General features: G+C 30.6%; 7 protein-coding genes, 1 long non-coding RNA gene and 1 pseudogene across 16 annotated transcripts in view; 8 read left to right on the top strand and 1 right to left on the bottom strand.

Moving 5' to 3' along the window:
* Nucleotides 1-2,048, bottom strand: part of LOC100779035 (GEM-like protein 2) — a 13,950-nt gene extending 11,902 nt beyond the window's left edge. The window contains exons 1-2 of the mRNA XM_026124694.2: nt 1,996-2,048; nt 31-256 (exon numbers count right to left, since the gene is read on the bottom strand). Coding sequence (XP_025980479.1) covers nt 31-256; nt 1,996-2,048 — 279 coding nt within the window. The remainder of the gene's footprint in view (nt 1-30; nt 257-1,995) is intronic.
* A 5,485-nt stretch (nt 2,049-7,533) lies between these two features.
* On the top strand, nt 7,534-9,903 carry LOC100806493 (protein LIGHT-DEPENDENT SHORT HYPOCOTYLS 10). 2 transcript variants are annotated; one of them, XM_006592870.3, is made up of 2 exons: nt 7,534-8,200; nt 9,691-9,903. In XM_006592870.3, exon 1 carries the CDS (start codon nt 7,628-7,630, stop codon nt 8,180-8,182), a length of 555 nt encoding a protein of 184 aa, XP_006592933.1. In that variant the 5' UTR covers nt 7,534-7,627; the 3' UTR covers nt 8,183-8,200; nt 9,691-9,903. The 2 variants fall into 2 exon arrangements, with proteins under 2 accessions (XP_006592933.1, XP_006592934.1); XM_006592871.3 differs by lacking the exon at nt 9,691-9,903 and adding an exon at nt 8,664-9,175.
* Nucleotides 9,904-26,207: 16,304 nt separating this feature from the next.
* Nucleotides 26,208-32,716, top strand: PPC1 (phosphoenolpyruvate carboxylase). Of its 3 annotated transcripts, none has more exons than XM_006591826.3 (11): nt 26,208-26,358; nt 26,702-26,890; nt 27,892-28,283; nt 28,406-28,490; nt 28,699-28,921; nt 29,013-29,116; nt 29,211-29,304; nt 29,499-29,653; nt 29,847-30,845; nt 31,285-31,671; nt 32,147-32,613. In XM_006591826.3, exons 2-11 carry the CDS (start codon nt 26,723-26,725, stop codon nt 32,441-32,443), a joined length of 2,904 nt encoding a protein of 967 aa, XP_006591889.1. In that variant the 5' UTR covers nt 26,208-26,358; nt 26,702-26,722; the 3' UTR covers nt 32,444-32,613. The 3 variants fall into 3 exon arrangements, with proteins under 3 accessions (XP_006591889.1, XP_006591890.1, NP_001241357.1); XM_006591827.4 differs by lacking the exon at nt 26,208-26,358 and adding an exon at nt 26,418-26,609; NM_001254428.2 differs by lacking the exon at nt 26,208-26,358 and having other exon boundaries at nt 26,634-26,890; nt 32,147-32,716.
* A 1,536-nt stretch (nt 32,717-34,252) lies between these two features.
* LOC100805971 (dol-P-Man:Man(6)GlcNAc(2)-PP-Dol alpha-1,2-mannosyltransferase) lies at nt 34,253-39,972 on the top strand. Of its 2 annotated transcripts, none has more exons than XM_003540439.5 (10): nt 34,253-34,771; nt 35,569-35,656; nt 35,750-35,909; nt 36,098-36,315; nt 36,466-36,761; nt 37,660-37,774; nt 37,870-38,005; nt 39,183-39,379; nt 39,486-39,575; nt 39,654-39,972. In XM_003540439.5, the coding sequence occupies exons 1-10, from the start codon at nt 34,509-34,511 to the stop codon at nt 39,783-39,785; spliced, it is 1,695 nt and encodes a 564-aa protein (XP_003540487.1). In that variant the 5' UTR covers nt 34,253-34,508; the 3' UTR covers nt 39,786-39,972. The 2 variants fall into 2 exon arrangements, with proteins under 2 accessions (XP_003540487.1, XP_014620578.1); XM_014765092.2 differs by having other exon boundaries at nt 34,645-34,771; nt 35,520-35,656.
* A 7,715-nt stretch (nt 39,973-47,687) lies between these two features.
* On the top strand, nt 47,688-51,767 carry SGF14n (14-3-3 protein SGF14n). Of its 2 annotated transcripts, none has more exons than NM_001251663.2 (6): nt 47,688-47,836; nt 48,559-48,865; nt 48,981-49,068; nt 50,547-50,656; nt 50,729-50,877; nt 51,457-51,767. In NM_001251663.2, exons 1-6 carry the CDS (start codon nt 47,746-47,748, stop codon nt 51,507-51,509), a joined length of 798 nt encoding a protein of 265 aa, NP_001238592.1. In that variant the 5' UTR covers nt 47,688-47,745; the 3' UTR covers nt 51,510-51,767. The 2 variants fall into 2 exon arrangements, with proteins under 2 accessions (NP_001238592.1, XP_006591917.1); XM_006591854.3 differs by having other exon boundaries at nt 47,698-47,836; nt 48,530-48,865.
* Nucleotides 51,768-56,070: 4,303 nt separating this feature from the next.
* On the top strand, nt 56,071-58,232 carry LOC100778503 (AAA-ATPase At3g50940). 2 transcript variants are annotated; one of them, XM_006592869.4, is made up of 2 exons: nt 56,071-57,169; nt 57,583-58,232. In XM_006592869.4, exons 1-2 carry the CDS (start codon nt 56,189-56,191, stop codon nt 57,961-57,963), a joined length of 1,362 nt encoding a protein of 453 aa, XP_006592932.1. In that variant the 5' UTR covers nt 56,071-56,188; the 3' UTR covers nt 57,964-58,232. The 2 variants fall into 2 exon arrangements, with proteins under 2 accessions (XP_006592932.1, XP_040863580.1); XM_041007646.1 differs by having other exon boundaries at nt 57,596-57,668.
* Nucleotides 58,233-58,383: 151 nt separating this feature from the next.
* On the top strand, nt 58,384-60,158 carry LOC102664045 (uncharacterized; annotated as a pseudogene).
* A 1,430-nt stretch (nt 60,159-61,588) lies between these two features.
* On the top strand, nt 61,589-64,346 carry LOC100306707 (uncharacterized). 3 transcript variants are annotated; one of them, XM_006591762.4, is made up of 8 exons: nt 61,589-61,879; nt 62,241-62,268; nt 62,478-62,564; nt 63,032-63,090; nt 63,207-63,248; nt 63,320-63,393; nt 63,845-63,942; nt 64,055-64,326. In XM_006591762.4, exons 1-8 carry the CDS (start codon nt 61,844-61,846, stop codon nt 64,090-64,092), a joined length of 462 nt encoding a protein of 153 aa, XP_006591825.1. In that variant the 5' UTR covers nt 61,589-61,843; the 3' UTR covers nt 64,093-64,326.
* A 474-nt stretch (nt 64,347-64,820) lies between these two features.
* LOC121173223 (uncharacterized) lies at nt 64,821-66,738 on the top strand. The gene is made up of 2 exons (XR_005887647.1): nt 64,821-66,501; nt 66,583-66,738. It is a non-coding gene; the product is annotated as an uncharacterized lncRNA (long non-coding RNA).
* Nucleotides 66,739-68,104: the final 1,366 nt, after the last annotated feature.

Below are 68,104 nucleotides of genomic sequence, written 5' to 3'. Positions count from 1 at the left end.
CATTACTATCATTATTATCATCATTGCAACCGCACTGTTATAACCACCACCACTAATACCACTTCCACCATTGTTATTGTCATCGCCATCACAATCCTCGTCGTCGCCAATGCCACCACCACTACCACCATCTTTGTTGCCACCACCAAAACCATCAACACCACCAATGTCATCATTGTTGGCACCACAACCAACGCCAATGCTACCGATACCATTATTATCATCGAGACTACCACTTGAAATATCAAAGAACACACTAGAAAGAGATTTGAATAGAGTGTTAACCAAAGATCTAAAATTTTTCACAAGACCTAAAAGACTAAATTCAACTTGAGAAATACTATTGACATTTTCTCTGACACTCTCTTTTTAATACTTTTTTATGATTGGTTAGAATTTATTGAAAAATATAATTTTTTTTAGGTTTTGGTCTCATTTATTGGAAAACATAATTTGTATTAAATGAGAAACAAAAATTGTCAAAATTGATTATTTTTAATAAATTTTAACCAATTATAGAAAGAGTCTTTGAGAAAAAATATTAGAGACAATGTCACTAATATTTTTCATTAAACTTTTAAAAGAAAAAGAATCAAATTAAAAAAATCATAAATAAAGAACCAAAAGGGAAACATTATTCTATACAATATCGAACTTGTAAATATAATAAATTAATTCTTTATATTTATTAAATTTTTCATGACATGTAAATATTATATTTTTGTTTAACTTTATTGGTTTGTAAGCAATCAATTCATATTTATTTTTATGTTTTTATCATTGTCAGCGTTTTTATTTATTCAGTTATCTATTTTTGTAATTACTTGTTTTATGAGATAAATTTAATTTATTTAAATTATTATGATGATAAATTATCATTGAGAGCGTGTGAATTAATAGTCATGCGGTTGTCATTACTAATAATATATATATATATATATATATATATATATATATATATATATATATATATATTATTAAAAGAAAATTAATTAATTTGACAATGACACAAAATATTGGAAGAGATTGATGCAATTTTTTTTAAGAAGATAAATCTAGTTTGCATGCATTAATTATTTATGTCTTGCTTTGTTAGAGTAGGATGGTCAGGTGTGAAAAAAAATTATGATCTTTGCATAAAAAATATAATGATAAATTTATTTTATTTCAATCTTTTGTAAAATTATCCAATGATGAATAACTGAGAATTTCATTTTTATTTATTTATTTTATTACATTACATTCTTCATTATTCATTTTGACTTCAACATTAATTAGTTTGAATATTTCCAACCTTGTTAAAATCCAAAATTAATGGGATTAATATCCTGGACACATTAATCAGTTAGAATATTGCATACCTTATTTTGTATATTTTCTTTTTTATTCTTTTGTCAATTTATTATGTTAAAATATATTTTGACTCGTAATACTCATTTTGACTATTAATTTAGATTTATAACATATGTGTATATTTTAGGCTTAAATGTATTTATAATTCTTCTATTTTGTTTAATATGTACTCTCTCTATTTTAAAATTAAAACATTTAGTTCTCTTATTTAAAAAAATTATGATTTTGATTCTTATATTTTAAAATAGAGATCTTTAATTTTCCTATTTTAATTTTGATCACATTTTAATTCTTTTATTTTAGTCTAATTGATCCTTAAACCTAACATATTTATTTAATATATTCTCAAGAAAATGATTTACTTAATTTCAAAGTAAAAAATAAAAAAATTAAATAGATAAAATTAAATATTAAACTAAAATTATGGATTTTCTAAAATACGGAAAAAAAATTACATATTTTTTAAAATATAAAATCAAGTATTTGTTTTCTGAAATAGAAAATCTAAATTTTTAAATTTTTTAAAATAAGAAAACAAAATGTTTTAATTTTAAAATAAAGTGATGAAAATTATAATGAGAATAAAATAGATAAAATAGAATTGCATTCCTATATTTAATTACTAAAGAGAAAAAAAGTCACGTGCTCTTGCTTTCTTCCCCCTTCTCCTTCACGTACACTCGTTCTGAACCCATTCACGTTTGAAAACTACACGTCAATCAGAAGCACATGTCTTGACAACTAAATTACAAAACGGAGATAGCAAATGCAATTGAAGAGTCAAAATCAAAATTTTCAATCTTCAAATTGCATATTGTGAAAAGTAGGAAGCCAAATCAAATCCACAAGCACGCTATAATTAAATCAATCGATAAAATAGTAAATAAAAATTGGTGTCTTATTAGCGACTGAATGACTGATAGATGAGTCTCTTTTATCTTGCTCTGAAACGGTGACAACCTACGACACAATCCATTGAAGATCATATTTGATTTCAGATCATTGAGCATCCATGGTGGTATCTTCATCGTAGTCTCGCGCGTGCGGCCAAACTTCGTGCTCTTCCCATGGAAGATCCTCGTCAACCAGAACAAGGGTTGCTGCTTGTGCGTTGGCGTGATCGTCAAATTGAAAAGAAGAGCACATACATGACTTATTTTCATTGGATTTTCCGTCTCATCCGTTTGGTTTTTATTAACTGTGATCCAAATTCATAGTTCTCATTTTGAGTTTTTTTTTTTTTATTCATTTGAAACATCCCTTTTATTTTATATATTTTGGTTAGTTGATAAAAAAAAAGGAATAGTTCCTTGGTAATGAAGATTTTTTTGAAAAAAAAAATAGTATCTGAAAGTCAATTTAGGATTTGACTAATGTGAAATGAATCAACTCGAATAGATCAAGCTAAGAAAGTAAATTAAGGTTTTTTTAATGTATATCTTTCCATATACAAAAGTCAAATCTGAAAATTTTTAGCTAATTAATTTTCTTATATCACTTAAATCAACATTGTTAATTAGCACAATTTATATTGTAGTTGCTTTTTTTTAATTATGAAAATAAAGAATATTGTCATGTTTTATTATGGTTAAAATATATTTCTAATCTTTAGATATAGTTAAATCTAGGTTTAGCATTTCAATTTTTTTTAGTTAAATTTAGTTTTTGTAAAATTTAAAACTTTTGAAAACAATCTCTTTTTTATCATTTATTGTTACGTGACATATATTTAAATGTATCACCCCAACATAGTTGCAGACATAATATTTATCTAAGTGCATGCCTCTTCACCACAAAATTTAATTATATTTACAAAACGACTACATAAAAAAATGTTTAATCTAGCCTTTTTTTTCCATAATGTTTAAGCCTTTTATTACTAAGGAATATATATTACAATTCTCTGTAAAGGATAATAATTAATAATATTTATAAATGATTAATTACTGAAGAATAACTAGCAAAAATTGAATGTTATATTATTTCTTGGGCTAAATTCTGTCAAAATTAAATATCAATAATAAAAAAGACCATCAAATAGTTAATATTTTTATATAATTTATATTAATTTTATATTAATACAAAATTTTGTAAACGAGGAATTAAATAATTTTATATTAATATAACATTTTGTAAACATGTATAATTTATATGAAAGGAAACTTTTTTAATCTAATAGTGAGTTTTATATGAAATTATTAAATAAACTAGCTATTAGATTAAACTCTCCCCATATGTGTGTATATCATTGGACCTAATTACTAACTAGCTAGTTCCTTAAAAAAAAAAAAAACTAGCTTGTCAGGTGAACTTGTTTAGCACTTCATCACATTACACCATATAAATACGTTTTATCCTCTTTCTTAACAACCTTATTAAATAGATATGGCTACACACTAATTAACCAAACATTTTTCTCCTATTGATATTTTCTCCCGTCCTAATGAAAGGGAATTTTATCTAATTACTAAGTTCATATATATATATATAAAGGAAATTATAAAAAGGAAAGGAATAAATATTTATAAACTTGAAGGTTCCTGATGGTCACAGGCAAGCTGGACTTGTATGTACCATATATACTAGACTCTGGACAATTTGACTTGTTGCTAGAATTATGGAAACAAGTTGCAAAAGTGTATTTCCAAAACGCTATGGTTGGTTTACACGTTTCCATGTAAAGTCCAAGTATAGGAAAGATGCTGGAAACTTGAGGGAAACAACAAAAGCACCATCCAATCTTATAGATATTATTTAGTATTGGGGAGATTTATTAGAGAGGTGAATTAGCTATGTTGGATCGTAGTGCTAGTGAAGTGCGACAAATCATATAGCAATAAAATTCCTCAGTAGAGGAGCTATCGTTAAGACACAAAACGGACAATTTGGTGATGCTGGTGGAAACAGATATAATTTATATTAGGATATTAGATTAATCTCTAGCAGTTGTTAGTGGGCATTAGAATTCTTAACTTCCACCAACTTTTTAATTAATTATTGTTGGCTAGCTTATTCTTGTGAAAAATGCTTTTGGGTCAGCTGAGTAATTTAAAAATATTATATGTCGACATCCTCTCTCCTATAAGAGTCAAAATTAAATAATTTTGTGGTAATGAAGTTGAAGCCCAAGTAATTACTCAATAATATTAGTTGCTTGCATTGGTTGATAATTTGAAACCTTGCATTTCGAAAATATTTCGCTCATGGTAGATAAAATCTTACAATTATTTACAAAATAAATTATCTAATATAAATCATTACTAGCATGCTAAATTCAAGTTAATTTTTTTAAAAACTATTTTTTTTTCAAAAATTCTTTCAAGAAGCTGAAAGAAATAAGTGATTATTTCTCTAAAAATAAACTGAACCAAACATATATATAAGCTTAAATAAATTATAATAAATTATATTCAAAAGAAAATATAAATATATAATTTGTTTAAAAGGATTTTAACTTAATTAAATTGACAATTAACTAAAGGTTAACAATAATATTATCGTTTTTAAAGGATAATAAAGGGGTTATATGTTAATTTCAAAATAATAACTTCTGATTTAACATATGAAGATTAATTAGTAAATAAATGCCGTAACACACCAAACTTAGTAAAGGAAAAAATAAATCCTTAACTGCATTGTCTGAAACCATTATTTGGCAAACTGCAAGGATTATTTTTGTAAATATTTTAATCCCAACATCAATGACTTGCCTTTTATTTTTTGTTACAAATGACTTACCATTAATCAAACTAAAAAGTGAATTAATTATTAAAAACTTAAAACAAGACATGCAATTAAAATAAATATGAAATGTATAGGTATGGGGAGTTGCTAATTACTCTTTTTTTTTACCCCTCCGGTCATAAGGAAAAATAAACTTTGAATAATCTAAAATTCGTCAGAAAGGTAAATAAAATCTTATCAACAATTATTTTTGTCAAAGATCAAACTCAAATATTATTCAAATTATTTAACCTTAACTTCAACATATTAATTATTTATGTTATGTTGAAAGTAGAAAGGTAAATGAAGTCTTACAAGTGTTGTTAAATTCATTTTACTTTAATGAATTTTATAAAAAAATAAATGAAAGTATAAATATGAATTTGAGTATTGAATTATATAATAGTATCTTAATAATTATATGAATATTAAATTTTAGATAAATAAAACATTTATAAGATTGTAATCCTACAACAAATATTTAATTATATTATAACAAATAAATATACATTAATTTTTTATCCATAAAAATAAAAAAAAATATTAAAGAGTTTACAATAACTCATACACCTAGCTTAATTAATTGAGTTAAATTACTTTTGATATAATGAAAAACACATTAAATAAAGTTAATTGACAAAATAGCAACAATTTTTTTATGATATAAAGTTTTGTAAACTTAATATAGGAAAACTAATTTTAACAATTGATATTTTAGGAGGCACTTCAAAAAGAAAAAATATATAATTATAACTGTTGGTTAAAAAAATCCAGGATTAATATTTTATTTTTAACAACTTAATTTGTATCTTGTTATACATGTGTATAAACTTTGTTACAATCTTGACCATTAATTTTTTTAATCAACAATATTATAGTTTCATTTTAAGAAAATTAATCTCCGGACTTAAGAGTATATCATGCATTAATTGTTGAAATACAACAATATGGCTCTTTTTTTTACAAAACAACAAGATGGCTCTTAAGTGCATTTAACATTGACTTTTGAGTTCATTATATATAAGAAGTATTTTTAAAAAAATATTTTTATTTTCTTAAACAAGATATATATGTGGTACTTTGGATAAACCAATTATAAATTAAAATATAACATACTAAAATAATCTTAAATATCAAAGTACTCTCATTTGCTTTTAAGAGTAATTTTTACGTCATTTTTAAAAGTATTTTAGTAACATACATTTTTTAAAAATATTTTTATAATTCCAAAATTAGCCTCTTTCTAATTAAAAAAGTGAAAAATAGTATACAAATTCTTCTTACTACGCGTGCACGTAATTAAGTGCCAGCGCGTGGTTGGGGATTAGTGGATTACTATGAACAATTGTGCAAGTTACTCCCATTCTTCCACTTAAAACGATTGTTTACTCCCCCCCAAGCTATCAGTTGGAGAAACATGCAAGTTTTATTCTTATAAAGAAAGCCATATATAAAAATAGAATGAAAAAGTTTTAAATTTTCTCTTTAATTTTTCTGATTCTAATTTCTGCTCTTTTTTAATATAGAAAAAGCTATTAGATTATTATTGTAGGGGGGAAATGATAGGATAAAGTACACCCCTATACACAGTCTAACAAAAATTCGATTCTGTAAATTATATCCTAATAAAATACTTAATATCCTTTAGTTTACTCTTGAATCAGCTCCATTAATTTCCTTATATTAGTAAAATGCACGAGGCAAATCTGATAAAAAAAAAAAAAATTGTACGCATTTCGTGACCGTGTGAATGTGAAAGAGATGTGATACCATACTGCTCCCTAGCATGTCAAAGTGTTATAGAATAGGTTACGGAAGCCATGTATCAAGTTTAACTTTTTATCTCCAAAAATTGCTAATGCGTGGCAAACAAGGCCCTAAGTGTAGACGACCTAGCGTGTTACTAAATGGTCACACCAAGTTATTAACCGTAATGCTGATTACGCTAAAATCACCCAATAATAATTACTTTGATGATGGAAGCACAAATAATAAAAAATATATATAAAATAAAGCATGATTAATACTAATAGTACACCATTAAAGCAAGAAATAATGTAGGCAACGAAGAAAAAGAAGGGCTAAAGCACTTTCATTGGTCCCATCCCATGTCCCCTCACTTCCCCTTTGATGTGATCTCCAAATTTTCTTTTATGTCTAATAATTTGTTTTTTTATTCTAGGTAAAAAATTAAGAATGTTTTTCAACCATTAAATCAAAGATTTTTACTAGTGATATGTAATAATCGTTTACATGAAATTTTTTTATATGAATTTTTTTTTATACATAATGAGAATAAAATACTATTTTTCTATTAAATAAATTGTTTTTTCATACAATACAATGTAATGAAATCTAAATTATTTTTTCATACACATAAGAAGAATCTTATAACACCGGACAAATCCATCGGTTATTATATATATATATAACTTCTTCCACTGCTATTGTATATTTTGTCTATTTGTCTATCTCTTCCTTCCACCACCAAAATTTCCCTTTCACACTTCACAAAAAAGAAATACTAAATGATTTGTCAGTAGTAGCAAACATGTCCAGCAAGGGAAAGGAGGTAGCAGAAGGATCATCAACAACAAGACCCTCTCATGGTGGTGATGATGATCATCATCACAATCAACAACAACAGTTACCACTGAGTCGATATGAGTCTCAGAAGAGAAGGGATTGGAACACTTTTGGACAGTACCTGAGGAACCAAAGGCCTCCAGTGGCACTCTCACAGTGCAGCTCCAACCATGTTCTTGAGTTCCTTCGCTACTTGGACCAGTTTGGGAAGACCAAAGTGCACTCACAAGGGTGTTTGTTCTTTGGGCAAACTGAGCCACCAGGACCCTGCACTTGCCCTCTCAGACAAGCTTGGGGGAGCCTTGATGCTCTCATTGGAAGGTTGAGAGCTGCATATGAAGAAAATGGAGGCCTTCCTGAGACCAATCCCTTTGCAAGTGGCGCCATAAGAGTCTATCTTAGAGAGGTGAGAGATTCTCAATCTAAGGCTAGAGGAATCCCTTATAAGAAGAAAAAGAAGAAGAGGAATGTTATCAAGCCCAACGGAGACACCTCCTCCTCAAACTTGCCTATGCAGTAATAATGAAGTATTCATGTGGTAAATTTTTCTTTCATAATTAGTACTACTGTTTAATTTGTGGATTTTGCTTGCTGCTGTTTAATTTTGACATGGGAAATTAAGGATGATTATTCTATTTGAAGCTTTGACAGTGTTTTATAAATAATGACATATTGAACAAGTAATTGGTTGCTATAGTTTTTGGACAATTATATACTCTGTAGTTGAATGTTTGCTGGTTGAATTTTCAGCACTGAGAAATGAAAATTCATCATCAGTCATATATATCCCATCAGCAGACAGTACTATTTCAAGCATATATAATAAGTTCTTTTGCATTTCATTCTATAATAAAACCCTAATTCATGGACTTCAAAACCCTAAATTATATGTATTTTACATGTAGTTATACATGATACAAATAGTGTACTAATAGTAAATACGTACTTTACTGATCAGTTTCTTGTTTCTTTTTAACATTGCACTGAATGAGGATATACAGTAGAGGGATATTGGGTAAATGCACTCTCATCCATTGTCTACCTGTCATTCTCACAAGTCGCATGCAAGAAGACAATGTTATCATGGTTTCTACATTTCGTATTTATGTCTTTTGTGCCTATATAATATAATATAATATATATTTTGCCTATATATAGTTTGCTTTTCCGCACAATATCTTGCTTCTTATTTAGTGTTATTGGTACTCCCTTGCTGTGGCTTCCACAAACGATGTAACCACTGCAATGATATAAAATTTGAGAATTTAAAATTAGAGTTATGAATAGATTATGTTGTTAACTATATTATAAAAAATATCGGGGGGAAAAAGGTTCAAGATCCATGGTTGTGGGAAAATTAGATGCTGTTTCTAGAGTCTTGTCTGCTCATGGTTTCTTGGGGTTTATAAATTTCATTGGTGTACAATAGCTTGCTAGAACCAAAAATGATCTCTTGCTTTCATAAAGTTTTGTCTTATTCTAACGAATTATGTTTCTTTTTTTTCACATTTCCCATCATATGAATGTCCTTTTCTTTCGTGCTGTTATTATATAAGTATATCTGACATTCGGACATAACTTACATATATTTTCTTGAAAAATATTTGATAAATACTTGATATGTTATCATATACTTAAAGAGGAAATATAAAAATATATATAATAAGATTTATGATATGATAAGAAAAAAAATAAAAAATAAAAATATTAATAGAATATTTAAAATAAATAATAATTTGTATACACTATTATTCTATTATCTTTCCACACTACAAACTCATTTGACAATATAATCAGCATGACCGTACTATATGATCTTCTAGCATTTCTACATTTTTCTTTTTTATCTTCGGTAATGATAATTAAGGGAAATATATTGTGTCTTGGATATATATACATTGTATCCCAACAACGGGTTGGCACCACAATCACAATGTGTAATTGATCTATACATATTTGGCATTATAGTACATAATATATCTCCTTTGCATTAATTTAATTTTGGGTTTACTATTTAATTGATTTCAGATATCCCTAAATTGTTTCAAAGTCATGAATCTGTTGCTAGGCCTTGGATATTATAACTTCAGCTGGAGTCTTGGAATTCTAGTTACAATCGACTATGCTAGACATATCCCTGGGTCAACTTTAACCCTTTCCGCGTGGTCTTTATGTGTCAAGGAGTGTATTAATTTTGTTATTTTGAATGAGAGTTTAGAATGAAGTTGACGAAGAGTTTAATTAACATTGGGGTTAAGTCCCTGTATGATATTTACTTATATATATATATATATATATATATATATATATATATATATATATATATATATATATATATATATATATATATATATATATATATATATATATATATATATATATATATATATATATATATATATATATATATATATATATATATATATATATATATATATATATATGCAACTACAAGAAAGACTGATTAAAATGTGAAGGATTAGTTATCCTTTTTTAATTTCTAACAATTTTTTTGTTTTTACTTTTCATACATATACATGACCACATGCATACATTATTCTTATATATATATACAACTGACATGTACGCATAGAAGATATATATTTGAATAATGAGATAGACCTCCAATAAGTTAGTTAGAAGTGACACAAACATTGATAGTAAAAGGAAATCGAGAAGATAGAGACTAATCTTTTTCGCACAATCCATGATGCTATCCCCACAAATATGTAAGATGATGTCCCACATATACATAGATATAATGAAAGTCAATTAACCCTTGAAAAACATCGGATACCTCTGCAGTCCTCAGTTTAATCGATATCTTTGACTTGATATCCCTCACCTTTTTTTTTTCCCTTTCATTTTCAGTGAATGATTAATCATGTAGATCTATTTGATACTAAATATTGTTATGCTCCTAATATCTATATTAGGCATATCTCTTGGTATTCCATCCGATGGAAATCACCAATTAATTATACTTTAAAATGACTATTACCATCCCTTGAATGTTATGAGGAAATATGTCCAATTAATAAGGATCCTATCTATAGGTCTCAACTCTCATTAGAACTAGCTAGATTGGAACTAAACTAAATACTCCCTAGAAAACTATACATCAATATGCTATATAAATGGGATCTAGTCATGAAGAATTAAATATATACATCCTAAATATGCTTGATTATTTATCTTACCATTATATTTTCGATATTGAAATATTGCTATATGACATGTAGCTTTAATGGTGGGGATATGAGGCATTAGGCTAGCTCAATCCTTACGCACATTATATCTAGATTTAGTATGTATGACATATTATGCATTGTGTTGCAATGATAGGAGAGCTAGAATTGTGATATGACTGTAATTAGTTGTTTCGCTTTGCCATTTCTATGGTTTCTACTCAGAAACGAATCTAGCTTATGAGTTTTTGGAGTAATTTTGTTTCTTCTTAGTATAAAATATATGCATAGTTATAAATTGTTCTTATAATTTGAAATATAATTGGAAAAACAATGTACAATATAAATATTATCCTCACTAATTTATACCAAGAAATATTACTCTCATAATTTAAAATTTCTAAATGCGTCACGATTTCTAATCTCTTGCTATTTATTTGTAATCTTTGAGTGAGGGTTCTATATATAGTTGACATTTTAGTGTTACACTTAAATACACATCAGCTTATTGATGGTTATGTATTTCAAAAGTTTAAGCTATTAAACGAAGATGCATATTGTTTACATATTATATTTTTAAAACTTAAAAGAGTTTTTGGACTTAAATTAAATATTTAAGTATGAATAATGGACTCACTTACCTTATGGTGAAATTAAAAAAATTTTATTAGAAAAATAGAGATAGTAAAAAATAAACTCTAGATCATTTGGTTATAAAGACTTTGATATTATCCTAAAAACTTAAACCTTTACTTAAAGGTACGTGAATGATATTTATATTATATTGGGAATTTGGAAGATATTAAATATCGAGAATCTAAAATTTTAGAAAAAGTTTAATTTCCAATAACCTTTATTTCTGTGGTTGAGTTAATTAATTAGGATTTTCTATATGTTGGATGAACAGAAGGCTACTGAAGAGCAATTTATTCATATAATAATAGAAAGCTAATTTATGAGGATAAGAATTTTACAATTGGCACCAGCGAATTAGTTGTTGATGGGACCTTAAGCTTGAGTTTCTGTTGGAAGATTTGATCCATGATTTACTGCATTATTTGGAATTCTAATAATATTAAAGTAGGTCCATTAGGTGTTGTGCCGTTGTGGTTCGGCAATTTCGAAAAATGCAGTTAGAGTGGGTCCTAAAACCACAATATTTACTTAATTAAAAACCTTGGCCGATAGAACCACAAAAGAAATAAAAAAAGAATTATAGAAAAAAAACGCCCCTTGGTTTATTGAGATGTTTTACTTTTAATATATAGTTCTTTTATAGCAAATGCAAGACAATGTTGTATGTTTATATTAAAAATAGAAAGAAATGCTGGTCCTCATCACTAGGGGTTGATCAAAATGGTGATCTAGCTGTCTCCTTATGTAGTAATTGCTAAACAATTTGTCCTGATTGCAGCTTTTACAAATCTGTTTATAGAAGAGAAGAGTTTTAGAGAAATCAGCCTTCATCCTTAGAGAGCTTAATTTCAAATTATATTACATTCATATAGGTTAATGGGCCAATTAGCTAGGTTATATATGCATCGCGATTTATATATATATAAAAAAAAAACAACTGCAATATATGTAGTTGATGATCAAGATTTTAAATTAATAACAGTTGAAAAGATTTTTTAAAAGTTAAAAATTACAACAAAAAAAATGCAAGTAAATACGTCTACAATTAGAAGCTTACTGTATGAACCTCTATTAACCAAAGTAAGCTTAAAAAAAAGCCATGAGTTAGATTGCTCTTAAGATCGATGCAGCAAGAACTCAAGCTTTCTCTTCGTGATTTCAGATCAGTTGCTCTTAGGCACAAGTACTCTATAAGAATTTAATTTGATATTTGAAACAAAATATTTCTTTAGGAGAATGCCTCCATATTATACAAAACAAGGAGTTTAATTACTTATATCATGCATCCAATGCTCTTGTTTACGTGCAAAGCCCTCACACGTGTTCAGATTTTTCTACTTCTATATTACAATCGTGTCAGAAATTAGATTTTTGTTGTTTTTTTGGTTAATGAGATTTTTGTTGCTTTAGGATATGTTTGGCAGTAAGGATTTTGAGAAAAAGGGAAAAAGAAGACTTTAGTCTATGTAAAACTTTAATATGTTCTTTTTTTGTTCACTGCTACAAGACTTTCAAAATATTTTTCTATCTAGGGATGACTGGAGTGACTATAATTTAGATGACTTTTCTAATATACATTAGAGATCAACCAACTTGATTGCCCTAACTTATTAAGAAACAATCACATATGATACATAACAGTGATATAACTTTTTGTCAATGAATTATTAAGGATATTAATACTTGCTTATATATTATAAAGATTTTGTCAATTTGTGTTAGACTTAGATTATGTTTTATAAAATTAGTTGAAAAGTTAGTTAAAAGTTAATAAGTTAACTAGTAGCTAAAAGTTATCTTATTAGATCATGAGTATTTAATAAAATTATTTGTTGAAGTAACCAAAAAATATAAAATTACATAAATGGATATATTTATGTAATACTTTTATGCAAATTTTAATTTGACTTTCTTGATAACAATATATTTTGTAGTATTTATAATTTTAATATTAAATTAATTTCTAACTCTTGTAAAGTTTTATTTATAAAGTATCCAAAAAAATTACATAAACTTATTATATATCATTATCAATATCATATTTAATAAAAAAAAGTAAAATTGAGAAAACTATATCATATGTGTCAGCAACACTCCATCTAACTGGTTAAATGAAAAGCGAAATATACCAAATTTTATAATTTTAACAAATTTCAATGAATAAGAATGTTAGACAAATGATATTAAAAAAAAGTGTTGCTAACGATGCTTCAAATAGGTGGCAACATGTTGGGCCTAAAGGGTGCATGACCTATGTAGGATATGGATTAGTGATAACTACTAATTATGAGTATATTTGAGGTTAAATTATAGAGGAATGTGTAATTTTTCTATTTTAATTTTTCATTTTTGAGTAAATAATTATTAAATTAACATCATTTAAGTTTTTGTGTAAAAAATATTAAAAATGATGGATTTATGAAGTTTAGTGGGTAAAATAAAACCTAATACATTAATAATTAAGAAAAATAAGCTAATTGAGGAAAGAATGACTAATTAAGAAAAGCAAGGTAATTGAGAAAAGTAAGGCTAATTAAGAAAAGAAGACTAATTGAGGAAAGCAGAATAATTAAGAAAAAAAATGACTAATTAAGGACATCAAACTAATTCAAAAGCTCACTAATCTCCAGCTATAAAAGAAGAAAAGAGAAGAGTACTAATTCAGAAGCTCACTAATCTCCAGCTCAAACATGAATTAAACTTGACAACCAACTACTCTTGATATAATTTATCTTCCTATCTATTTATAAATATTACTTTTGCATTATCCTTTCTTGTGCTTAATATTATTGCTTGTGACTTGATCACCCATTTGCATGGTAAGTTTTAGAGGTAGCGTTGGGAAACATTATTTTCTAATAAAACTAGGAAATTGTATATAAATAAAGTCATCACTATGGATATGTTGATATTTGTTTAGCCTATTATACATTTCTATTCTTAATGCAATTTACTATTTTAGCTCTACAAAGGGATTTAGGAGAGAAAATAGATAAATTAGGTGCTTTCATGCGGGGGACTAAAGTTAGAGTATACTAGTAGATGCAGGTATAAATTAGAATAATTATAAATAGAGAAAAATCATTAACATTACATCAAGGAATAGCTTTGGTAGGCTAAGTTTCCAACATTCTTATCTTATGAATTTTCTTCTACAATACTATTGTATTTTCTCATCTTTTATGTCTTTAATTAATTATTTTAAATTCATGTTTAATTCTTTTTCTTGCTTGATTTAATTTTCTGTCAATTTAAATTAATGTTTTTCTACAACTTTTCAAATCTTTTTCTTAATCAAATATTCATCTATTTAAGTATAAATAAAATCCTTGTGGATAAGATACTCAAACTTTCCTTAACTTTACTACTTGGGACAAATTTGTACACTTGTCAATCCTTCAACAATCAACCAAAAAGGGCCATTGCTTCCTGGATCCCACGAATTGCCTCCTGTAACCCATATCATTTTAAAACAAAATTGAATTCCCAAAAATACCCCATTGTGCCCTTTTTCCTCTCTTCCACCTCATTGGTTACCCTAAATTTGTTTGGTCTTCTTGTGCGCCTCCTCCCATTCAACGATTACTGCTATAACAGAGAAGAGCTCTTCGACGACAACCACTAGGACGCACGTACGATGACATTTGTGATACCACACACGTCGACGACCAACAACAAACATTAACATTTGAAGCACAAGTTTGCTTTGCATTTTCTTTTTCTGTTGAATATTTGTTTTTGAATTTGGTTATTCTACAGTCGAATTTGAGTTACAGATTGCTTAATCCGCGATGTGTTTTGTTTTTTGACAATTCTGAATTGTCTTATTCTTAACTGTTGTTGATAATATTCCGGATTAGGGGATCAAAATGATTTATGGAATCTCATAGCACAATTTGGATTGTTTAATGCATAAGTGCTTTTTAATGGTCTTGAACCAGTTGAAAACATTTTTTTAAAATTACAATTTTAATCTCTTATAATTTTTAATTCATGATTTTGATCCTCATGTTTTTTAGAATAAGTAATTTTGATATTTTTATCTATTGACCATCTAAAATCAACCGTTAACATATAACATTTAAAACATTTTAATACTTAAATTTATGTATGATGTTAACATCATAGCTTCTATGTAGCAAATGATTAAATAAAGTGAAAGTCAAAAGAATATTAGTAAGAGTAAGACTTATGATTTTTTATTTCTAGACAAAATAATAAACACCTAAAATATTTATTTTGTTTAGTTAATATTATTAATATTATTTTATATGTGTTATTAGTCAAGAGCTATTAATTTATTTGGGATTATAAATTTTTTAAAATTAAAATAAAATATTTAATATTTAAATATATTTAATATTTAATTTACATGTATTTATTTTTATTTTAATACAAATTGATGAGAAATTGCTCTTATTTTAGTATAATTTTAAAAAAATACACAAACTGATATACAGATTATTTAAAAAATTATTTTATGTAACTTGTACAAATTATGTAAATTTAAAATAATATTTAAATGATCTAAAAAATTAAAATTAAAAACTTATTATTTTTTTATAATTAAAATAAAAAATTATTATTTGTATATAAAAATAAACGTACATAATTTTGATAAATTACATAAAATGATTTGCATATTAATTTATGTAATTTTATTGATTCATATAATTAATATTAAAAATTATGTACTAAAGAATTTTTTATAGTTAAAATGAAAATATTTACATTTACGTTTCCTAAAAAAATTAAATATTAAAATGTTACTAATTTATATAATTAGAATAAAATTGGTTTACACATTAAAAATAAATTTATATAATTTACATACTAATTGATACAGTTATATTAATTTGTATAATTAGAGTAAAAAATGATTTATGTAAATAATTTATGAAATTTAATTATAAATTAATAAAATAAAAATAAAAATATGTAAAATATTCAAAATATGATTTATTGTTTATATTTAAATAAGAAATCATGAGTTCAATTCTAATCAATTTTTTTTTATTTTTTATTTTATTTAAATTTTTGTTACATAAACATCATATCAAAGGTTTGTTTAAATGTCACATTAATATTAATATGTCACATTAAAAAAATTAAAATTGTTTATTTTTAAAAATAAAAGAGACTAAATATTTTTATTTAAAAATAGAGGATTATATCACGAAAATTATAGGATTACAATTTAACTTATTTTTTATTCCTAAATTGTCAATCCGGAGTATAGAAAATATATACGTCCTGGATCACCTAATTTGGAATAATTGCAAATAACACTTCCTTATTAGGCAATTCCAATTTGAAGCAAAAATAATGATGGTGGTCAGTTAGTGAAGCATAACAAGTGTTGGATTATCAATTAGTTTAACTATCCTACCTTCAATCTTATACCATACATTGGTTAGTCTAGGTGTACTTATCTAGCTTTCTTATGCTGGTTGCTGATACCTCAAATTGTTGATGCAGTGTTGTTGGTGCATTGCATTTGTGGTTTTAATGGACTCTTTTGAGGAATCACGAATTGGAGTCTAAAGATATGCACTGGTGAAGGAGTGGCTCCACTTAGGGGAAAGGAGGCGAGGGAGGAAATTATAAAAAAGGAAGGGTAATTTGGAAATATTAAAAATTATGGAGGTGCAAGAAGCATTTCTGAAGTACAGAAAGTAATGACCCAAAAATGTTGGATAGTCCACAAGGACCTAGTTGTTGACGAATTAATCTGGAGCAAAGGGGAGTTGATTTTGGCTAGCTCCCACCACCTCATTGCTATTGACCCCTACAAATATGACAAAAGATTATTTTACCCTTCACTCTTCCCTTCACCTTCTTCTCACCCCACCATTGTCGCTTCACTTTCCATGCTGTCCGAGCATCACCAGGCCCTGCACACCCCATCTATGTATAGATTTGTCGTGCACACACCCCACCCACGACCAAATCTGCTACGCCCATTCCACTCACAACAAAGCTTTGTCGCGTCTCAGAGGTTTTGTTGAGTGATGCTTCTCCTTCTCAATGAGTTTGATGCTACAACATTGGCGGCACTTCTCCTTTTCGATGAGGCCATGGAATCCCGCACGTTCCCCCCCCCGTACAGCGGCACGGTGGTGGTGGTGGTGCATCGCCTTCGGGGTGTTGCAGAGGTGTTGTTGGTGTGCGGTATTGTTTAGGTCGAGGTGACACAGGTTCTTAACGAAAATATGATTCTGATTTAATATTCAACAAAACAAAATTGTTTTTATTTTATTTTTTTGTGTGAAAAAATTGTATAACAAAAGTATCATTCTGTTGTATAATATATAACGAGATCGTATTTTTACTCTGTAATTTTATTTTTTACACTCCCACCTATATAGTAAAAGTATGATTTCAATATATGATGTATAATTTTTGGAACATGTTTTACATCATGCTTCAAATGTGGTGGGGGCTCTATTTGATTATGCTTTGAAAACTATAATAAGTGCCCCCCACATGATAGGGCACATGCTGATTATATATCTGGTCTATAAGCTATTGAAATATTATGTTTTATTACATTTTAAAGAACTTACTAGTGTTTTAAAAAACTGCTGATAAACACGAATTATCTCATTATTTTTTTATATAGGAATTTTTTTACTGTTAACAAGAGTTATTTTTGACAGTTTTTAAATGCCTCAAAATGTTTATGGCAATAATTGTTTACATTAAAAAAAAAAAACAAGTCCTAGTCTATGAGTATGATTTACTTTGTTATAACTTGTTTTTATAAGGATTTACTTAATAATTTTAATTTGGCTATATAGTATTTATATAATAATTTCTATATTATCAAATAATTAAAACTTATTTTAAACATGACTTTAAAAAATGATTTACATGAATAAACAATTTTTATATATATGATAATTGATAATTGATAATTGGAAGACACTATTTTCACTATGAGACCATTTCATTTAAGTTCTGTATTATAGAACTATTTTTTTAAAAAAATTACACTAGTTTAATAATTTTAAAAACAAATTATATTAAATTAGTAAAAAAAAAAGTCGTTGGATTTTTTATAGGGAAAATAAAGAAATGAGGTTAAAAATACAATCTAAATTAAGAACAGGAGCTCATTTTTAAATACGACATGCACTTTCAATTAATTCCTCAAAATCTATGAGGACTTAAAAAAGAAAAAAGGAAATACATTTCTAGAAACTTTCTATTATCGGTCATTTTACTGATATATACACCATATGCAAACGTAACTCACCATAATCATCACCTATAATATAATGTCTTTGATGCACTTATACTATTAATTGCATCAATGTACACATAATAACAAATTCCTTTTTTATATGCATATATTCAATAGAAATCGTATTTGAGGGGAGGGTGTGGGGAGAGAATAATAAATAACAAAAATATTGGTTCACAATTATCGACTTGTTTTTTATTATATATATATATAAATTGTGAACTTGTTATGCAACATGCTCCCATGTGGCGGTGGGGCTCCTCTAATTATGCGTTGAAAATAAAGCGCCCCACATGATAGGACACCAATTGATTATATATCTGGTCTGATAAGCTATTGAAATAATGTACATATTCACATAATTGACAAGGCTATTATCTTATAAGTTATAACTATTTTGGCTTATCAACCGTGCGCCATGCCTGTTGAAAAAAAAAAGAGCATCATTATTGAGATTTGAATAATCACAAGAGTTGCTAACAAGTTTGAAACCTTAAAAAAGTATACATGTCAGAAAGTCAACAGCTTCAAGCTTCATTCGAGCAAGACGAGCACATCAAATTTCATGTGTGAACCAATAAAGCCAAAACATGCCACCCTTTTTAATTAAGATTGACAATGATCTCTTTATTTTTTTTTTCTTTTCTGAAAACAATGATAAGGAAGTTTTTAGATATTTTTCACGAATGTCTTTATTTGAAGACAAACTTATTTGAAATATAACCAGATAATAAATATTAAGGCGGGCTCAAAGGTAAAGTAATAAAAGTTCAAATTTTATTAGGTCAATAAAAAAACAATATTTGATATTCATTTTTTAAGTGAAAAAAATCACATATGTAACTAAAAAAGTCTCGCATATAATCTTTTTTTTTTTTATCATTGAACGAGGCTAAAAGCCCGAAAAAAAAGATTACAGCAAGATTAGACGGGTTGATGGGTTGAAACAACCTTGACAAAATCAGCTAATTAACTAAAGCAACCTCAGAACATCAAAAACTCAGACTCTATGCTACATGCTAAACTGGCTAAAACATTAGCACAAATATTTCCTTCCCCATATGTATTAGAAATCGGCACTCTCCAATTATCACTAAGAAGAGCACAAATTTCTCTAATAAGAACCCACCTAGCAGCACAACCTTGTTTGTTGCCAGATAGATTCTTCACCACAGATTCAAAATCTACCTGGAGCTCTACTTCAGTAAAACCATTTTGCAAAGCTAACCACAAACCTTCATACACCCCCCCACAATTCCGCGTTGGTTCTACCAATTTTTCTTGCAAAACCACATACACTCCCATTGATCCCGCATATATATAATCTTTTTATTTAAGGAAAAACAATGTTTAGCTCTCAAATTTTACTTAGGTATTTAGTGTTGGGTCGACCTGATTAATATACAAAGTATACAATGATCATGATGTTGATTATGTAAAATAATTAGCTTTTTTTTTTATTGAAAATAGAAAGAAAAAAATGTTATTTTCCAATTAGGAGTCATTTTATTGGTTTAGTTGGGATGAATTAAGAAGTATGGAAAGAGTGAAATAAAAACAAAGTGGAGAAGTTCACTTGTCTAGATGTGAACCGAATATAAGGGCAAAGAGAATTTTAGGGAGTGAAGGCCCCTAGAGTGCGAGACTTTTTTCAAGTGCCAAGCTAGCAATAAAACCAAAACAAATCACTTTTTTTTTAAATTAACAATGACAATGACTTTTATTTTAAATAAAATGATAAAGCTGTTGATGATTAAGAATAAACTTCTTTTATCTAAAATAGTAAAAGAAGTCATTCTTCAATTAAGATTTTTTTGCGATTTGTTTAGTTGAGATCGATGAATCAAGAAAGGCAAAAAATTGTCTAAACTCTATATTTAGATTCCTTAGATTTTTTTTCTTCTGAAGATGCAATTCTGATTTCAATAGCTTCAGATTATATATATGAACAAAAATGTTATTGAAAAAGGTTTATGCTTTAGCTTTGAGTCAGATTCGAGGAAATTAGTTTATTAAAGAAATAATAATATAAGAAAATAAAAATAAAAGTAGAAACTTGATCACTTCCAGCTTGCCTATAAATACTAGAGAATCAAAGAACAAAGAACAAGAAGATAACTTTTACACACACAAAAAAAAATTGCTATTTAACACTTCATCTCTTGTCTTGTTTTGCTTACTAAAAATATTGAGCATCAAAAGAAAAGTCTCTAACTAAATTTCCATCTTGCTAAGACGAAATAGTCAGTGACCTTTACCCTTAACATTTTCTCGGTGAAAATGGTTAGAGGCTGAAAAGGTTTTCTATTCAAAGAATATTGTAACTTGGGCCTAGAGAGACTTGTGTGCAAACAATATTTGAATTGATGCTCGAAGAAGTAAGTCAAAGAATACTCATGTTAAGCTCGAAGAAGTAAGTCAAAGAATACTCATGTTAAGAGTGCAAATGCTTGGATTAAAGAATACTTGTAACTTACATGTTAATAAAATTCTTGGACGTGTGCTAAGGACTGAAAGCAGTTTTTGATTAAGGCGAACCAATACAAACACTCAACGCTTTTATCTCTCTTTTATTTTGTTTACCGTTTCCATTATTTATTGGAAATAATTTAAGTTTTACATCAACTAAAAATAATCCCACACTAAAATATACAAGTGAGGGACAATCCTCAGTCCTTGAACTAGTTTTGAAAATACATGTCAATTCAAAATATAAAGTTTTTTTAAAAAAAAAAATGAGTAGGGTTAAGAGAAATAAATTGGCTATCATGCAACAAAACTAAAAGTAAGTAAAGAACATGGAAGTATGTGCTTTCATAGCCGCCAAGGGTTTATTAGCCATGATGGTGAAACAAAGTTTAAAATTTATTTTTAACCCTAATGCTTTGATATTTATTTTCAAAGTTAAATATTTTTCACCCTAAAGGACTCCTTCATACTTGGCCAAACTTAAAAATTGAGTTTCTAAAGTAACAAAGAAATGTAGTTGCTCACAAGCTAATTCGAGCTACTAGTACTTTACCTAATCCCCATATTTCTCATTGAATTCCCACTTGTATTGTTTTTCTATTTCTATTGAAATGATTTTACTAATGAAATAAGTCTACTCCAGTAAAATTAGGCAATTAAGCCTATTATATATCAATTTCACAACTCATTCATGAACACATAGACAGTTCCATGTGAACTGTGGAAAAGATTTAATTGAAGTTTGAATTCGATTTCCCTTTGAAAAAAAAATGGAATTTTTTATAGATATATTCTTAAAATTATTCACTTTCTTTTAGTCTTGGAGATAAAATTTCAAACAAAATTCGCAACAAACTTGAGTCTCATTTGTAAAAAAAGGGAATTTTCTGTTTTCGAAAAAACATTTTTTTTCAACCAAAATCGCATGGAAACATGCTCCTCTCCTTGCTGCTGATCATCATTAAATTACAAGTGGGTGACCGTCATAAAAGCAAGCGCGATCGGTACCATATTATTGATTAATCAAGTTTTTTAATCTGCCCTCACATGCTTTGTGACTCATAGTGAGTTAGTTCTTGTCAGTTCCAACGTAATCATAGTAATTAAAAATAAAATAGAAAACGCAATGCAGGTTAATGTATGTTGACTCATGATGCATAAACATGCACACCGTGCCTATATATTAGTCTATATGATTTGTGAAACTGTGTGCTTCCTTCCTCTGTTTTGCCATACATAACGTTAAATGTAAAAATTTAAACAGACAAAAACAAAATTATAAATAATACAAGTACATAGAGTGACTTTATTTTATTTTACTTCTTTTGTAATTGAAAGTATTTGTTCTGAGACTTTTTATTTGACTCTATGTCTAAGTCTAAGACGAAAATCAAATCTCAAACTTTGATTTAGAAATTCAATTATCAAATAATTTGTGCCAACAACTTAATTATTTTGTTTTACTTTTGTTCATAAGTGCCAATACAAAATTATAAATGTTTTCATTTTCCATGCGAATGGTGTGAAATGGGAATGAAGAAAAAATCAAGTATAAATGGTCATTGCATAAAAAAATATAAATGGTCATCCAATTTATTTATTTATTGGTATTTAATGGGAGGCTAAGTCCAAAAGAAACGAATTACAAGAAAATTAAACGAGTAGTAATAACCCCTATAACATCAACAAACAGCAAAGGACTTAGAAAAGCGCATTAACCTCTCCCTATAAATATGCCTTTAGCTTACATCCGAATATATATCATCAAACAACGTTAGCACCTCCAAAAAAGCATCTCCAATTTTGATTCTTGAATGGATATATTTGTTTTTAGGAAAAAGGGTTTCATATTTGCGGTGGTAATGGAATGAGTACGTGTTTTATTCCATCAACCTTCTTTTCCTATTGTGAAAGTCAATTTTCTAATCATACGTACGTTGATAGGTATTACATGAAATTGTATCAAAATTATATAAAATGTGATATATCTTTTTCTATTATCAATTTTTATAAAAAAAAATTGATGATTAAATGTGATGTGATATATTCTTTATTACTTTAGAGTAATATACACTGATGAAAAAAAAATCCCTAATCAAATTGCGGGCAAATATATGACACCTAAAATCTACTTAAAGACCTGTGTATATAAAATATTCTTTTTGAATTGTGCCAGTTAAATATAAATTAATTTAAATGTGGATTTTGAAAAATTGTAAACTCGATGGCATTTTGATATAGAATATAACTAATATTTGTAATTGATTTGAATTTGAATTTTTTTAACAATATGTTTTCTTAATTGAATTAAACTCCTAATTTTTTTATCATGAAGTCTGATTAATTACAAAGATTAAATTAGATGATAATTTAATCCATCATATTAATATAAATAAATTGTAAAATTAATTAAAATTAAGAATTATTTTGTCAATGTCAATATTTTTAGTATAATAAAGCAGCATACATAAATATAAATAATATATTAAAGATAAAATTTAAAAGAATAACATTGGATTACAATTTGTGCAAAAAAATTGTAAAACTAATCAAAATTAAGAATTATTTTATCAATGTCAATATTTTTATGTAAAAGAATTCAACAAATATATCATGTTATTAATTTCTAGTTAGTAACATTAGAGCATATTTGTCATATAATAACTATCATATAATAAGGCTTTCTCTTTCACTTATCCTAACACCATCAATATCATGCCCATGCCTCTCTCTCTTCCCTCACTACCACAAACTCGCTTTCGCCCTCCGACAACCGTCTTCTCCGCCCTGACAGCGGAGCAGTCCGCTACGCCGCCGGTGAGGATGGTGGCTGTGGTTGGCAACGGAGCTGCCAGCCCTCTCAAGTCCGCATCTTGGGAACAAGTCATGCTTCACACTGTTACGTACCCTCTCACTCCTTAGCTTATACAACTTCTCTTTCCTCTCAAGTGTGCTGCATTGAGTGAACATTTGGAGCACACATGATAATTTCCTAAGTTTCAGAGTAATTTACTTCAGCCTCTCGTGGACTTTGTTTGAATTACATGATTCATTAGATGACAATATTAACAAAAAAGAAAGAAAACATCAATGAGGCAAAGCTGCTTGATCCCTCAACATATCTGCAAGGGAAAACCTCTTTGAAGAGGTCATGTGCTTAACACCCAATTGAAGCCTATAAGCCTATAAGAAATCTCCTTAAAGATCCGAGAGTTAAAACTCCATAATATTGCCACAAAAATTTGGCTTCTTTTCAGTAAGGCTACTCCACAAAATCTGGTCCAAGGACCTATGTCACATCAAACACTCTCCAAAAGGCCAAACAAAGAATTCTGTGAAGAAAGATCAACTAAACAATGTAAGTACAAGTGAGGAGCTGATTTAGTGCTTGCACCACACATATCAAGGAAACCACCTTTGATGGCCTTCGAAATGAACCTGTAACATGTCATTTGGTTTTAATTCTATTAAGCGCTGCAATCCAATTAAAAAGACTTGACCATAGAGGTTTATCGTAGCTGAAAATATCTCTTTCTAAATAACAAGTAAAGAATTGAAAAAGAGATTTGCACATAAATACCCAAGATAGATATAAAGAGATCAGACCCTTTTACTTGGACCACAGGTCAACAACAGGTACAACATATATGGCTAGAAAATTGGGAGTTTGGGCTTGTGATATTATTACTATGGCTTATTACTTTTGAATTTGGCTGGATAACATGCAGCTTTTGCGTTTAGTTAGAATGTTTTCAGATCTGTGACAGAGATCTTGTATATCTTCGTGTAATGTATCTTCTTACTAAGTATGTACTATGTTTGTCATAATATTTCTGATGAATAACATACTTTATCTTTTGATTGGGTCAGGCCCATTATTGTTTGTTTAACGTTCGAATATATTTATAGTATTTTATATATTTTTTTAAATTAAATTTTATATTTTTATCTTGTCAAAAATAATTTATTTAAAAATAAAAATGATTATTTATTCATAAATTTATGTATTAATGTCATGCTAATTTTTATATAAATATATTTCTTATTATTTTTTAAAGTTTTAAATGTAAAATAATAGAAACTTATACTCCCAGGCATAGTTTTTCTTGTGCATCGCAAAAACACATGCATCATCTCAGGACCGATAAAATTCTTCACTTGGTCTGAATGTGTCGTTGGAGTATTATTGTTTGCAATGCATATTCTTTTTCATGCAAAGAGCTTCCTATTTGTTGTTGGTGTGTTGAACACTACAACAACAGAAAATTACTTATTTTTTGTCAGAGCAAGAAATCAAAGAATTATCCTAATAGAGTTAATAGGTTAATTATAATTTTTTACAAAAATCAATTATAAATGAATTAAGAAACTTAATTTATAATTAATTTAATAACTTTATTAATCATAATGATGAGTTAATAATTTAACAGATGAATTAAAATTGTTAATTTTATAAAATTAGAAATGGACCAAAATCATGGGAAAACTAAAGGAATAAAATTGTAATTTAGCTTATATAAAATGAGTTTTTTTTTTTTTTTTACATATGGTAATATACGTTTTATGGGAACCCGTGGTAGTTGTGTAAATCCAAATATTTATTAAAAAAATAACAACCGACATTTCATTAATATACACCAGCAAAGATGAAAACATTAATTTAAAGGATTTTAATGACATTAACCTGGTACTTTAAGTTGTCCATATAATTTTGTTTTGTCCAATACAGATAAAAGCCTGTAGTTGAATCATGTTAAAAAGATATAAAGTTTATTTCAATAATAGTTAGATGTTGAAGGTCTTTATTTAGAGAATATCTTAGTGTAATTTCTCTTAACATAAAAAGGAAAAAGTGAAGATTCCATCTGGCCCCTAATTAGTTCGCATTGGAGATCAGAAAAATGTACTATACACTATACCAACTGCACTTAAGGAGAGAGTCTTGGGAAATTAAAAGCATATTCCATCATGTGCAGTAATTAATTAGGTTCGACCAAAACAATACAAGGTAACAAAAAAAGAAAATTTTAGGCAAGTAAAAATGTCTCTACTTTTCTATATAAAGACACCCTTATGCACACTTTAAGATCACAACACCATCTCTCTCTTTTTGATCCATTTTTCATTCGTTGTGATCTTCCTCTTCCTCGTACACAGGTACCATATTGTATTCCAATAACTAGTTCATTTCATGGGTCATGCAAAACAAAAACTCATATGTTTCATGATTTTTGGTTCCATACGTGTCGTGTTTTCAATCGGCACTTTTTTCCACTTGTTGTAAGCTGTTTTAATATCACTCTGCACGTGTCATCCACTCACCATATCATGGAAGTCAATGTCATCAATATTTGCGGGCTGTAGAAATAATTTATGGATGCTGTTTTGATTTGGCCCCTTTGTTTTAGGTTCATAGTTTTCATTCATTTTGTGTCTTTTTATTTATTTTATTTGTTCATGTGGGGTTATTGGTTATTTTTCTATGATCGGTTGATCACAGGTGAGGGACTGAAAGGTAGCAATGGCGACCAGGAACTTGGAAAAGATGGCATCCATTGATGCACAGCTTAGGCAATTGGCTCCTGCCAAAGTGAGTGAGGATGACAAACTGATTGAGTATGATGCTCTTCTGCTGGATCGGTTCCTTGATATCCTTCAAGATTTACATGGGGAGGATCTGAAGGAAACAGTGAGTTTTTCTTTTTTTGGCTCTCCTAATTTGATGTCTTTGTTGTTAGATTTTGATTTGGTTACTCATTGTTTGGTCTCTCATGTCTCAATTTTGCTGTGAAAGTCTAATACTGGTTTGGTGAGAAAAAAACATGGGATTTGGATTGACAGATTTTGATTACTGGGTCAGGGGTGTGGCCCGTGTGGGTTTGGAGAGTTTTAAGGGAAAATAACTTTTGATATGTGGTTGTAGGCAAGACAAAGGCCTTTGCATATGGGATTCTAGAAGGGAGATATTGATTGATCCAAATCATGTGAACAATATTTGTTTATCTATTTTAAATTTTAAATAGTTTTCTTAGAATTTGGGATCGGGCTCACTTAATATCAAAAGTTAGTTCTTAGAATGAGAGTTGTTGTCCCCACTTATATAAACATTTTTAGACATATTACTATTCAATGTAAGATCATTAATACACCCTCCCACCCTGGGACTGAACATCTTGAGTGTAAAATTTGCAGGATTATACATTTAGGAGTGGTTTGATAATGATCCGATAATGGGTGGTCCAATAGTCCCAACAACAACCCGTAAGATAGACTATGATACTATCTTAAAATTTGAATTTGGTTCTAACTCAACCTAAAGGCTATCTGATGAGTATATACTCATTTAGCCATATCACTTTTGAATGTAGATCTCCAACAAGTTTGAATATGTATTTGACTTACCTCTAAGGATACAAAAATACAAAACATGACCTACTAGAATTTGACTCGGCTGCACTTTATGTCTTGCAGATTGAATGTCAAGTACTATGTAGAAGGTAGATATGTAATCAGTAAAATAAAAGGAGCAATCATGGGATATATTCTTAAATCTTAAGTTTGGCAGATTTTATACTCTACCTTGATTTAATAATATACTGGATATTATGTGTTCTTGCATTTCTCTTTGACTTTTATGAGCTGGAAAACTGTTTCGCAGTGATGGTTAAGAACTTAAATGTTCTTGTGCAGGTTCAAGAAGTGTATGAACTTTCAGCTGAGTATGAAGGAAAGCATGACCCTAAGAAACTGGAAGAACTTGGAAATTTGATAACCAGTTTGGATGCTGGGGACTCTATTCTTGTTGCCAAGTCCTTTTCCCACATGCTTAATTTGGCCAACTTGGCTGAAGAGGTCCAGATTTCTCGCCGCCGAAGAAACAAGTTGAAGAAAGGGGATTTTGCAGATGAGAACAATGCAACTACAGAATCAGACATTGAAGAAACTCTCAAGAAACTTGTATTTGACTTGAAGAAGTCTCCTCAGGAAGTTTTTGATGCACTGAAAAACCAGACTGTTGATTTGGTTCTTACTGCTCATCCTACTCAATCAATTCGTAGATCTTTGCTTCAAAAGCATGGAAGGTTTGTTACAAAATATAGTATTTTTCAGCTTCAGTATTCACTTTTGTATTTTCTTTTTTTAAGTTTTTGCATAGTCACATAGTTAACAAAATTGAGCTTTATGGTTTTCATCTGCATTGCAGGATAAGGAATTGTTTATCTCAATTGTATGCCAAAGACATTACTCCTGATGATAAGCAGGAGCTTGATGAGGCTCTACAAAGGGAGGTGATTATCAAAACCTTTAGGATTTAGTTTGATGTTTTGCCAAACTGCAACAAGTAACCATTACTTTTTTTTTTTTTTTATCACATCAATGCCTTTGCTTGGAGTTGATTCTGCAGAAGAAAAATTGTTCAAGTGTGAAAAGAAACCAATGCACAATTTTGTCAATGGAATCGTTAACAATTTTCTTTTGTTGCTTTTTTATATGTAGATTCAAGCTGCCTTCCGTACAGATGAAATCAGGAGGACCCCTCCAACACCACAAGATGAGATGAGAGCAGGGATGAGCTACTTCCATGAAACAATTTGGAACGGTGTTCCCAGATTTCTGCGCCGTGTAGACACAGCTTTGAACAATATCGGGATTAAAGAGCGTGTTCCTTATAATGCTCCCCTTATTCAATTTTCTTCTTGGATGGGGGGTGATCGCGATGGTATTAGTCTTATTTGTGATTAAAAAAAATAGTGTATATTATCATAGTACACTGGACATATGGAATGATATGCAAATTAAATATGGTACAGGTAATCCAAGAGTAACTCCTGAAGTGACAAGGGATGTTTGCTTATTGGCTAGAATGATGGCTGCTAATTTGTATTATTCCCAGATAGAAGATCTTATGTTTGAGGTAATCCATAGCTCTGGCATGTTCATAAAATGATCATTGTGGATGGTTTATTACTCTTGAATCATTTTGCTGATTTCCCTTCTTGTTTCTGTAGCTCTCTATGTGGCGCTGCAATGATGAACTACGCGTTCGTGCAGAAGAACTTCACAGGTCTTCCAAGAAAGATGAAGTTGCAAAACACTATATAGGTGTTTACCAAACTCTTTAAACTCGGGGGATATGTGTTTTACTTTATTTTGTATGAAGCTGTAAACAATGATATCTAAACAAGGTCACATCACAATGGAACAAGCTGTTGTCTACTTGTGTCAATTATCTAAATGGTGAAAATATGTTGGATTGTTTACTCATGTGATAATATTTTTCTTTCTTCATGATGAAGAATTTTGGAAAAAGGTTCCCCCAAATGAACCATATCGTGTGGTACTCGGTGAAGTAAGGGATAGGCTCTATCAGACTCGTGAGCGTTCTCGCCATTTGCTTTCTAATGGGTACTCTGACATTCCAGAGGAAGCCACTTTCACCAATGTTGAGGAGGTACATCCATTGCTTTTGCTTTCGTGTACTTTTCCATTAACACAGTTGGGGTTTTATTATACTGTTGCTAGCTATGTTTTTTTGTTAACTTTTAGTTATTTAACATATTAGTTTTTGGATGGATCATGGATGAATTTATGTTTTCCTTGGATATCTTTATTTGACAGACACTAACTAAAGTTAATTTGTGTAGTTCCTGGAATCTCTTGAACTATGTTACAGATCACTATGTGCTTGTGGTGATAGAGCAATTGCTGATGGAAGCCTTCTTGATTTCATGAGACAAGTCTCCACTTTTGGACTGTCACTAGTGAGGCTTGATATCAGGCAAGAGTCAGATCGTCACACTGATGTGCTGGATGCCATTACCAAACACTTGGAAATTGGCTCGTACCAGGAATGGTCTGAAGAGAAAAGACAGGAATGGTTGTTGTCTGAGTTAAGTGGCAAAAGGCCTCTATTTGGACCTGACCTTCCTCAAACTGAAGAAATTAGAGATGTTTTGGACACATTTCATGTCATAGCAGAACTACCACCAGACAACTTTGGAGCCTATATCATATCAATGGCAACTGCACCATCTGATGTGCTTGCAGTTGAGCTTCTACAACGTGAATGTCACATCAAGCATCCCTTAAGAGTTGTGCCATTGTTTGAGAAGCTAGCTGATCTAGAGGCTGCTCCTGCTGCTCTGGCACGGTTGTTCTCGATAGACTGGTACAGAAATAGGATCAATGGGAAGCAAGAAGTGATGATTGGATACTCAGATTCAGGGAAAGATGCTGGGAGGTTCTCTGCAGCATGGCAGCTATATAAGGCTCAGGAGGAACTTATAAATGTTGCCAAGAAATTTGGTGTTAAGCTAACCATGTTCCATGGTCGCGGTGGAACTGTTGGAAGAGGAGGTGGACCTACTCATCTTGCTATTCTGTCTCAACCTCCAGACACAATCCATGGATCACTTCGTGTGACAGTCCAAGGTGAAGTCATTGAGCAATCATTTGGAGAACAACACTTGTGCTTTAGAACACTACAACGTTTCACTGCCGCCACTCTAGAACATGGCATGCACCCCCCAATTTCGCCAAAACCAGAATGGCGTGCTTTGATGGATCAGATGGCTGTCATTGCTACTGAGGAATACCGTTCCATTGTATTCAAGGAACCACGCTTTGTTGAGTATTTCCGCCTGGTAAGGACCACATTTAGTAAACAACTTAATCAAGTACTTATTCATTGAGTTCTTATCAGATGACATATGAGCTTGTTAATAAACTTGATTGTGAAACATGCGGAAATAAGTTATAGAAGGAATAGTCCATGCATTTATAGTGTAAAGAGTTTATATATTATTATCCAATCACAAATTAACACAATATGATAAATTTATTAATTTTTACAATAACTACTTTCAAAGTCATACCCTACCATGATTTCTGATTCATCGACAATGTAAAACTTTTTACACCAACAATGCATAAAAATTAAACTCTAAATAAAATTTGTAAGCCACCTGCATGAGCTCAAATAAGTCCTTTAAAGGTCCCAAGATCTAATTTTATCATCAACTTCTCATTTAAGTAAAATGACATTTAAATGATGACAATCACTGTCAACTTTGTTTCATGTAGGCTACACCAGAGTTGGAGTATGGAAGGATGAATATTGGAAGTCGACCAGCAAAGAGAAGACCTAGTGGAGGCATTGAAACACTGCGTGCAATACCTTGGATTTTTGCATGGACTCAGACAAGGTTTCATCTTCCAGTGTGGCTAGGCTTTGGAGCAGCATTTAAAAAAGTCATTGAGGAAAATGTTAAGAATCTCAATATGCTGCAAGAGATGTACAATCAATGGCCTTTCTTTAGGGTCACACTTGATTTGGTGGAAATGGTGTTTGCCAAAGGAGATCCGAAAATTGCCGCTCTGAATGATAGACTCCTTGTTTCAAAGGATCTGTGGCCGTTTGGGGATCAATTGAGGAACAAATATGAAGAAACTAGGAAACTCCTACTTCAGGTAATGCCACTTCAACCATGTAAACATTACATGTTATAGTTTTGAACTCATTTCAAAAGGGCTTTCATTAAAGGCAATAAGAAGATAAATGCATTGATCTTCTCCATGAACTGGTGAGAGAAATAAATAATTGGAAGGTGTAGGAGTAGGACTATGGATTGCACAAACACATAGGCACATGCATGCATATGCACATATTAGAACAACATGATTATAAATCTAGAAAAGTAATATAAAATTGATAATATTATTTTTAATTTCTTTAAAAAATTGGCATTAGGCCCCCAAATACCTAACATGGCCCTGCATTTAGGTTGTCTGATCGGAAATCCAAACACACTATTAATGTTTCTTAACATGTGTCCATAACCTACAGTCAATTTCTTTGGCCAATATTGAACTTTAAACACCCCAAAACAAGACTGATGATTAGTTATTTTACTAGATGATTTTTTGTATTCTGGTGTACTTGTAGGTGGCTGGACACAAGGAAATTCTTGAAGGGGACCCTTACTTGAAGCAAAGACTCAGGCTTCGTCATGCTCCCATTACCACCCTCAATATTGTCCAAGCTTACACATTGAAACGTATCCGTGATCCTAACTACAATGTGAAGGTGCGCCCCCGCATATCAAAGGAATCTGCAGAGGCAAGCAAATCAGCTGATGAACTTGTCAAATTGAACCCAACAAGTGAATATGCCCCTGGTTTGGAAGACACACTCATTCTCACTATGAAGGGTATTGCTGCTGGCATGCAGAACACTGGTTAAGTTTGTTTGAATACTGAAAGTGAGTGCTCTAGTTTTGTTCTCAGATACACTTTTTTTGTTTTGTTATTATGTTGCCCCACCTTTCTGTACAATTTGGTATGCTGCTCTAGAATTCCAGAAGAGCTAGCTACCACACAAATGAATCAATGACATTGATCTGTTATGTTTCTTATGCTTAGTACCGTTACTACACCCTTCTATACTTCTTTGTATCTTGGTTCCATAAGGTCTTGTTTTGTTTGACATCATTAAATCAAGGATGTGTTTAGTACTATCTATATGTATTACTAATAGAGGGTTTGTAGTCTCATGACATGAGGGGAGAAATAATAAGGAGAAAAAAACAATAAAGTAAAATGAATTCAATTTCTTTTATAAGTTAAAATCAATTTCTTCCGCTTTACCTTTTTTCTTCTCTTAATGCATGTTTAAATTTACTTAGAGCGTGTTTGGAAAAATAAAATTCCACCTTCCATTGCACATAAGCACATTGAATGTCAATCCTCCTCTTATGACTGGCTTTTAACATGATAAACGGTGAATCAAACACACCTTTGGTCCATCTAGAATCAAGTTGAAATATTAGCTAATTTCAAATAAATATTTTGCTTCATATTAATAATTTGATCGTAAATTCATAATTGATTTTGTGTTGTAACAATCTCACGTAACTTTTGTGCTGAATAAAAAATTATATTAAAATTTATTATTAACTTTTACATCACTTAAAAATTAATTTTAACAAAATTTATAATTTTTTTTATCCAAAATCAATTTTAGAAATACTTAACCAACAAAGTATTTAGTTTTGTGGCGCGGTAAAAATAAAACTTGCTCAAATTTTCATGTTCATATGAAAACAATTTCTTATTGCTTTCATCTTTTAACATTTTTACTTGGTTTTTGTCTGCTCGAGTTTTTAAGTGTGAAATAAAGTCACCTTTGCAACACATAAGTTAATATTATTTTCATGAAATCAAAATTATAATAATATTGTCCTTAAAATTATTCCATCTCTCATAACTTATATTTTAATAAAATTCATGATTAATTACATCTCATAAACTGATAAAAGTTTAACTTATAGAAATAAAATTTCTTCTAATCAAACTATAAAAACACGAGTTCAAAAGATAATCAAACTCATAAAAAATTATTAAAATAGCCCATAAAAAGTTAATTCCTTTTTTTTTCTTCATTTTCTTATAGGACTTACGTTATTCCCAATACTATATCATATTTTGCATATTTTTTTCTAAGCTCTATAATTATTTGATCACCTATTTATTTAGAATGGTTTTTAATTAGTTAATATTAATACAGTTTTTTTATTGGTGAGAATTAAAAATAATATAAGATTTTACAACAATTCATATACTTTAGAATAACTTATGCACTAGTTGAAGTGGCGGACCTACATTGGTCCGAGGGTCACCCCCTCATTTTTTAAAATTCACTAATTTTGTAAATAAAATCTTATATTTTTATATTTTATTTTATTTATATTTATATAATTAAACCCATTAATTTTATTTTTTATGATTTGCACCCACTGACTCAAGATCTTAGATCCGCCACTGAGTTGAACCCAAACCAAATTAGAATACTTGTCATCTAATATATATAAATAAATTCATAAAAAGTAAAATTTAAAATAACAAATTAAAACATTCCTTAATTGCTATCCAATTGATGAATGTCCTTTACTCATAGATTTTTTTGTTTTGTTTAAATTATATGTATTTTTAACAGGGAAAAATCCTATTCTAGGAAATAAGGATACTCACAACTAGAAGATGAAACCTTTGATTCAGACGCCCATTGTTCATAGGTTGGAAAAACGATATTATTAGTTAATAGTTATGAAATTATTAATTAAATTAATAAAAGTAAGAGAGAAAAGAGAAAAGAAGGAAGCAGCAGCAGAGACAAAAGTGAAGAGTTTGCTTTGCGAGGAAGTAAGTAGGAGATGCTCTGAACTTTCAAATTTCTTCAATCCCTGGAAAGAGAAGAAGAAGAACGTTCTAAAGCCAATCCATTTTCATTTTGAAAGATCGTGATCGCAATGGCGCTCTCCGCCGTGAGGCAGCGGCGCTCGGAGCCGTCGGATCCGTCACCATCAGAACCGTACACGAAGCTGGACAAGCCCGAGAAAGCGGAGGAGAAAGACGAAGGCTTGGGGTGGGTTTTTCCGTTTGTGGCTCTTGGATTATTGAGGTACATGAGTGCCACCTCCAACATCATCCACGATTGCGACGAGGTCTTCAATTACTGGGAGCCCCTTCATTTCCTTCTCTACAAAACTGGCTTCCAGACATGGGAATACAGGTTCTGTTCTGTTTTTCTCTCTTTTTTGTTTTTTGTTGTTGTTGGGGTTCAGTTTGGGGAAGATGGGTCAAGGGAGAAGAGAAAAAGTTTTGATTTTTATTATTTGGGGTGTGTTTGAGTAAACAGTTTAGTTAAATGCTTATCGAATAAGTTATTAACTATTATATGTTTGCATAAACTTCTGTATAAGCACTTATAAGAAAAGAAAATAAGTATGTAAAATGAATTGAGCTTCTTTAATAAGCTAAAATCAACTCATGCAGGTCAGTTATGGGAGAAGTTAAATGAAAGAATATCTGTAAAAGTTAAATGTTTAAGTTGATATATTAACTTATGAAAGAAGTTAAATTCGTTTTACCTTTTTTTTCCTCATATAAGTGCTTATGGAGAGGTTTATCCCAGCAAAGCCAATGTATAAATTGTTTCTAGAGGAAATGGAGTTAAACTGTTTTCATTTAAGTTTTAAAAAGTTTTTGTAAGCTATGGCGGGAAATTTATTGAAATAAGCTGAAAACAGTTTATACTTTATAGACATGTCATAAGTTAGTCTGGTAAGCTCTCAAATATTTACGTAAGTGCTTATTTATGTTGTAAGATAAGCCCAAATTAGTTGTAAAGAAGTTCTTCCAAATGCACCTTTAATAGCTTGTAGATGAGAGGAAAAAAGATTATTTTGATGATGCCTTTATTAGGTTCATAGCTTGCAAGAAATGAATTAAAACTAAGAAGAAAAATTCATTAGTTTCAGTTCAGGTCATGGTATTGACAAATGACAAGTGGTGCGTGCTTGGTTGCAGTTCACAGTTTGCTCTTCGGTCATATTTGTACCTTTTATTTCACGAAATAGTGGGTCGACCAGCTTCATGGTTGTTTAGTGAGGACAAAGTAAGGTTCCTGCTGTGCTTACTTTTTGAATTGTTACAGATTAGATGAAAATGTTTATGCTTTTCATGTTACTGTTGTCTTTTCCTGTTGTAGGTGAGAGTGTTCTATGCTGTGAGATTCTTTCTCGGTCTTCTCTCTGTTTTAACTGATACTGTTCTTGTGGTAGCTCTTTCAAGAAAGTATGGAAAACGACTTGCTACGTATGCACTTGCTATGCTGTGCTTAACCAGTGGCTGTTTCTTTGCTAGCACTAGTAAGTGATCCTTTGGCTTTTTATTTTTTCAAAATGATTTCTTGCCATCATCTTGTCATTATGCATACTTACCTTTGAGGAATAATAATGGGTGACCAAGTATTATGTATTCCATGATTCTGTATTCCAGTCTAAGACGTGGGACTCAGTTTTGCTAATGTTCTTTATCAAACTTTTATTATCTCTAGGTTTCTTGCCGAGTTCGTTTTCTATGTATGCAATATCTCTGGCATCAGGTTTATTTCTTCTGGATAAGCCTGCTGCGGCAATTTCTGTTGCTGTTATTGGTGTAATACTCGGCTGGCCATTCTCAATCTTGGCTTTCCTTCCAGTGACACTATATTCTCTATCTAGAAAATTCAAAGAGGCATTTATTTCTGCGGCTGTCACATCGATTATTCTTCTTGTAAGTCAGACCATCTAAATTATGTTTATACCATCTAATGTTGTATATAATATATAGTTTTGCTTGCATCCTATTATGTTATTAAATTTCCTGTGTCATATTTCATATTCATATTCTTTACAATGGAAGCATTTTTAAATTTTTTTACAGGCATTGTCAATAGTTACGGACTTTTACTACTATGGAAAATGGACTTCATCTGTCTTGAATCTTTTGATATACAACGTAGCTGGAGGTGGTGAAAGCCATCTGTATGGGACTGAAGGGCCTCTGTATTATCTGAGGAATGGATTTAACAATTTCAACTTTTGTTTTGTTCTTGCTCTGCTGTTCTTGGGGATTTTGCCTATTGCAAAGAAGAAATATGCACCAGACCTACTGATTGTGATATCTCCTATATATATTTGGCTGGGGTTTATGTCTTTGCAGCCACACAAAGAAGAAAGGTCTGGCTAAATTTTTACCTGGTCTTCTGTTACAAATTTAATCATATGATGCTATTTGAGACAAACACTTTTATTCACTTGCACAATGCACACACAATGTACATTATTATGTTTTATGTTATGAGATTGAAATGGATATCAATCTCTTATTTGCTCCACTTTTGGTTTATACAAGTCTACAGACCTTCTATTTTTGGTAATCTCCAATATAGGCTCGTATTTATAAGTGGGTGCTTAGATGGTTTTGTTTAGATTTAGAAAGTCAGGTATTGCCTGTGAATTGGTGCACTCACCTATAGTTAAGAACATGGAACCTTGTTAATTGGGCTAGCTTGTAGTAAACAAGGCACTCTTTTTTAAGTTGCGGTGGAGTTTATTTCCATAATATTTACACTTTTGCAAATTTTCTTTTGTGCATTCAGCAACTAAGGGAAGAAATTTGGAATAAGAAAAACTTCAGTTTAGTATCAGTTGTATCTCCAATTTATTGAAAGCATGTTGATCTTGATTATATTATTGGGCCTGCTATTAATTATCAGTTTCTCTAAGTTAAGCCCTTTTGTATGTGTGTATTTTCTGGAACTCTGGATTTAGCTGTTCATTAAGTGAATTCACAATCAGTTCTTCATTTCTGAAGGGATGTGATTTTTGCTCCCCCTTTGGATAAGTCTTAGCTAGACACTGTAAATTGGATTTAATGATTGTGATTTAGTTATCCTCTACATTGATAATTGTGAGCTTCAGAAGATAAATAATAGTGGACGGGGTAATTGTTTAGTATTATTCCTTCAGCTTGTGCAGTTGAGTGAATTATGATTTTTGTTTTTCATTGTGTTACTATAAAATCTATAGTTGCATTGACATGGATAATTTGTTTTTCCTCCATCTGTGCATGCAGGTTCCTTTATCCAATATATCCACTTATTTGTGTAGCTGCTTCAGCTGTCATTGAGAGCTTCCCTGATTTTTTCCGTAGCAAATATAATCCATACGATCGTTCTATAATAGTGACGGTAAGATACCAATTTACTTGAGATTTGGATAGATCTTTATAGATCCAATATGGAAGCAATAAATATATTCTGGATTCCACTTGTGCTAAATGCAGGTTGCCAAAGTTATGAGACCAGTGGTTCTTAGCCTTATACTATATGCCTCTCATGCCCGTACATTTTCTCTGATTAATGGTTACTCAGCTCCCTTGGAGGTTTACAAGATCTTGGAACACCATGACGCAGAAAACAGTGAGTCAAACATCTGGTGGCTTTGTTTCTATATTTTATGAATGGCCCCTTTTCTAAATGTGATTGAATGGAGTAATTGGATCATGTGTGATAGAGCCAGAGAGTAGTTAGTTAGGATAGTTATTAATTATTTGGAATAGTTAAGGGCCTGTTTGGGTAAGCTTCTTTAGAAGCATTTCTAAGATTAAAAAAAAAATGAGAAAAAATGAGACGGACTTCTTCATAAGCTAAAATGAGCTATCCATTAGCTAATTTGTAGAAGGTCTCTCGTACAGCTTCTCTAAAAGATGAGAGGACATCTACAAATTAGCTAATGGATGACTCATTTTAGCTTATAGAGAAGCTCATTTCATATTTTTCTTCTTATTTCTTTCTCCTAGAAGTCCTTCTAGAGAAGCTTACCCAAGCAGACCCTAAATAGGATATGGCGGTAGAAGAGTGAGCATTCTGTTTGGAAACTGAGCATTCTCTCTGTTGTAGAAAGGTTAAAGACCTGTTGTAAAAGGGGAAACACTAGAAAGGAGAATGCTCTCCTCAGGTTCTACTTCTTCATTTGTAACTTAGTATACACTGCCAAAGCATGCTCTCCTTTTCTTTCTCTGTTTTTTGCAACTATCTCTGAAAACTGAGATGCTGTTTCTGGGTTCCTGACAATGTGTCATAAGGTACTTAAAGAAACTAAGGCTGCTGTGCTGCTTAAATTTGCTTATTCCTTTGTGAGAATTTTACATTTTTTATATGTCTGGAAACTGAATTGTTGTTAAATTATGTTCATGAAACTGAAGTGTTGTAATTAACTTGGACTATAGCAAACTCATTTCCTGTACTTTCTGTAGTGAAGTTTTCTATTTGCAAAATTTTGCTACAGCTTTCTTTACATTCCTCCTAATCGGTGTGGTTCTGTTGTTGATCTCTCTCTCTCTCTCTCTCTCTCTCTCTCTCTCTCTAGATGCTATATTTTGCCATTATCTTATAGTCTGGACTAAATTTTCGCTGTTTATTGCAAGCTTCTGTATCAAATATCCATCAAAATAGCACTTCCATGATATTCCCTCTATTTTTTTTGTGGGGTGGGGAGGACAACAGTCAGAGAAACTAGTTTCGTTGGCCAGATTTATTTGGTATTTTGAGATAAAAACATCAGAATTATGTACCATTTTGTTCCTTTGTATTTCAGATTCTGTACTTTGCATTGGAAGTGAATGGCATCGCTTTCCATCATCATTTTTCATCCCAGATTATGTAGGACAAGTTCAATGGATTGACGATGGATTCCGAGGTCTTCTTCCCTTCCCATTTAATTCTACCCTGGGGGGGACTGCAGCAGCACCACCATATTTCAACGACAAAAACATGGCATCAGACAAGCAATATGTATGTCCTCTTTAATTACATATATAGGTGCTAGACTGCTAGTACTTTTGCTCTTACAAATTTTTGTTGGAAGGCAACTGACTAGTGACTAACATTGATTTGACAGCTCCATGATGTTGTTGCTTGCACTTTCCTTGTCGAGCTGCAGCTAAAGCGGCCTTACCTGACTCGTGGAAGTGACTTGTCAACATGGGAGGTAAAAGTAGTGCTTGAAGTTTCTCAATTTGAATTCTAATATTTGCTTTTAATTGTTTGGATATTGTTTGTATTTCAGCCTATTGCTGCATTGCCTTATCTGGACAGGGAGCTTTCACCAGCACTGTATAGGTCCTTTTTCATTCCTTACCTTTGGCAAGAGAAGAATGTTTTTGGCATGTATAAGCTGCTTAAAAGAAGAACCACCTGATTTTCTATTTGGGTGGGGGACAGGGCAGTAAAATGTCCTAGATTATGGTGGATTAACAACAAAACCATTTTTGTTAGACAGTAAGCTTTTAGGATATCCCTCATCTGTTGTTGAATATTTGATTTAGTTCCTCGAGTGTTGTCAGATGTCTTTTTCCCACGGAAGCATTCAGTTTATTAATCATCTACCTATTAAGTGTGTGTTGGGGTGAGTATTTGCAAACTGGATTTGGATAATCTTGATTTTGCAAAATTGTTTTGGTTAAAATTGAGTTTGAAGTGATTTATGTTTAAAAACTTTTATTTCAAAAGAAAACTTGTAGTGAAGCTTAGTGTGTAGTTTTCAATCCAGAACAAATGCTATATAAAAGTTGCTTCTGATAGAATTACATTTTACAAACTTCTCCTGTGTGAAACATTGGCCTAACATTTTCCAAACATGTGAAAATATCTCGAATACACCCTTATGGAGCTTCTAGAAGTGTGTATAGGTGCTGCAATTGCAGCAAATTGATGTTTAAAAACTTGATTTTGAATAAGCTTGATTTTGTAAAATTGATTCTGGTAAAAAGTTTGGTATTATAAAAGGGTAATGTTTCAACTGTTAAAATCAATTTTAAATTAATATTAATGTGTGTTTGGTTTGTATTACAAACCTACAAAGGGACTTGCAAAGGGAAGTTCAATGGAAAAGATACAAATTTAATTCCACTTTTTATGCTTTGGAAAGTATGAACTTCTCTCATTGCAAACGGATTTCTAAACATTCCTAGTATATATAAATTTTATATTATTTTAAAAAAAATTAGAAACATCATGATAAATACAAATCAGCTGATTGACAAGCCCTCGTTTGCACTATGCAAACGTGTTTCTACAGACTTGTTATGAATGTTTGCAATTTCCTACACCTATCCCTAGGCCAGCAAAGTAGATGAAAAATGTGTTTGGATTCAAGTTTTCAACATGCTTATTTTTTAATTTTCACATCAAATTCATATTAAAACATAAAAGCTTGCTTCAAATTGAATGTGGATCTGTGGTTAAAAGTACTGAACCAGACATGCATGCAACCATTCCACATATCCTATGAATCTTAAAAAGAGCATTGTGTGCATCTATATTTAACCAGGAAGTGCATGCAGCCATTATGTGAATCTTAAAATGGCCGCATCTATAACAAAATGAGAGTGCATATATTAATGTGGATCTGTGGTTAAAAATACTGAACCAGGCATTTTCCTTTCTTAAAAGATAGTTAAATTACACGTTCCTCTCATTTTGTTTTAAAATATGAACTCTCCACTTTTGAAAGATAAATATACATTATATTTGATTTCAGTTTAATATAAATGAGCTTTTTAATGTTAATTTTCTACCCTTTTAAAGCTTGTAATATATATATATATATATAGATAAAAGTTGGCATGCTAAGGCGTCACAACATTAGCTATAATTTCAATTATGTTGCCACTTCAGTCTATGCCTATCAGCAGCAGTACACAAATATATTTGTGAAATGACAAAATTTAGATACAGTTTCCTAGGTGCTTTTAAATATTATTTTTCGATCAAAGTTAAAATTTCACTTTATAACCTACATGATAAAAGTTTGCATCAAATGTAAGCATATATTACTTAGGTGAACCTCTAATTTTGATTAGAGAATAAAAAGACTTTCTAAATTTTGTTCTTTTAAGTAAAGTCATTTGTTATACTATTTAAATACTCGTCCAAGCAGCACTTCTCGTGAAACGAACCAAAACATGCCATAAAAAATGGCAATTAATTCTCATCACTAGGAAAAAATAGTTCAAGTTAAACTAGATTTTATTTTTAAGGCTTAAGTGGGGCCTGAACTAATATAATTTGAGTTTGATATGTTTATTAATTAAAGATTTTTTTAGGAGGTTAAAACTTGATTTACATAAAAGTTTGATCTAACTTACAAGCTTATTTATTTCAAAACGTAGTTTGTGATAATTTAACATTATAAGATTAAAATATATGCATGTTAAATTTTATAAGAATGAAATCTAACATTATATGATATAAACATATTTTTAAGGTTTGATATAATATTCATAATAACCTATTTAAAAATATATTTTGAAATAATACATTTAAATAAGACATAAGCTTATTTTTTAATAAACTTAACTATAAAATTTAGTCTACCGCTTTATATAAATCAACATGATTAACATTTTAAAAAATAAATACATGTAAGATTTTAATGTATTATATCAAATTTAATATAATAATAACACTAATAATGAATATTTATTTATGATTTTTTAAATAGATGATCTTGTTAGGTCTAAAAAGTTTTTTAAATAACCTAAAGTTTAACCTGCTTAACTAAATAGACTTTATTAAAAACCTTGGCCTAATTTATTTTTTGAAAAAGGCTCGATCTAACCAGAAACTGATGTAGGTTGAGTTATAAACGTTTGTCGAACGACTTAACTTATTTTTACTCCTACTAATAACCTAGAGTGTATTAATGCAAAATTTATTGGGTTATGATAAAAATTACTGGGTTGGCCATTAGTCCAAACATTCAATAATGAACTGTCAAAGAGCATAAAGTAAAGTATGGCTTCTGTTCAATTGAAGCTTCAGGAAACCTCCCTCTCATCTTCTGATTTTGGACACACTAGTACTGATTACACTTTTACCATATTGAGTAAAGCTTGGATTGATTATTCTATCCTATGTGTCTTCCATAATCAGAGTCACAAAAATATAAATCATGATTATTTTACATTTTTTAACACCTTTCTTTACAGTCCTTGAAAAAGACCTCTTTGTTGTTTTTGACTCTTTTTCTCTCTTTTACATCACCTATCATTTCATCACTCGTCATAAAAGTGTAAGTAGGAAGTGTAAAAATAAAGGTGATATGAAATAAATTTTCATTCACGCGAAAACTTAGGTTCATACCCAAGAGAGTTTTTGTTCTTGTGTTATCAAGGATTTTGGGGGATTGCTTGATCCCAAGTTAACATCTCACTTGATCGTTTTGTCCCCAACTCACGTCCTTTGTTCAAAAACTACTGATAAAAGAAGAAAGAAAGGTACAATATTATTGATTGTGAAATGTTTGGAATATATGGTAGGTAGAAACATCACCTCTTATATCGAACAATGATTAAAGACCACCACTCTAAGACATTCCATTTTGCATAAGCTGCCTCATTGTGTACATCAATACACCTATGCAATTAAGACAAACAAAGCAGATGTGTAGTTGTTGTCTGAAATTGGTGCTATAAGATCTATGATTGCCAAATTAAAGTTATGTTGTTTGAAGCATATTACGAAACAGTAAAAAAAAAAAAATACAATTTAATCTGGAGAGCAGTTGACACTGCATTCATGTAATACCTTTTTTATTTCATTGATCAAATGAATTTTACTGAGCACTAAGATTTAATATTGTGAGAGGATTCTTAAGATCATTAAAGAATGAAGGTTAAATTATCAATGTAACAAATCAAAGTTCCATCGATTACATCCAAAACCATGAGACGCTTAAAATGTTTATCATAGAATCCACTTACAAGTTGAGGCTTATCAGCCTTGAAAAATCATCATGAAATATATTCTGGTACACCAAAAAGACGCACGCTACTTAAGAATTGAAGCTGGCAGAGTTTACAAACACTATCTTCTCTTAACCCATCGATGAGCTTTTTAAAGATAAACTGTGAGGCACATGCAAGTTAAAACAGACCATACCTAAATTGCAATAAGCCTATTAAGTATTAACAATGCAACTAACTTGAGGTTGGAACAAAATGCATAAAATATAGTAGTAGTATATAAACAGTAACTTCGCTACATTTGTAATTGAGCAAGAAGAATAAGAAATCAATCGATTAATTGGATCAATCAACATAAAAAATGTGCAAATTGGTTTGCCTTGCCGAAAACGCAATCAACCTCTGTCGCCATGATTTGCATTATTTTGGCTATATATGATTCATGAAATTAACCACTTGTATAAATCCTAACTATTTCTTTCTTTCTCCAAAAAATAAAAATAAAAAACTATTTCTTTCTTGCTTCACCATGAAATTAAGCAAATTGTTCTTCACATGTACGTCTTGAGTCTGTGAAGTGAATTCAGCTTCACTATTGGGCCTTGCATGTCGACTCATCAACTCCGAAGTAAATTCAGATTCGGGTCTTCTTTAGATTTAGAAGCATAACCTTTTCTTAATAACACCTTCTAGTTCTTAGTTTCTCGCCGGTAAGTCACAATATTCTACAATAAATAGCATCATAGCGGTTTCTTGCAAAATTTAATTTTCTTCTCCAATAAGCAATAATTAACTGAACTTAAATTGAATATTGAATCTTAGAAATGATTAATTTGATATGTGAATTTTAAAATATAATTATCCGTACGTATATGCTGTTCTTCTTTCAAGTTACAAAGTCAATTTCATGTTAATGTTGGTTAATAAACATTTAACTGATTTTCAAAAAAAGTAACATCAAATAGAAGAACTGCAGAGCTATCATAGACAACATATAAGAAAAGATGGCTGGAATTTTCTAATTAATGTGTTATAAAATTAAGGCTAAATCTTCATCAGCCACGCATTTTAATATTATATGAAAAAATATATATCTTTTCAACTTTACCCGATACTATATGACTAACTAACAGGTGCCCTAGAGTGTCTGGACAACCAATTTTAGTGACATGGTGGACAACCGATTTATGTCCCCAAAAAAAAAATAATGATGGTGACAGGGCGTCTAAAAAGTAAAAATGATACCAACCTCTTTGCTCTTTTTCTCCTTTATTTGGGAAAGAATCTTGGGGATCAATCATGATCATTAATCCTTTCAAATTTACTTCTGGTTTTGGTTCAAAAATATTAAAATAAGATGGGATTTTTATTCAAATAATGCAACTTTAAAAACTGTTTACTACAAAAAAACAAATACTAACAAAAAGAAATTGGGTGGACAAAAATAGAGAAGAGAAAATTAGGGAGTACCAAAATAGATCGGAAATTGAATAAATTTTAGGAATGTTTAATTTGAATGAAATAGGAAAAAAATGTAAGAAAGGGTGAAGTAGGAGAAAAAAAATCTATGAACAATCAATTTTTTTTGGTGATATTCATTTTTGGCAGTTTTAAAATAGCAGAAAATGCTAAAAACTGTAAAAAAAAAAATGTCCTCAGCTAAACAATTTTTGTTTGTTTCTATTTTCATTCTTCCGGACACTCCACTTGTTATCTCTTATATTTCCTCCTCCTTATTTTTTTTCTCTACCAAACATACCTTAATTTTTTTTCCTACAAAACAACCTTAATCTATTCATTACTATACGACAAAATATACCAAATGCAATGATATTATGTGTTACATGATTAGGAGAATTTTATTGGATTGTGATGTTACACGGTTGACGTAATTTCACTTTTTTGAGAAGAAAAAAAAAAACCCCACAGCCAATAGATGTCACACACACACACCCATGACAAAATTGTAGCGAACAATTAAAAGGTGATTTTGAGTTTTGATAAATATTTAACTTAGTTATATTGTTTGGGTAGAAAATCTCCAAAAAGAAACACTATGGAAGGGACTTTACAAAAATAAATAGTTCAAGGATAGTTTTAATACTACCTCAAAATAAAAAATAGTTTTGATACCAACCAAATAAGTCCAATTGCAACCTCCAAATATCTCGAGAAATATCACACTCATTGAATAGACAGATAGATATCCCCCGCGTGGCTCTACTTGATTGGCTTGATCTAACTACCGTTCAACGCTTAACCATGATGTAATTTGATTTCATCCTTACGTTTCAATTAATATTTTTAAATAATAAAATTTGATTAGAAATTCTTCTTTATTTTTTTGTTCCACACATTCTTTTATATTAATTTATATAACATTTTAAGATTTGTATTCTTTTCCTTGATATCTTAACTGCAATTTTGGTCCAATTTTTTTAAAAAATCTACAATTTTGATCCCTAATTTAAAATAAAAATATTTAATCTCCTTATTTTTTAAATATGTAATTTAGTTCTCTTATTTTAAAATAGAAAAATTTAATCACCTAATTTTATAAACTTCATAATTTTAATTCTTTCATCAAATTCAAAAATTTATTATCATTAAAAAATTAATCTGATATGACTTAAATTTAATGATGTGAAATAAAATTATTTATTTAACATATGTTATAGTTAATATTAACCTCTTCAAGAAATCAAAATCACAACTTTTACAGTGAAATATTAAATGTTTTTGTTTAGGAGGATCAAAGTTGTGAATTTTAAAAAAATAAAAATAAAATGTCTTTATATTAAAATAAAGAATCTAAAATTTTAAAAATAAAAGAACCAAAATTTGTTTAATACAAACTTATTCTAATTTCTTATTATAGTATAATCTTATAAATGAATGAAGATTAAAGTAATGTTAAGAAATGAAAGAAATATTAATTATAAAAAAATTCAAAGGGAGTGAGCTTAACTTGTTTTACACTAGCAGATAAAAACAAAATCCTGAATAGCTATCAAAACACTAGTTTATACTTTATAATACCAGTTTAATAACTATGTAATGATATTTTATATTATTATTTAATTATAAATAATCGTTTAAATTATTTTAAGATAATAAGAATTTAATGTTTATATATTAATACTGTAAAATAATTTTATATTATTATTTAATTACAAATTAGCATTTAAATTACTTTAAAAAAATTATTTTAAAAATTTACAAATTTGCATGATAAATTATGATTGAATGATTATTTTAAAAAATTTATACTATCATTGCATAAGTATAAACTTTTTTCTCTTATTTTAAAAGTCAGTAAAATTATGGTAATGATGAATTATGATTAAATAATTAAGTAAAATACATTTGATGTTAGTTTTGAATGCTTAATAATTCTATTTTAATATAATATAATATTTTAAAAATTAGTTAATATAAAATTATGAAAAGATAAGTGAAATAAAATTTTAAATTAATGTAAAACAATTATATTTTATAAAATAAAAAATAATAAGAGAAATGGGCTTTTGTAAATTAATATTAATTCTTTATTTAATTAGAAATATTTTTCTATTAAATAAAAATAAAAAATAGCAATCATTAATGAGTAAATTGCACTAATTAATCTTAAAATTTTGTAAAATTATACAAACTTTACTTATTTTTATCTACTTTTAAGCTAAATTTTTTAATTTTTGGAAAATACAGGTTGATATTTCTTACATATTATATTTAAAAAAAAAATTATCTAAACCACGAGTATTTTTCACTTGATATTATTTTATTCGAGTCAGGTAAGATCATTGTAAATAACAAAACTATTCCTTCTTAATTATTTAAAAAATATTATATTTTACTCCCTAATAAAAGAAGTTACTATAAGTATTATAAAGGCAAAAAATATTTATGTAATTTTAAGAATCTTTAAAAATATCCGTGTAATTTACTAAAATTAGTAGTTTGTTATGTTTGATAGCATTGCCCAACTACAATTTACTGCATATAATAAATTTATTAATTTTTATAATAATAATTATTTTAAAAATCATATTAATAATGAAATTAAACCATAATATAAAAAATATTTTACGTTATTAATTTATGGTCATTAAACTGATATTTAATTGATAGTAGGCAACTAGGCATGGGTGCATGGCATGGCATAGTCTATTCCTTAACGATGGCAGTTGAGTCCACACGGGCACAACTACGCCCATGGGTCCCACTTCCCAATCACTGTCCAAAAAAGAAAAACCTGTCACCGGCAATTCCAGGTTACCTATAAATTCTCCGAATCTTACCAAAAAAAACAAAAAAAAGCCGCATCTACCTTTCACTTCACTTGTGGTTTTTCACTCTCTCTGTCTCTCACCACACCACACTGAGGAGGGAGATAGTGGAAGGAACACTCAAATGACTCAACCAGCCATGGCTACCTTCTCCAAGGAACGCGAGAACTTTGTCTATGTTGCCAAGTTAGCTGAACAAGCTGAACGCTATGATGGTTCTCTCTCTCTCTCTCTCTCTCTTGATTTTCACTGTGAACTGTGAAGTGAACACTCGTTATGGTTCCTTTATTTTAGCTGTATTCCACTTTCAATCACGTTCCAGCATCTTCTTCAGCAACCCATTTTCTCTTTTTCCTTATAACAGCATATGTTCTGATAAAGTTTCAATTTTTCCATAAAAGCCCACTACTCTTTCACTTCTGCATGGAACTGCTACTTTATTTTACATGCCCAAATCACCATCTCAATTATCAGGAAAGAAAACAGTAAAATCTGGATTTGTAGTAGTGTATTGCCATTGTATGCTAAGTTTGTTAATTTTTATAATAATTACTTTAAAAGTTATACAGACATGATTTTAGTGTTGTCAAGAGTGTGAAAATTAAACTCTATTTATTTGTTATGTGTTTTGGAATTTGATTCAAGAGTGTTGAGTTGTGGAGTATCATATATAATTACTTTAAAAGTCATACATGACATGATTTCTGAGTAGATGAGGCTGTGAAAATTAAACTCTATGTTTATTTGTTATGTGTTTTGGAATTTGATTCAAGAGTGTTAAGTGGTGGAGTATAATAATAATATAATAATTACATTAAAATTCATACCTGGCATGATTTCTGAGAGGATGAGGGTGCGAAAACTAAACTCTATGTTTATTTTTTATGTGTTTTGGAATTTGATTCAAGAGTGTTGAGTGGAGTGGTGCGGTGTGCAGAAATGGTGGATGCCATGAAGAAGGTGGCGAAGCTGGACGTTGAATTGAGTGTGGAAGAGAGGAACCTGTTCTCTGTTGGGTACAAGAATGTGGTGGGGTCACGGAGAGCTTCATGGAGGATCTTGTCATCGATAGAGCAGAAAGAGGAGTCAAAAGGGAATGAGTTGCATGTTAAGCGTATCAGGGATTACAGGAACAAGGTGGAGTTGGAGCTGTCCAACATTTGCAGTGACATTATGATAGTTTTAGATGAGCATCTTATTCCATCCACTAATATTGCGGAGTCCACGGTGTTTTATTATAAGATGTATGCTTTGTTGTTTTCTTCTTTGTGGGGGTTTGAAGTGTTTTTGTGTGTGATGTGCATGCTTTTTTGGCTTTTTAAGCCTTTTTTTTTTTTTTGAGTTTTGACTTGGATGCAGGAAAGGAGACTATTACCGGTATTTGGCAGAATTCAAGGCTGGTAATGAAAAGAAAGAGGTGGCAGATCAGTCACTTAAAGCATATGAGGTATTTGCTGGAGGTAACAAGGATTACCTCTGTATAATTAAGTTTGTCTTATATTATGTATATGCCAGACTTTCTGCTTTCAATGTTAGCAGAAAGTGTAGATAATATTTATTAGTTGAAGGACAGCACCTGCTAATAATAATAATAATTTAACAGGATAATTGTCATCCTTCAATAACTATGTGTTGGTAGGTTAGGTAGAGAAGCTTTCACTTTTCATCCAAATTCTGGCCCATTTTGGATGCTGCTACATAGGAATAACATTTTCACTGTGACTTTCATTAGGGCCTTAGAAGTTTATCTAAACATTGTATTTTTTTTATAGGATTAGGTCTTATGTTAATAAACTGTCTTGTGAGTTAGTCCTTTTCTGTACATTACTGCATTAGAAGTTATGTTGAACCTTTTATTAGTGTATGATTCTTGCCTCCGTAGGGGAACTTAATCAGGTTTTATACTATTTTTTTGGCCAGTGATTTATATCTATTTTATATGTTCAACAGAACACAAATTGGATGAATTCCAAGGCTTCTGTGAGAATGTGAAATTTTCAATTTTCTTTATGCTTTATGAGGACACTGTAACTGCACAAATACTTCTATGCTCCATGAAGTGCAATATTCTTCATTAGATGCTTACGTTCTGTAATATGAAAACTTAGATGGTCAGCTGACATCTAGTGTCTTGGAATAGGAATAAGCATAAGCATAATGCACAAAGTGTTGGAATACAAGTGTGAGGTGAAGTCTCACATCAAGTAGAAGTGAAAAAGTTGAGCACTATATAAGTGAGAAGAAGACCCATCAGAGGATTTCTGGATGGCAGAGTAGTAATATATATAGGATAATTTGGGATATGGAGTTAGTATACATTATTATTGGTGCACTTCCAAATTCTTAGATAGTCGCATAGTTTCACGTTCACTCATATATTTAGTTTTTAGTGCACACTTAAAATATATGTTCATTATTTGGGGACTGGAAGTTAAAAGTTCTAAACTGTTATAGGGTCCATGTTGTTAAATCTGTATTAATTGGAAAATGTTGTAGCTTATTGTGTTAGGAAAAAGCTTTTCTAAGAGTGAGTATGTCTGTAATGTGCACAAGGGAGTATTCATCCTTAAATTTCTGTGACAAGGCCTTTTCCTCTGCAGTATGCTGAGTATTATGATCTCAATTTCATGGCAAATGGCAACATGATCAGAGGGATACCATTAGATGGCCCAATTCTGCATTGTTGCCTTTTGTTTTTCTGAATTTAAGGAATTGCCTTTCTTGCTTTTAAAGTACGGAGACGGCTGTTCCTTATGAGTTATGACCAATAATATGTCATTGGAGTTTGCACCATGTTTTCATGTTATGTTGCTCTCCTACTGTTTATTTTGTTATTCCTCAATATTGTGGTATTTTAAGTTATTTGTGCTATAGAGAAAACCTCAAATTTCCAGCTTAGATTAAAACTGTTATGATTATTTACAGACAGCTTCTACCACTGCTGAGAGTGAACTACAACCTACACATCCTATTCGTTTGGGTCTGGCTCTAAATTTCTCTGTGTTTTATTATGAGATAATGAATTCACCTGAAAGGTATGTGGAAATATTTGTGCTAATGAGAGAAAGGGTTGGGATAGATCCTTACTTCGTGTAACTTATTTTCAGGGCCTGCCATCTTGCAAAGCAAGCCTTTGATGATGCTGTCTCAGACCTGGATACCCTGAATGAGGATTCTTACAAGGACAGTACCTTGATTATGCAGCTGTTGAGGGATAACCTTACTTTATGGACTTCTGATATCCCCGAAGAGGGTGGTAAGATATAGAGATCACATAATACAATTTCTATTTAAGATTCATAGAATCTTTAGATTCCAATAATAGCTGATGTATCTGACTTGTATGCCTATTCCTCTTCACATCTGGAAATCTTTCCTTCAGTTTTCATCATCTCTTTTCCCAAGATTCAGTTTGATCCTCATGTGTATATGATATTTGTTGGAGCAAAATAGAGTGAAGCTGCCCAAACCAAATATCTTAGTTTTTAGTTGAGGTTCCAATTGGATCCACTTCTCTAAAGTGAACAACTCATCTTAGAGGGTAAAGTAATCTCAGTTGTTGATTAAAAAAATCAATGGTTGATATTACATGCACATTCATAATAAATCGTGAATGTGTTTGGAATATCAACTGTTGATTTTCTTATCAACAACTGGGTTACTTACTTTATCTTTGCTTACTTTCAAGAAGCTAAATCCAGTTCCAATGTTAACTCTTTGTTGGGGATTGTAGCTCAAACTTTTATGAGTTTGGTTTTAGTTAACACACAGATCACACATATATATGTCCATACTCTTTGGTTTAACTGATTAAGGATCTAATTTTCCATTTCAGAGGACCAAAAAATGGAAAGCACAACCAGGGGAGAAGATGAGTTAGGCCGCTAGCCCATCGTTTTGTCGTATATCTAAGATTTGATGCATTAATTTTTCTCACAAGTATATTTGCCCCATTGTGGTGAAACCTCTATTTGAATGGTGCACTGCACCTCGTCAACTTCGACTCATTGTTATTTTTGAGTGATGGCCTATTTGAATCATCTTCATTTTTATGTTATTGTTGAGTAGTTTTATTCATGTGTTTGTGACAAAAACAACATTGGCTTGCAATGCATAATTTCACTGTTTGTATCCTGTTATGGTTAAGATCAGTTTGTGGGTTAGCATTTCAAGAACTGATCATATATGAGCCAACTCTAATATTGCAATATTTAGACTTTTGTTAAGTCTCATTTTGTTAAGACAGTAAAATTAGGTTAATCCTCTACTACTATAGTCTACTACTAATAATAAAAAGAATAATATAAGAAATTTTAAGTATAAAATCATTTTAAAAAATCATTTTTTACTTTCATTTTCCTGGAATTTATCTATACAATTTATTAAGCAAAAGCCATTATAAGGAAAGTCTATGACATGTGTCGATTTCTCATTAAAAATATATCCCTTCTACAATTTAATAAAAATTATCAATTTCGAAGTATATTTAATATACGCGCCTTGGAAATTTATCTGATTATTATTATTATTTTGCTATTGTGCTTATCTCTTTTTTTATTAACTTTTCACATATTCATTTATTATTTTGAATTTCAATGTGATATTTAGTTTATTTATTCTTTTGTAGATAGTGCCTACTAAGTGTTGATCACTAATGGTCCCCACTCATCCATATTCTCAATTACAAAAACTATTGTAAAATTTTGTTTCCCTAATTCTATAACCACATGTTCTTCCTTCCCTAAGACATTTGATCAATGATCATGCTATTTATCTTCAAAATGGTCTATTATTGCAGTAAAAATTACGACTTTAAGCTAGTTTATAAGGAACTAGTTCTCATTGTAAAAGTACACCATCAGAATGGTCCATTATAATATTCCACCAGAAAGGCTCACCCTGTAAATCACCTTAGAAGATATACCTGATGCTGTATGAAAATTCCCAGTTTCCGTGTTACATTGCTGGTTTCCCCATACCTTCCTTTTTCTCTGAATTTTCCTAAAGGGTGGGGGATTTGCATAATTGGCACGCGACCCATTCAAGAAGATCTTCATCTCTCGTTGTCCACACAATTTGTCTGACCAACCTTTGAACTGGAATGAACAAATTATCATACGTAAATTTATTTTGGCTAAACTAGACCAAATATATTAAGTATATACACACATTCTTAATTTTCAAAGCACAAAAAAATTGCTAATGAGACAATTGAAGCTGTGGTTTACCCTTCACCTGGAAACTTATATGCGTGGTAAACACGTCAAGGTCCACCTTCAACAACCCAGAAGAGTCAAGAGTAAATTGGTCCTGTTCAGTACTACATAAAGTGAACATTAATTCCCATCCTTAGATAAGCATCTTAAGATCATCTCATACAAGGGTCCAAACAAAAGTGAGTTTTAGTGCCATTTTAGATTCATGTTGGATCATCTTTGATCACGTTGAAATACCAGTTAACATGATTTTAAGTAAATATTCACAAGTTTAATTTCACTTAGAGGAATTGATTCTGGTCCGAAATTGATCTTGAGTTGAAGCATTGAAGAATTTGCCTATCCTTTGTGTCATTCCGTTTTCCATTGACCAAAACCATGTCAAATAGCAAGTCACTTTTATCTGCTGTGGCCTCTCTTGCAGCCTCAGCTATGCTGATCCGAAGCATTACCAATGAATTCATTGAAGAATTTCAAGGGATGTCCAAAAACCAAGTGTTTGAAGCTGCAGAGGCGTATTTGGGCACCAAAGCCACTCTCTCATCTCAAAGAGTTAAAACAAGCAAATTTGAGAATGACCAAAGGCTATCATTGAGGCAGGGATGGAACCAGGAATATTTTTTAGGGGGGCCAATATTTAACTCATAAAAAAAGTTAATAATGACTAGTTTTTATTATTAATAATTTTCCAAAATCAGTTCAATAAAAAATAAATATCATATATCTTATGAAAGTAAATATAATAATACATCAGAATAATTGACTTCTTTTTTCTTAAATTGTTCTTCATCAAGTTTATAAGCCTGTGATGAAATATTTAAAGTGTGTGGCATAAGAATAAGATGAAATAGATCGAAATCAATCCTTTTTTTTCTAAAGAATAAAGACATATTTTTGTTCTTTCTATTAATATAAGAAAAATAATGTAATACATATTTAAAAGAAGAAAAAGACTCATTACAAATACCAACTAGAAAAAAAAAGCATGTTAATTAACTTGATTTGTTTTTGGCCTCCTAATGTCTTTGAAGATAGAAAAAAAAAAACCAATATTCATGACTTGAGATTGAAGGAAAAAAAAAAAAAGAATACCATATATGATACACTAAGATGGCTTCCTATTTATGTGAAAACATTTTTAGTAGATGAAATTTGTTATACATTTTATGCATTTTGAGTTTTGATTAAATATGAAATATATAAAAATATAAATACTATGGACAACTTTTCTATACATATACAACTAAAATCTAGAAGAGAATTGCAATTAATAAAACGGGGCTGAGGGTGCTAGATAAAAAATTTAGAAGAAAGTATATTATATTAATATGTTAGTAACAGGGGGCGGGGGTAGATAAAACTTTAGAAGAAATAAAATATACTAAATTAATATATTAGTGTATATGCTCATGACATTTCATGAATCTAGGGGGGTGACTGTCCCTGTTTAAATATGAGTAGTTTCGTCCCTGCATTAAGGTATAAAAGACTTATGACATGATAACAAATATTCTTAGAATTTCTATTTAGGTTCAATTCAACCCAAAGAGATAGTTTAGGTTGTCGCTGATTATATACATTATTTTTTATTATATTGTGAGATTTCCAACAAATCTGAGTATAGATAGTAATATAACATGATAACAAATATGAACATTAATGTGTGCGTCTATCTCTATCCATGTTAACAATATCCACATGCTTGCAACTCCATATTATTTTATTTATGTCAAATTTACATTAAAAATAAGCAAGGTAATTAGTTGCCATGACTTTGTGAAAAATGACATTATTTATCATTTTTCAGCAGGTGACACTTTCAGGACTTTTGAATGTCATAGATGGTCTTTGGTCATGCTGTGGTGAGGAACGCATTATTATGTTCAACCACCCATCACAAAGAAAGGTTGGATCCTGGTCGAATGGACATGCACATTCACTTGTCATATTGCAATTTTTCTGCTTTTGAGCAATTGGCCTTCAATTACCTTGGCATTTCTCAGCACAAACTCTTTGAACAGATTGAAGGTCTTCTGAGAGAAGTCAAAGTGATTGGAGAAGGCATACAAGACATTAATTTCTCCACAGCAAGAAAATGTGCCGTAAATTGATTGGAGTTACAGGAATATATTCATGAATTAGGTAGAGATAATTTATGATATGATAAAGTGTTGAAATGATTGAACATCACTAACCTATCATAGTGCATTTGTTTTAGGAAAATTTATGATTTGACCCTATGGTGCCCGCAAAATGAAATGACCTACGGCTCAGCTATTAACGAGGAATTAATCTTCTGGAGAACCCAATTTCAATTAAATTGGACGCTTATCTAGAAATAATATTGGACAACTTTGTTAACTCTGATGTTGAAAGCTTTCATACATAGCTTGAAGGATATCTAAGATAAGCGCAAATCTATATGCATGTGTTTTGTAGACGTTTAGAGTCCAAAAACACATAAAATATGCACAACTAACAAACGTTAATGCTTAACAAATTTAATCCTCTTTATTATCATCAAAATATTCTTAGAAGTCAAATGCTTCACATGTCTTTGATTCCAACACACATCGATCTCTCTCAAGCATACGGCCAAGGGGAAAAATAATTGAGAATCAATGGAAATTGAAAGTAATAGAAAATAAGGATCTAATAGATACTCAATGAGAGAAGTGAGGAAATCCCATTCATTTGTAGAACTTGGTTTTTATATATTTTTAATGAAAAATAAAGAATTAACAAAAATGTAAAAAGGGAGATACTTAATTTTAAAGTGAAATAGTATGAAAATATGAAGTTAATAATAATATATTACTAAGCATGTGGATCAGTTAATTAAGTTCTAAGCATGCAACTACTTAAATTCAAAAGAAAAAGATTTATTATCCAAAGTAGTTCTCATCAGCTCGTATAAGATTGTTTTTGTGAAAAATGCATGTAGTTTAAAAAATAATTTATAATAATATTTTTCTATTTTTAATATAATTAAATGATACTCCAAAATATTTTAATCAAAGCCCTTGCTTTGGTTTTCTGTTCATAAAGCCGACCTTTGCACTGAGGGAACTAATAAATCTGGAATTTCCCGAAGTCAAAAAGTCATCATACGCGGTAGGCAAGGAAAAAGGAACGAGGTTTCCTAAAAATGTCTTGGTAAGATGTCACCAACCCAACAAAGGTGAATATAGGTCATGCTCTATTGCTATAAAGTGTAATTATAAATACTAAGCTAATCTAAGTAGATATAAGATACTCATTATTCTCAGGCACCCTCCAATCAAGATACACTTGTGAAACAATTTGCCTATATTCTTGTGCCATCCCATCTTCCATTTAATCAAAAAAACCATGTCAAATAGCACTACACTTATATCTGCAGTGGCATCTCTTGCAGCCTCAGCTATGCTAATCCGAAGCATTACCAACGATTTCATTCCTCTTGAAATCCTAGACTTCTTTTACTCCAAAATTTATTATCTTTCTCGTCAATTTTCCTCCCAACTTACCATTATCATTGAAGAATTTCAAGGGGTGTCTAGAAATCAAGTGTATGAGGCTGCAGAAGTCTATCTAGGCACTAAAGCCACTCTCTCAGCTCTAAGAGTTAAAGCAAGCAAATCCGAGGATGACAAAAAGCTTGCATTCAGTGTAGATAGAGATGAAGACATTAGTGATGATTATGAAGGAGTTCAGGTGAAGTGGAAACTTAGCTGTGAGATTCTTGAGCCTTATGGCAGTAGACATTCTAATGATAGGAATGCCAATTTTAAGTCAGAAGTGAGATCCTATGAGCTAAGCTTTCACAAGAAACACAAGGAGAAGATATTCAATTCATATTTGCCATATGTGTTGGAGAGAGCCAAGGATATCAAGCAGGAGAACATGGAAGTGAAGCTCCACACAATTGAATATGATTGCTATTGGAATGGAAATAGTGTCAAATTTAGCCACCCCATGACTTTCAAAACTCTGGCAATTGATGCAGAGCTCAAGAGGGAAGTGGTGAGTGATTTGGACAAGTTTGTGAAAGGGAAAGAGTTCTATAAAAGAACTGGGAAAGCTTGGAAACGTGGTTACCTCTTGTATGGCCCTCCAGGCACTGGCAAGTCTAGTCTTATTGCAGCCATGGCCAATTATCTCAACTATGATATCTATGATTTGGATCTCACCATTGTCACTAATAACAATGACTTAAAGAATTTGCTCCTAGGCATGTCCAACCGTTCCATACTTGTGTTTGAGGACATTGACTGCTCCATAAAGCTGCAGAACCGAGAAGAAGAAGAAGAAGAAGAACAAAAGAAAGGAGATAATAATAAAGAGAGTAAGGTATGTATTATTTCTATTTAAATATATCATCCATCTTAGAAGTTCAGTCTCAATTTTCATGCCAAACAGACAAGGGATACACTAAAGTAGAAAATATTTAGCAGATCTGACATATTTCAATGTATGCATCTTATCCATGTTTGTCCATATTAACAATGACTCTAAGGTTGTCACTTGGTATTCGACGTATGCCTGTCAAAACAGGCGATGCCTACTAGAACAGACAATTCACAGAGTTGGGCTGTAGATTCAAATACCATGTTAGATTTCGTCTTAAATCAATTGATATTAAGTAAGATATCCAGCAGATATAGAAGTTGCATGTCAAGAACTGTGGCAAGCACGACTTTCAACAAAACTAATTTTTTTTCTTTTTACATATTTCTTGTGTTTGTTTTATAATTTTTCAACAGGTGACACTTTCAGGGCTCTTGAATGTAATAGATGGCCTTTGGTCATGCTGTGGAGAGGAACGGATTATTATTTTCACAACCAATCACAAAGAAAGGCTGGATCCTGCTCTGCTGAGGCCAGGGAGGATGGACATGCACATCCACTTGTCATACTGCACCTTTTCTGCTTTCAAACAATTGGTCCTCAACTACCTTGGCATTTCACAACACAAACTCTTTGAACAAATTGAGGGGCTTCTAGGAGAAGTGAATGTGACACCTGCAGAAGTTGCGGGAGAGCTAACAAAGAGCTCTGATACTAGAGATCCCCTCCAAGACCTCGTCAATTTCCTCCACAGCAAGAAAATGGTGGAGAGCGACACTATAATTGACCAATGTTAGAATTGAGACTTTTCTTGTTATTTTGGTATTAAAATATGTTGTTGTTATGTTTCTGATATAAGTTAGTATTAGTCAACATGTAGTAGGTGAAATTGAATGAAAGACCTTGTTTTAAGGGAGTGATTAAGCTAAGTCAGTATGGGGTGTGTTGTGTTGCTTGTAACTTAGTATTTTCACCAACTACTAGTCACTTATGTATGCTGGAAAAACCAGAACAAAAATACAATTCTATCTTCCACCATTTTCTGTTGGTGGTGATCTTTCTCTTATTCTTTCTTCTCCCACTTCACTCATTCAGAGAGAGAAAGATAATCTGAAAAACACTTTAAGTGTGTGAGAGAAAACCAGCAAGAAAACCTCTCTCAAAAAACCTTCAACCAATGGCTTCCAGCAATGGTTCCCTACCTCCACCTCCAGTGTTTGCAGGATAACATTATGATTTGTGGGCTGCCAAGATGAGAACTTATTTGAGAGCTCAAAGTATGTGGGAAACAGTGGAATCCATCTCCTTTACCCGACAACCCAACAGTAAATCAAGTAAGATTTCACATTGAAGAAGTGGCTAAGGAGGGCAGAGCACTTGCCATCATACAAGCGGCACTACATGATGATGTTTTTATAAAGATTGTGAATCTTGAGACTGCAAAAGAGGCTGGGGACAAACTCAAGGCAGCGTTCCAAGGCAGTGAAAGAACAAAGAGGATGAAGGTGTTAAATCTAAGAAGAGAGTTTGAAGCAATTAAAATGAAAGAAGCTGAAACAGTGAAGGATTTTGCTGATAGGCTATCTAAAGTGGTTACAAATATCAGATTGTTAGGTGAAGAACTTAGTGATCAGCGGGTTGTGGAGAAAATCTTCTTGTGTCTTCCGGAGAGGTTTGAGTAAAAAATCTCCTCTCTTGAAGAAAACAAGAATTTCTCTCAAATAACAGTTGCAGAGCTTGTGAATGCTTTGCAAGCCACTGAACATAGAAGGTCCTTGCGGATGCAAGAAAATGTTGAAGGTGCTTGTGTGGCTAACACAAAAGGCAAAGCTCAGGGCAGCATCAGCTATGAGAAAAAGTCATTTGGTGGGAAGAAAGGAAGAAGGAAGAAGAAAGCAACAAAGAAGGAGGTTGGAAAGACAAGTATCCACCTTGTCCTCACTGTAAGAAGAAGAATCATACACTGTACCAGGAGTCAAATTTAGAGCTTGTAACCAGCTTGGTCATGTGGAGAAATGTGCAAAAACAAAGCAAAGCAACAAGGACAACATGCCCAAGTTATTGAACATGAAAAAAAAAAAAGAAAAAAAAAGAAAGAGCAGCAGTTATTTCTTACTTCTTGTTATTCAACAAGCAGCTGCAAAGAGGCATGGCTCGTATATAGTGGATGCACAAATCACATGACTCATAATGCAAGTATTTTCAAGGAGTTGAATCAGTCCTACTTCTCGAAAGTCACCATTGGCAATGATGTGAAAGTCTAAAGAATTGTTGCTGAGAGACTCCCTCAGGTACTAAAATATATTTCAGATGTTTTATATGTGCCTGAGATAAATCAAAGCCTTTTGAGTGTTGGACAAATGCTTGAAAAAAACTATACCTTAAATTTTGAAGACATGAGATGCACCATATTTGATCCGTTAGGGAGTGAGCTAATGTTTGTCAAAATGAGAGATAAAAGTTTTCCAATAGAGTGGAAAGAAACAGCTATGCATGTTTTTCCGGGTACTGTAAATGATTTTGTTTATATATGAGGTCAAATGATGTCAATTAACTTTCTTAATTAATGTGAAATTAGTCATTTTTGTTTATACATTAGACCAATTGTCTAGTACGGGAATATTAGATGTCTGATGACTAATTGGAGGATCATTGTCAGAAGCAGCAAACAAGTTTTTCTAGGAAAAGACAAAACAAAGGCATTGATAGAGAAGTTAAAAATGCAACGTGAGATGGTGAAATGGCTTATGCTCAACAATTGAGGAGAACCCTTTGAAGTAAACAATCTAAACCAAAGACACTTCAACTGATGAAACAAGATAATTCCCTCCATGTGAAAAAATAGGCATCTCGGTCAATAAAAGGCTCCAAAGCAAATAAAACAGCTTTCTCATATCCGAAATAAGCAATCCAGTAGCTTAGAAAGTTTTATTACTCATTTCAGGAACCCTTTATGTCTCACCTTCAATGTTCTCACAATATATTGTATTAATCTACATACTATTGTTATTTTGATATTTATAATTTGAATGATTATGCAATGAAAAAATAAGTCAAACTAGGATACAACCATGTTCAATGCAAAAGCACAAAACTTGACATTCATACAATGCAGATAACCTGAACTTGAATAACATTGGGTATCACAAACATGAAACATCGTGAACTCATGAGTTACAATTCAAGAAATGACACTTATGAGCCGATCAACATACCATAAATTCTTAGACCTCTAACCATAAAATGAGTGAGAAATGCCAAGAACATGGTTGAAATTTATTGGACAAAATTTTTGTAAATCTCACATTATATTTAATGATTTTTTTTCTTTTGATTTAGTAACTTTTAATAAATTTAATTTTAACCAATTCAAATAGTGTGTTATTAAAGTATGTACTTTTAATTATAGATTTAACTAAATTATAGAAAATCAAATTCGATTCAAATGTTTACTTTAACATTTTACATTATATTTAAAATTTTGATATTTTAAAAGTTTGTAGACAAAAATTTATTTATTTACTATTTTTACGCATTAATACATCCTAAATTGATTAATATGAAACAATATAAGAAAACACAAATAAAATAAAGCACACAATTTTTTAATAAATCATTTAATATTTTTTATTATCTTTTTACTTAACTAAATTATTGGTTGTTTTTCTTTTATGTGACCAAATTTAAATTTAAATTTTCCTTTTATACATTAATATCAATATAAAATATGTATATTTATTAATATAAAATATAATTTATTCTTATTATAAGTTTAATATAAATGTGCTTTTTTATTGCTTATCATAAAGTGACTTAACTAATTTATTGAATGTGTTATTTTATCCAACATTGAAAGTATGTATGAATAAAATTAATATCTAAAATCAATTTTTAAGGTAATTCATTGTTCCTTTTTTTCAGTTATGTAAATTATTATTGATTTTTGTTTGTCTATATAAATTTAAGTTTCTTTTATACGATGACATTTTCCTGTAAATTTACTAATATAAAATTAATGAAGAATGGCATTTTTCTTTGGCAAAATCAAGTAGACAAATTTACGTTTAACTAACAGAATTGAATAACTTAATTGAAACCACGTTAAAATCTTAATTATTTGGATTAAATTAATATTTAATTTACTATTATAATAATAAAATATATATTGTTCTTGCTTACTATCTACTTTTCACATAATTAATTAATTCAATATTTTGTTATCTAACATAGTATAGACTATGAGTAAAAACAATGTCTGACATCCTTTTTAGGAAAATCATATTCATTTCTTATTTATTACCATTTTACTTATGTAAATCATATATGACCTTCTGTAGGATTGGAGGGGTAGGACAAGTTGTCTCTTGACCGATTGTCGAATCGCCGGCAATATAATAAGATTACCTTAAAAACAAAAAAATAATAATTTATTTTGTTTCACCCTTTTTCGCGGCAATATAAATATATAGAAATTCTTGTTGGTATGATTTGTGGTTGTATCACAAGTTATGTGATATTTAGTCTTAATTTTATTTTTTTTCAGCAAGCAAAAATTATATAAACAACGGCGAGAGATAATGGATTTTCATTGAGCTTTCTTTCTTTTTGTGTTAGTGAGAGAAAGTTCTCTCTCTTTGACTCACAACCCTATTGCGTGCTTTGCAATCGACCCCGCTTATGGCCAACAGTAACCTCCCTCGAAGAATCATCAAGGTTCGTATCCATTTCCTCGTTAAGATCCCAATTTCAATTTCATTGATCGATGCCAAAAACCAAAGGAACTCGAAATCCGCTCGTGCTGCCTTGCTTTGTTGATTTTTTTAGTATCGCGTGACCCAAGAGCTTGACTGAACAAATTACTGCTATTTCCGTTTAAGGTCGATTCCAAAACGGTTTCTTTTTCACTTTACATTCTTTAATTTCAGTGATGCTGAATCGGGGGTTTCGAATCCCTCTATTTTTTGGTTTTGATCTTTCTTGGCGTCGAATTGTAGTTCTGGAATTTCCTTCGTTCTGTGTTTGAATTTGATAGTTATGAATATTTTGGTGACTCTGCTATGTTTGATCTTAACAGGAAACGCAGCGTTTGCTCAGTGAGCCAGGTAAGTTGAAATTTCCAACAATTGTTTAGTGCTTTAGAAGCTCAAGCTAAGTTAAATGGGTAGTGTTTTTCGTGCCTCCTTTTTTTTTTGTTAAATTTGTAAGATACCTTGAGTGTTGCCTTGGGGATTTATTCGGGAATTCCATCCTCGTTGTGTTTTGTTGTACTGAGTTAATTGTTTGTGTCTTGTGTGATGATCTGATGACGCAGCGCCTGGAATTAGTGCGTCCCCTTCGGAGGACAATATGCGGTATTTCAATGTGATGATCCTTGGCCCGACTCAGTCGCCATATGAAGGTAGTAACAAACTTAACTGTTTGGTTTTGTATCTTGAAATGCTTGATGATTTGTTGCATCCACGAGAAATGAGGAATTAATTTTGACGTTTTCTCCAAACAATTATGCGTTACAATTGGACAATTGAATGTATTTTGCGAACCTTTCTGAAAGGATAACTGTCATTATTTTACCACGAAAATCCCATATTTACCTGTCGTGATATACTAGCAATCTTACACTACATACATATGGCTTGGCTATATAAAAAGTTGGCCTATTAGTTACTTCTTTGCAGAAGTCTTTCATGACTTCTCGTGTCAGCTGGGTGATATTTGAAACTCCTGTTTGTAGTCCTGGCCCTCCTTACTTGTGGGTGTGATGATATCCTATGGGCTAGTTTGATGATACTATTTTTATTGCTCCTATATCAGAATCAAGTGTCTCATGTCTTTGCTAATATGTGACTTTCTTATTTGTATTACTAGGGGGAGTTTTCAAGTTGGAATTATTTTTGCCAGAAGAATATCCAATGGCTGCTCCAAAGGTACTTTAATGATGATAATACACCTATAACTGAAACTGATTGATTTCGTCTGTGCATTTTTTTAAGAAAATAATTCTCCAATTATTCCTAATTCAATCATGCATTGCTTCTTTCAGGTTAGGTTTCTGACAAAAATATATCATCCGAACATTGATAAGGTACACTTTGCTCCCCTTATATTTTCATTTTTTCTTCTATAATGATTTATCTTACATGAAGTTTATTGCAGCTTGGCAGGATATGTCTTGACATTCTGAAAGATAAGTGGAGTCCTGCCCTTGGGATTCGCACTGTACTTTTGAGGTATATTTGTCTTTCATCTTTTACTCTAGTGGATGTATATTTAAAGAGACCTATTCATTTCCTAAAGAAATGTAGTAAACATCAATCAGCTTTCCAGTATCAACCCGTGCATGGCTTCTATAAGATGTAATAGTTTTTAAATTTAATTTTTATGCATCTTAATCACTTTGCTGGAATATTTTGTTAGCAAGGTTGGAGAAAAGGATGTTGTTCAAGTGGTCACAAATAGTGAAAGTAATTATGTTTTACCGAGAATAAACATGAAAATTATTTGTGGACGCTGACTCAGTCTGTATATGCTAGTCTATCTGGATCTTAATTTTGATTACTAGAGTTACCTGCCCCCTGGTGTGGCCACAACGCTGTATTGTAAATCAGTGAAAAATATTAACCTGCTCTTGACTGTGAAGATTATTGTTATAATGGGATTTTTTTGTGGATCCTTTTCCAGTATTCAAGCTCTTCTAAGTGCACCTAACCCAGATGATCCACTTTCTGAGAACATTGCCAAGCATTGGAAATCTAATGAGGCCGAGGCTGTTGAAACAGGTATGTCTTTTTTGCTTGTATGATAATATAAAATGTTAGTTGTTATTTATTAATGATGGCATCAAACATGTCATATGCACACTCTTGTGAAAATGGTGTTGAAATCCTGCAGCCAAGGAATGGACCCGGTTATATGCTAGTGGCGCTTGATGCTTTGGGGGAAACTTTTGGCTTCAAATATCTATAGTGGACGTGTATGCTGTATAACTGTCAAATTGAAATGGAAATTTGGAGGAATTGTCTAAACTATTTTGGAGTAAATATTCCCCGTAGCTTCCGGGTACCTGTTAATTACTTTCTTTCTCCTGGAAGCCTGATCTTGGAACTTGTATGAAAAACATGTGATCTTTTCTGTGACAAATTTAAACATGCTTCATCTCCCAACTCCTGAGTAATTTGGGATCCTCAAACTTAATAGTAAAAAATTTCGAATAAGCTTCTGTTGGTTTGTGTCCTTTTCCATGAATCCATAGATATGTTTGGTTGTGTAAAATCAAGAGCATAATGCAGGCATTTGTCCAACCAGGAATAGATCTTCTCATGAAAATAGAAAATACATTAGTTTTAGGTTTAATTAGTGTTAGGTATGTCGGGGTCTCTCTTTGTCACTGCAAAGTTTTGATATATCCTAGGGTTTGGTAAATAAAGGTTAGGGTTGGTAGACTTGAGCATATGGACCCAAATGTCTTTTTATGTATTCACCTTTTTTATTTATATATGTTTGGACTCTATTTTGAGTCTGGCGTAGCATCTCCTTTTTTAATTATGTGACATAAGAAACTAATTAATAATAGTAATAAAAAAATTAATCTATAACTATTAATAAAGGAAATTATTCTCTTTTGGTGTTTATATTTCTTATTTTTAAATTACTTTTTAATAAATATAATTATTTTTATTTCTTTCATGAACTTTTAAGATATAATTACTGTCATTTCATCTAAAAAAATTATTATTATTTTATTTAATTACTTTTTTTATAAAAAAAAAACTAAAGATAGAGGCAGGAAGGATCTCTTTTTCAACTAGTAAAATATAAAGTAAATACTAGTAATAAAAATGTTGTAGATTTAGCACCTAAACAAATACAAATCTTTTTGGATTAGGGGCCTGATTATAAATATACAGAAAAAAAAAATTAGGATCTTTCCTCCATAAAACCTTATTCTAAGTGATACAACTTTCACTTAGGAAGTTTTCAGAAATTTATTTGGTCCCTTGCAGTAATTATTCTTTCATCAAAATATTTTTAAATGCCTTATAATTTTTAGTCAACGTGACAAATTTAACTAGATGAAATTGCTTTTATCATGTGAGGATTGGAAAGATGGTTAGTCATAAAATTAATAAGATAAAATTTTCACTTATTTTAATTGTTTTAAGACTACTTTTAGAAAAATAGTATAAATTTGATTATTTTTTTTAAAGAAATTTGATGTTCAGTTTTTTTTTTTTTTAAATATGAATTGGTTAAAAGGGTTTCCAAGAAACGTAGGTAGATTCTTATTTAGTGTGGGTCTGGTTAATTAGCGGCCTTACCATTCATTGAAACTTGGTTTAGAAATAAAAAGAAGTCATAGGATTTAAAATCTCAATTAAATGAAAAATACTTTAGATGATAACATTAAAAGATAAAATTAGTTGATTTTTTTTTATTTGAGATCAAGAAAAAATAATTTTTTTCTTATATTTAAAATTGGAGTAATCTGAGTTAAAAAAAAAAAACTTATTTATGCCTTAAAAAACACTCATTTATAGTTCTGGTCCAATTATAGAAAAAAAAAGAAAAGGATTTTATAGGATCTGTTACGTATCAAATTAATATACTGATTCAAGTCTTCTAAACCCTTTGATTACCAATCGTTGGTTCAGTTACATGTTATTTTCTTCAAAATTGTATTTGAATCGTTTGCTTGTCTTTTTTGGATTAGTGTTTAACAAGCATGGTTTTACGTCTCGTACTAGTAAGGTAAGGTGCTTCCACTACGGAACTGTGGTGTAGCTTGCGCTAGCTGTATCTCTATGTATGCATCAGCAAATAATAACATTATAGAATTTTTTTTACATAGAAGACCGTGAAATAGAACTTCATGGGCAAATGTCAGCTTAAGTAATCAATCATTGTAGTAGGTTTTGGCATTAAGCAAATTCGTTCCTCTCACTTGTTCAGCCAATAGTATTATTAAAACATTAAAAAAAGGTTAAGCTAACGTTAATTCAAAGCCATTATTGATCCTCAATTATTCATTGCGTGATGAACGAGTAGTCTTAACATAGATATAATTTGATGATGATTAATTCAGATTGATCACTTTGTTACTTAGAGATAACTTAATTAGTTTAGTTAATTATTTTTATAATCAATTATATAAACTATAATAACCAATTCTTTTGTAAACCAATTCTCATTCTATGCTAATTTCAGTTTTTTTCTATTTTCTTTCTCCTTTAACCTTCCTCTCTAAGTTTTCTTGCATCCATGGCACACATGGATTATGGATTCTGATAAGTAGAGTACTACAAAGTACTCTAATTTACCTCCTAAATTACTCCTGAGAGGTAAGAAAACAGTTGTGCTGCAATTTTATTTTTATAGATGGGATTTAATTTGGAAATAATTATGTTTCATCATTTTTGCAGCGTTCGAACAAGAACAGAGGACAAGTGCATAGAATGGACGTGATGTCTCTAAGGGTTTTGGGCTCGAGCAGTCCCTCTCTTGAAAAATGAAATTTTTTATGTATATACGTATTTTTAAGTTAATTAGTATAAAATTATATAAAATTAGTTGTTTGTTATTTATTGTAATGATTAAAGTGTAAAATTATATAAAATTAATTATATGTTCGTTGTTATTATGATAACAATTAAAATTATCATTATTTAATATAAAAATTAGTTATTATTTATTAAAAATAATTAGAGTGAGTCGACAGGGACAACCCCCAACAGCAACACCCTTGTCTCCGCGTTTCCCTGTTTCAGCTTAACAACGCTCTGAATTATGTTGTCGTTTGCTACTGTAGCCTCCACGAACCCCCTTTCTCTCTTTTTCTCTATTATAAAATATAGGTTTAATAGACAAATTACTCCTTCAAAGTGTCTGACAATTTCAAATTAGTCACTAAATGTTACTAATAAACTAGAAAAGAAAAATCTTACTATAAACAATGAGTCAAATTATTCAAAGATTAATTATCGATGAATATTTTTTACAGTAACAATTAACAAAAACAATTTTTATCTCTCACATCCGTCTTTCATGTTATCATCAAAATACAATTTAGTCCATATATATATATATATAAAAGGGAATGAGTAAATTATATTTAATGATAACATACAACAACTTATCTAAATCGAAAAGTATATGCTAAAAATGGAAGCTACTTTCAAGGTCTTTTTGATTTATTTAAATCCATAAACAAACTTGAAAGCATCATATACTTTCAGAAACAAATTGACCATTTAAGCTTGTAATAATAATAATAATGTTAGGCGCTAGATATTAGGCAGACATAGGGTAGTCCTTTTCTGTTGGCTTTGTGCCTTTTATTATTTCCCATTTACAGCGCACGTGTGGCCCACGTGAATGCCGGTGGTTTTGACAGCTGGACACACCGACACACGCTTGAGGTTAAACAAGATTCCACAACATTGGCATTGGAACACTTCTCAACCACAATCACCACTTACCCTTACCCCCCTATCCAAATTGGAAAATGGTAAATTCCCTCTTTTGGAAAAATCTCGTTCTCACAAGTTTTTTTTTATATTATTTATTTGATCCCCCTCTCGAATATTACTAGTATTTTATCCTACCCTTTAACCTAAACTTTGCAATGGCCTCAATTTTATACCATTTGGCAATTGGCCAGTTCTAGATCTTGTTTGTCCCTCCACTAAACCCACATTGGAATTGGAGCCAAGGTTGGTGAAAAGCATCTACCTTTAAAACAACACAAGTTAGTAGTAATGTTGAATCTCTGATCATTGGTCACAACAAGATCTAAAAACTTGACTCGTGGCCATGGCCGGCTCTAGAGGTCCACAAAGAATGGCAATCAACAAACTAAGGCCCACTTAATTAGGATGAGTAGCCATATCACAGCTAACATACAGATCAGCAAACAGCAGCACATCAAACACCGACCATCACAAC

Source organism: Glycine max, chromosome 12 (genome assembly GCF_000004515.6).
Source record: "Glycine max cultivar Williams 82 chromosome 12, Glycine_max_v4.0, whole genome shotgun sequence".
In the NCBI taxonomy this organism is placed as follows: domain Eukaryota; kingdom Viridiplantae; phylum Streptophyta; class Magnoliopsida; order Fabales; family Fabaceae; genus Glycine; species Glycine max.
This window is presented reverse-complemented; position numbering and strand designations above follow the sequence as displayed.

Bases quoted from the DNA above. Each gene is read 5' to 3' on its own strand.
- LOC100306707 (XM_006591762.4), top strand. From the start codon at position 61,844: ATGGCCAACAGTAACCTCCCTCGAAGAATCATCAAG. The intron at 62,269-62,477 runs GTAAGTTGAAAT...CTGATGACGCAG, and splicing joins GCGTTTGCTCAGTGAGCCAG to CGCCTGGAATTAGTGCGTCC. The intron at 62,565-63,031 runs GTAGTAACAAAC...TTGTATTACTAG, and splicing joins GACTCAGTCGCCATATGAAG to GGGGAGTTTTCAAGTTGGAA.
- SGF14n (NM_001251663.2), top strand. From the start codon at position 47,746: ATGACTCAACCAGCCATGGCTACCTTCTCCAAGGAACGCGAGAACTTT. The intron at 48,866-48,980 runs GTATGCTTTGTT...ACTTGGATGCAG, and splicing joins ACGGTGTTTTATTATAAGAT to GAAAGGAGACTATTACCGGT. The intron at 50,878-51,456 runs GTAAGATATAGA...TTTCCATTTCAG, and splicing joins TGATATCCCCGAAGAGGGTG to AGGACCAAAAAATGGAAAGC.
- LOC100778503 (XM_006592869.4), top strand. From the start codon at position 56,189: ATGTCAAATAGCACTACACTTATATCTGCAGTGGCATCTCTTGCAGCC. The intron at 57,170-57,582 runs GTATGTATTATT...ATTTTTCAACAG, and splicing joins ATAATAATAAAGAGAGTAAG to GTGACACTTTCAGGGCTCTT.
- LOC100805971 (XM_003540439.5), top strand. From the start codon at position 34,509: ATGGCGCTCTCCGCCGTGAGGCAGCGGCGCTCGGAGCCGTCGGATCCG. The intron at 34,772-35,568 runs GTTCTGTTCTGT...GCTTGGTTGCAG, and splicing joins TTCCAGACATGGGAATACAG to TTCACAGTTTGCTCTTCGGT. The intron at 37,775-37,869 runs GTAAGATACCAA...TGCTAAATGCAG, and splicing joins ATCGTTCTATAATAGTGACG to GTTGCCAAAGTTATGAGACC.
- LOC100806493 (XM_006592870.3), top strand. From the start codon at position 7,628: ATGTCCAGCAAGGGAAAGGAGGTAGCAGAAGGATCATCAACAACAAGA.
- PPC1 (NM_001254428.2), top strand. From the start codon at position 26,723: ATGGCGACCAGGAACTTGGAAAAGATGGCATCCATTGATGCACAGCTT. The intron at 28,922-29,012 runs GTATTAGTCTTA...AATATGGTACAG, and splicing joins GATGGGGGGTGATCGCGATG to GTAATCCAAGAGTAACTCCT. The intron at 31,672-32,146 runs GTAATGCCACTT...GTGTACTTGTAG, and splicing joins CTAGGAAACTCCTACTTCAG to GTGGCTGGACACAAGGAAAT.